The 65,965-nt window shown below is 58.8% G+C and overlaps 7 protein-coding genes across 10 annotated transcripts; 4 read left to right on the forward strand and 3 right to left on the reverse strand.

Annotated features, from left to right (window-relative positions):
* Positions 1–783: 783 nt before the first annotated feature.
* On the reverse strand, positions 784–6,053 carry TMEM234 (transmembrane protein 234). The gene is made up of 5 exons (XM_029080427.2): positions 5,977–6,053; positions 4,084–4,259; positions 3,584–3,650; positions 2,356–2,448; positions 784–1,759 (listed from the first exon to the last, which is right to left on the reverse strand). Exons 1-5 carry the CDS (start codon positions 5,990–5,992, stop codon positions 1,683–1,685), a joined length of 429 nt encoding a protein of 142 aa, XP_028936260.1. The 5' UTR covers positions 5,993–6,053; the 3' UTR covers positions 784–1,682.
* Positions 6,054–6,075: 22 nt separating this feature from the next.
* Positions 6,076–10,042, forward strand: EIF3I (eukaryotic translation initiation factor 3 subunit I). The gene is made up of 11 exons (XM_029080423.1): positions 6,076–6,184; positions 6,285–6,377; positions 7,556–7,643; positions 7,923–7,988; positions 8,372–8,521; positions 8,612–8,739; positions 8,853–8,963; positions 9,051–9,140; positions 9,456–9,529; positions 9,655–9,747; positions 9,851–10,042. The coding sequence occupies exons 1-11, from the start codon at positions 6,182–6,184 to the stop codon at positions 9,930–9,932; spliced, it is 978 nt and encodes a 325-aa protein (XP_028936256.1). The 5' UTR covers positions 6,076–6,181; the 3' UTR covers positions 9,933–10,042.
* Positions 10,043–10,176: 134 nt separating this feature from the next.
* On the reverse strand, positions 10,177–15,221 carry LOC100078268 (myotubularin-related protein 9-like). 2 transcript variants are annotated; one of them, XM_029080421.2, is made up of 10 exons: positions 14,915–15,221; positions 13,105–13,213; positions 12,821–12,946; positions 12,506–12,679; positions 12,149–12,366; positions 11,858–12,019; positions 11,417–11,558; positions 11,026–11,246; positions 10,792–10,943; positions 10,177–10,632 (listed from the first exon to the last, which is right to left on the reverse strand). In XM_029080421.2, exons 1-10 carry the CDS (start codon positions 15,118–15,120, stop codon positions 10,472–10,474), a joined length of 1,671 nt encoding a protein of 556 aa, XP_028936254.1. In that variant the 5' UTR covers positions 15,121–15,221; the 3' UTR covers positions 10,177–10,471. The 2 variants fall into 2 exon arrangements, with proteins under 2 accessions (XP_028936254.1, XP_028936255.1); XM_029080422.2 differs by lacking the exon at positions 14,915–15,221 and adding an exon at positions 14,629–14,770.
* A 1,060-nt stretch (positions 15,222–16,281) lies between these two features.
* Positions 16,282–21,014, forward strand: FAM167B (family with sequence similarity 167 member B). Its single transcript, XM_001509260.5, has 2 exons — positions 16,282–16,697; positions 20,668–21,014. The coding sequence occupies exons 1-2, from the start codon at positions 16,425–16,427 to the stop codon at positions 20,932–20,934; spliced, it is 540 nt and encodes a 179-aa protein (XP_001509310.3). The 5' UTR covers positions 16,282–16,424; the 3' UTR covers positions 20,935–21,014.
* A 2,422-nt stretch (positions 21,015–23,436) lies between these two features.
* Positions 23,437–38,620, forward strand: LCK (LCK proto-oncogene, Src family tyrosine kinase). 2 transcript variants are annotated; one of them, XM_029081451.1, is made up of 13 exons: positions 23,437–23,590; positions 29,790–29,896; positions 30,152–30,233; positions 30,424–30,514; positions 30,894–30,992; positions 31,100–31,203; positions 31,389–31,538; positions 31,852–32,004; positions 34,063–34,242; positions 35,236–35,312; positions 36,292–36,445; positions 36,744–36,875; positions 37,486–38,620. In XM_029081451.1, the coding sequence occupies exons 2-13, from the start codon at positions 29,795–29,797 to the stop codon at positions 37,686–37,688; spliced, it is 1,527 nt and encodes a 508-aa protein (XP_028937284.1). In that variant the 5' UTR covers positions 23,437–23,590; positions 29,790–29,794; the 3' UTR covers positions 37,689–38,620. The 2 variants fall into 2 exon arrangements, with proteins under 2 accessions (XP_028937284.1, XP_028937285.1); XM_029081452.1 differs by having other exon boundaries at positions 23,473–23,590; positions 29,706–29,896.
* Positions 38,621–41,513: 2,893 nt separating this feature from the next.
* HDAC1 (histone deacetylase 1) lies at positions 41,514–54,882 on the forward strand. Of its 2 annotated transcripts, XM_029080785.1 has the most exons (15): positions 41,525–41,602; positions 45,687–45,776; positions 46,406–46,518; positions 47,510–47,627; positions 48,786–48,860; positions 49,246–49,384; positions 49,489–49,630; positions 50,635–50,727; positions 50,840–50,948; positions 51,027–51,167; positions 51,364–51,472; positions 51,718–51,848; positions 52,369–52,521; positions 53,376–53,424; positions 53,706–54,882. In XM_029080785.1, the coding sequence occupies exons 3-15, from the start codon at positions 46,444–46,446 to the stop codon at positions 53,731–53,733; spliced, it is 1,362 nt and encodes a 453-aa protein (XP_028936618.1). In that variant the 5' UTR covers positions 41,525–41,602; positions 45,687–45,776; positions 46,406–46,443; the 3' UTR covers positions 53,734–54,882. The 2 variants fall into 2 exon arrangements, with proteins under 2 accessions (XP_028936617.1, XP_028936618.1); XM_029080784.1 differs by lacking the exon at positions 45,687–45,776 and having other exon boundaries at positions 41,514–41,602.
* Positions 54,883–55,619: 737 nt separating this feature from the next.
* On the reverse strand, positions 55,620–58,379 carry MARCKSL1 (MARCKS like 1). The gene is made up of 2 exons (XM_029080786.1): positions 58,138–58,379; positions 55,620–57,048 (listed from the first exon to the last, which is right to left on the reverse strand). The coding sequence occupies exons 1-2, from the start codon at positions 58,231–58,233 to the stop codon at positions 56,491–56,493; spliced, it is 654 nt and encodes a 217-aa protein (XP_028936619.1). The 5' UTR covers positions 58,234–58,379; the 3' UTR covers positions 55,620–56,490.
* Between the last annotated feature and the right edge of the window lie 7,586 nt (positions 58,380–65,965).

A 65,965-nucleotide genomic window follows, 5' to 3' on the forward strand; every position in this document is an offset into this window, starting at 1 on the left:
GGGCCACAGCCCTCGGCATCCCCACGGTCCCGCGGCCACCTTCCGCCTGGCTTCCTGTGTGCAGGGCCCCGGGAGGAAAGGCCTTGTCTCTGAAGCCCCGTTTCCTCTCCCACCCCCACCCACCGCCGGGTGCCCCACGCTGGAGACTGTGGGTTTCTATCTGACCTTCTGTCGGCCACCACTGTGACCTAGCCTGCAGAAAAGAATCAACAAAAACCTTTTGCCTGTGGTGGAGGAGGGGAATGGGGTCAGGCAGGCTTCCTCGGTGGATCTGAGGCTTTCATCCCCGGTAGGGGGGTGCACACCCGTCTCTGGGGCCCCTTACCCTTCGATGGGACTTTCCTTTCTCATGGGGCAGGTGCCCTGGGGTCAGAGCTACTGTGACGTGGCCCCACCTCCCCCAGCTGAGGGAAGACAGGGACTGGAAGACAACAGGGAGGTTCAAGGAAGCAGCTCCTCAAACCTTCATCCGGGACCCCTCCCCCCTCCATCACTAGGGTGGTCTTTGCCGTCTCCACCCCTCCAGGCCCCATCCCTGAGCTACCACACGAGTGGCCCACGCCCCCACTCCACCGCAACCCCCGGCCCCCACCATCGGCTCCAGCGCTCTCCGGTCACATAGGATCCCCGAGTCGAGGGGGGCTACTGCCCGGGGCTTGCGGGCCCTCCTCTGCAAGCAGCCCCCAGACAGCCCAGGCCACTCTGATGGGGCATCCTCCCTCCCCGCCGCCGCCGGCCCTCCCCGGCAAGCCGTTTGTCCCTGCCTGCTTACCGAGCCGATCGTGAATGTCGCCTTAATCGTTGCAGCATTTATTGTTAGGTGTAAGCGCTTAGTACAGGGCTCTGAACACGGTAAATGCTCAATAAATACGAACAGATGAATGAATGTGATGTTAGATTGGACACAGTCTCTTATCCCAGCGGGGGCTCACAGTCTAAGTAGGTGGGAGAATAGGTACTGACTCCCCATTTTGCAGATGAGGAAACTTAGGCCCAGAGAAAGGCGGTGGCTCGTCCGAGGTCCCCCAACAGGCAAGGGGCAGCATCGGGATTAGAACCCAGGACTTCGGACCCCCTCCACTAGTCTGGCTTCGCTGAAGGCTAAGCGTGCGCCAGGGCTGGGGCCTCTGAAGCTCCTCGAGGAGCTGCACCGGTGCGGCCATTTTGTCCGCGGGTTGACCCGCTCTCTCTCCTCAGCGGAAACAGCCCACGCCTCCCCTCCGTCCCGGGGCTGGCTTGGCCCGGGGCTGCGGCTGAGAAAACCCACTGATCTGCAGAGGCCTCCTGGGGCGGCTGGCACCTGCAGAGGGGGCCCCGGCCCCGGCCCCAGCCTCCCGAACCCCGCACCTGGCACCCCGACGCCCCCTCCTCTGACACGCGGGCAAGACCGGCTCCCGAGGGGCCGGCGCCCTTGGGCCACGGAGGGACGGCAGTAGAGGCGAGTGTCGGCCGTGTTTGGTGGCGGCGGTGGCAACAGCTCTGCCTGGGGCCTCAGTGAGTCACGGGGCTGGATGCGGGGACGGGGACGGGGGCGGGCGGGAGGCGGCGGCAGGCGGGGACCAGCTCGTGGCCAGGGGCCCTTTGGCTTTCCACCTTCACAAGGCCGTGGGGCCTTCGGCTTCCCGGCCCCGCTGGGGACCCCCGCCTGCTTCCCTGTAGCTCTGCGGGATTCCGGGCCACGGTCACTGACTGTCATTCACACAGCTCGCTATGCACAGGGCCAGGCCGGAGATGGTGAGCAGCAGGCCCACCGCCGCCCCTGGGGAGACACCGGCCGTCAGAGAACAGCGGGATCACCACCATCACCCCCACACCCCCACACCCTGGAGATGGTGAGCAGCAGGCCCACCGACCCCCCCCAGGGGAGACACATACCATCACAGAGCAGCGGTCCCTCCTTTGTTATGGTATCTAAGCACTTACTATACACTAGGCACTACACTACACTAAGCGCTGGGGTAGATACAAACTAATCAGGTTGGACACGGTCCACATCCTGCACGGGGCTCAACAGTCTTAATCCCCATTTTCCAGAAGAGAAGGGAAGTGAGTTGCTCAAGGTCACAGGGCAGACAAGTGGCAGAGCCGAAATCGGAACCGGGGTCCTTCTGAGTGCAAGGCCCGTGCTCTATCCGCTTGGCCAGGCTACTTCTCATGCCCCCAGGGCAACACAGGCGGGAGTGACAGGGGAAGGGCAGAGGTGTTAGCGTGGAGGCTTTGGGGCAGCCAGGACCTCACGGGCTGGAAAATCACTACCTCGCTGCTGTATCGGCCTCTACCCCCAGACAGCATCCCAGGTCTGCCTGCCCCGCCCCCCTCGTGGGCTCCCTCCCTCCTGGCTGGCTTCGGACTTACGTTTTCCACCGATGTCTTCCCCGAAGAACTGCCCGACTCCCAGCGTGATGATCAGGGCCAGCGAGTTGCAGAGGGGCACGGCGAGGGTCAGATCTGAGAGGGAGAAGGTGGGGTATCAGCCAGGGGCCCAAGAGGCCCAGCCCACGACTTCGCATTCTGGTTGCGGAGATGGGGAGAGAGAAAATGGACAAAAGCCAGTTCCTGGCCAGGAGGAGCGAATGAGCCCCAGGCCCGGCTAAGCTAAATGAAGGTGCTGGACCCAACGAAGCAGTGGGACAGGCTTCCTACAGGGAGATGCATGGCTGGAGAGTCTAAAGCTCAATCTTTCCAGAATGAAAACCCAATTGGCGGCTGTATTCTCCCTCCCTTCTGCTCTCCTGCCCCAAGCCTGGGTGCAGAGCTTACAGGTGTGTGTGTGAGATCTGTCACCCCAGCTCATGCTGGGCCTTTTTTTTTTTTTTTTAAGAAAAAAGGTATTTGTTAAGTGCTCACTGTGTGCCAGGCACTGTACTAAGGTAGGTATAAACTAGTCAGGTTGGACACAGCCCCTATCCCACCTGGGGCTCCAGGTTTAATGACAGATGAGGTAACTGAGGCACAGAGAAGTGAAGTGGCTTGCCCAAGGTCATACAGCAGACAAGGGGCGAAGCCAGGATTAGGACCCAGGTCCTTTTGACTCCCAGGGCTGTGCTCTATCCACTAGGCCACACTGCCTGTCTGCATGGAGGTCTTCGAGGACAAGGCACAGAAGGCTGTTCTTCTATCCCTTCCCAATGTTTTAGACGGGGGTTGTGCCTAGAGGGGACCCTCACTAAATGAGTGATTGGTAGGAGATATCGACCTATGTAAACCTTCAGTCCCTGCCTGGGCTTCAGCTCGTCCCCCAGGTCAAGGCCGTAGCTGGTGACCGACACCTCCCCTTCCCTCGCTCCGGTCTTTTTCAGGGCAGGGAGGGCCACAGCTGAGGCAGGTACCGCTAGGGAGGAGAATAGCTGTGGTATTGAAGTGTTTACTATGTGCCAAGCACTGTGATGGGTAAAAGGTAATCAGGTCAGGTTCCACCCGCACCTGGCACCCCGACGCCCCCTTCTCTGATGTGCAAGGAGAACAGGGAGAATGGTTATCGAACCTCCATTTTACAGATGAGGAAATTGAGGCAGAAAAGTTAAATAAGACCTGGGCTGGAAAGAGTCCCGACCTCCCGCCAGGCACACACGGAGAGACCCACCTGCAGAGGCCAGCGTGATGTAGAAGAGGAGGGAGCCACACTGGTTGAGGAGGAAGGGCACCATGTACTGGGTGGTGAAAAGGAAGCTGGTGTCAGCGCTGGGGTAACAGTCACCTCCTGACCCCTGCCCTTCCCACCCCACCCCACACCACCTGAGATCAATCGATCTTATTTACTAAGTGTTTATTGTGTGCAGTTGGTAGAGTACACTATAACAGAGTTGGTAGACGTGTTCCCTGCCCACAGTCAGCTTACAGTATAGAGGGAATGCAAAAAGCTTGGGTTCAGAGGGAGAAACTGAGGTAGAAAGCGTGCAACTTTCCCAGAGCTGGGGAACGGGCTTCCCTGCTTCCCCCAGGTAGGCCCTTTTCTGGGTAGGACAGCTCTGAGATCCCGGGGAAAGGACGGGAGCTGGAAGAGTCCACCCCCTCAGCCCACCAGCGCCTGCGAGACATCTCCGATGACCCCGGTCGGGTCTGCTCCGCTCCGCCCTTCAGTACCTTGTAGTTGAGAGCCAAGAACTTCATCTCCTCCAAGAGCTGTGGTAGCTGACCCCGGCCCGGCCCGGGCCCCCGGCCTTGGCTCCGCACCGCGTCCAGGCCCGCGGTGCCCGCCTTCAGCAGCGGGTTGGTGACACCCCACAGCACGGACACCAGCAGCAGGGCGCACACCTCCCCTGTGGTCATGGGGAGACCGGCTCATCTCCAAGAACCCCAACCAGCTCGGGCCTTCCACCCATTGCCCCCCGCCCAGCTCGGGCCCCTCAACCATCACCCCCTGCCCAGCTTAGGCCTCCACTCATCACCCTCCACCCAGCTGGTGCCCCCCACACAGCTCGGGTCCTTCACCCAGAGACGTCGGGGCAGAGTGGGGTGGGGGAGGGAAGGGGCGAGGCTGGGGGGGACGGGGAGGGAGACGAGGGCAGGACTGTGAGCCCGGTGTGGGCAAGGATTGTCTCTCTTTATGGCTGAAGGGTACTTTCATTTATTCAGTAGTATTTGAATGAGAAAAATGAGAAGCAGCGTGGCACGGTGGAAAGAGCCCGGGCTTGGGAGTCAGAGGTCGAGGGTTCTAATCCTGGCTCTGCCACTTGTCGGCTGTGTGACTTTGGGCAAGTCACTTTACGTCCCTGTGCCTCAGTTCTCTCATCTGTAAAATGGTGATGAAGCTTGGGAGCCCTGCGTGGGACAACCTGATGTCCTTGTATCTACCCAGCGCTTAGAACAGTGCCTGGCACATAGTAAGTGCTTAACAAATACCAAAATTATTATTACTACCCAGCGCTTAGAGCAGTGCCTGGCACATAGTAAGTGCTTAGCAAATACCAAAATTATTAATATTATTTATTGAGCACTTACTATGTGCAGAGCACTGTACTAAGCGCTTGGAGTGTACAATTCAAGCGTTTAGTAAGTGCTGTGCACACAGAAAGAGCTCAATAAATATGACTGAATGGATGAATGACTGACGCTTCGGGTGGGGGCGGGCAGGGTCCAGGGGAGGGACAGGGATGCTCAGGGGTGGGAGAAGATGAAACAGTGGAATTTACCAAGTGTTTACTATGTGCAGAGCACTCTTCTCAGTGGCTGGGAGGGTACATTAGGATGCAATTAGCAGCCGCCTTCCCTGCCCACAACGAGCTGGCACTGAAATGGCATGCCGAGAAGCAGCGTGGCTCAGTGGCAAGAGCCCGGGCTGGGGAGTCAGAGGTCATGGGTTCTAATCCCGGCTCCGCCATTTGCCAGCTGTGTGACTTTGGGCAAGTCACTTCACTTCTCTGTGCCTCAGTTCCCTCATCCGTAAAATGGGGATTAAAACTGTGAGCCCCACGTGGGACAACGTGATCACCTTGTATCCCCCAGCGCTTAGAACAGTGCTTTGCACATAGTAAGCGCTTAACAAATACCACCATTTATTTTTTTTTAATTTTTTCAAATCCCGGCTCAGCCACTTGTCAGCCGGGTGACTTTGGGCGAGTCACTTCGCTGCGCCTCAGCTGCCCCATTCGTGAAATGGGCATGAAGACTGTGAGCCCTTGGTGGGACAACCTTTGCTTTGCACATAGTAAGCGCTTAACAAACGCCATGGTTGTTATTATTATTATGAGCGAAGGAGAGCGGCAGGGAGGCAGCGGGCCGGCCGGGGGCAGTGAGACCAGGAAAGGGGGGGAAAAGAGGTCTACCCAAGGGAGGCAAGGGATGGGAGGGCGGGGATCCTTGGGGTCAGAGGTTGGATGGTGGGAAACGAAAGGGGAATTTCCCAGGGGTCCGCACTGGGCGACGGGGAGATGGAAGGATGGAAAGAAGATTGGAAAGCTGGAAGGAGGATGTTCCCCACCCCCGGGTCCAGGGGAGGGGCGCCGATGAGGGGGAAACGCCGAGGTAGGCCCTCACCCCAGTTGGCCGCCATGGCAACCGGCGCGGCTTCGACTTCCGAGTCAGGCCGGACTCTGGCCCTCCCTTGCCCGTGACCCGGAAGCAGTTTCCGTGGCCGCCCCTTTCTGCCAGGCCGCACGTTGCCCGGCCCTTCCCGGGACCGGTCCCTGCTCCTGCTCCTCCTGCGTCTGCCGCCGCCGTCGCCGTCGCCGCCGCCGCCGCCATGGTGCGGGCTTGGGGAGGGGGCGGCCCGGGGGGTTGGGAGCCCCGGGCCCCGGGGGAGCGCCGCTGCCGGCGTCTAACCCCTGCCGTCTCCCTCCCCGCAGAAGCCGATCCTGCTGCAGGGCCACGAGCGCTCCATCACCCAGATCAAGTACAACCGCGAGGGAGACCTGCTCTTCACCGTGGCCAAGGACCCCGTGAGCCCCACGCCGGGACGGGGGACGGGGACGGGGGGGACACGGGGACGAGGGGCCGGACTGCCACCCGCCCCGGACAGCGCCAACGGCGGGAGAGGCGCCCTGCACCCCCGCCCCATCCGCCACACGCTCAGCTAGTCCTCGTCTTGGCCGCCTGCGACCGGTCCCTCCCTCCCTACCCCCCCCCATTAAACTGTGCATTCCTCCGGGGCGGGGCCGGCGTCCGGCCGTGCCCAGAAATTCCTCCATGATAATAATAATGTTGGTATTTGTTAAGCGCTTACTATGTGCCAAGCACTGTTCTAAGCGCTGGGGTAGACACAGGGGAATCAGGTTGTCCCTCGTGGGGCTCACAGTCTTACTCCCCATTTTACAGATGAGGTAACTGAGGCACAGAGAAGTTAAGTGAATTGCCCAAAGTCACACAGCTGACGAGTGGCCGAGCCGGGATTCGAACCCATGAACTCTGACTCCAAAGCCCGTGCTCTTTCCACGGAGCCACGCTGCTTCTCTGCTTCTCCATCGTAGTCCACCATCCAACCTCAGACCCCAGAGGTCTCCTCCCCCCATTCCTTGCCTCCCTTCCTCCCTTGGGAGACCTCTTTCCCCCCCTTTCCTGGTCTCACTGCCCCCGGCCGGCCCGCTGCCTCCCTGCCGCTCTCCTTCGCTGATAATAATAATAACGATGGCATTTGTTAAGCGCTTACTATGTGCAGAGCACCGTTCTAAGCCCCGGGAAGGATGCAGGGTGATCAGGTCGTCCCACCTGGGGCTCACCGTCCTCATGCCCATTTTACGGGTGGGGCGACTGAGGCCCAGAGAAGTGACTCGCCCAAAGTCACACCGCTGACAAGTGGCGGACCCGGGATTTGAACCCATGACCTCCGACTCCCCAGCCCGGGCTCTTGCCACTGAGCCACGCTGCTTCTCGGCGTGCCATTTCAGTGCCAGCTTGTTATGGGCAGGGAAGGCGGCTGCTGATTGCATCCTAATGTACCCTCCCAGCCACTGAGAAGAGTGCTCTGCACATAGTAAGCACTCGGTAAATTCCATTGCTTCATCTTCACCCACCCCTGGGCACCTCTACTCATCTCTCTGTACCCGCCCCGTAGCAGGGGCCGCGAGGGTCTTGCCCCACCCCAGGTCAGCCCGCCTGATGGGCCACTTTTCTTTGCCAGATCGTCAATGTGTGGTACTCCGTGAACGGGGAGAGATTGGGTACCTACAACGGGCACACCGGAGCCGTGTGGTGCGTGGATGCCGACTGTATCCTTTGGCCGGTGGTTTTCTAGAGTTGAACGGGGGCACGGGGCGGCCCGCTACCCTCCCCCCAGCGCCGGGGGAAGGTCTGACGTCCAAGAGGAACCCACGACTGAGTGGTTAAACCGAGGGCCCTGGATCGCCGTCGCCTTGAGGAGCGGAGATGCTGGCGCGAATGTTGCGGGGGCCTCTCAGCAGAATGGCCCCCTTCTCCTCACCTCCCCCCGTGCCCCTTGGGAGGGCAAGGGAGTGAACCGGTTGATATTCCTTAACCGTCCCCCACAGGGGACACCAAGCATGTCCTCACCGGCTCAGCCGACAACAGCTGCCGCCTGTGGGACTGTGAGACAGGTAAGACTCAGAGCTCGGTCCTCAGTCCCTTGAGAGCGGAGGATTCGGTGACTCGGGTCATCGCCTGGAGCCTTCTGGGGCATCGACTGGGAAAGGCCCCAAGCCGCCACTTGAGGGATGGAGAGGGAGAATAGAGCCTCGGGCAGGCTTGCGAAGCCGTGAATCAGTTCTGCTGGTGTCTCCTCTCCACCCCGGCCCCAGGTTCCGCTTGGGAGTCCCCTCTGAGGGTTCCCTCTGAGAGCCCTAGGGTGACGGGAGCACTAGGCCTGAGGGCACAGAGCGCCCACCCTGCCCCGAAGCGGGGACCAGGTGGCCGGGACCGGGGAAAGGGCCTTTCCCTACGGCCCTGGACCGGATCTCACGCGTGTGAGTGTGGCCCCCAGGGAAGCAGCTTGCCCTCCTCAAGACCAACTCGGCTGTCCGTACCTGCGGCTTCGACTTTGGCGGCAACATCGTCATGTTCTCCACGGACAAGCAGATGGGCTACCAGTGTTTCGTGAGCTTCTTTGATCTGCGCGATCCCAGCCAGATTGGTGAGGAAGGAGGGCCGGGGTTTGGGGAGGGGGAAGGGGTGGGCGGGGCCCCAGACTTGAGGGCAAGCATGTCGTCTTTCCTCTGGGCAGAAAGTAATGAACCCTACATGAAGATCCCCTGCAATGACTCCAAGATCACCAGCGCCGTGTGGGGGCCCCTGGGGGAGTTCATCATCGCTGGCCACGAGAGCGGCGAGCTCAACCAGTTCAGTGCCAAGGTAGGGGAATGCGAGGTGGGCGGGGAGGTGAGGGGGGCAGGGCCCCTAGACGAGGTGGGCTCGGGCCATTGGGCAGGGCTCCCGGGCACCGACGACCCATCTGGCCTTTGCAGTCCGGCGAGCTGATGGTGAACGTCAAGGAGCACTCACGGCAGATCAACGACATCCAGACTTCCCGTGACATGACCATGTTCGTCACCGCTTCCAAGGACAACACGGCCAAGGTGGGGTCTGACTGGGGAGAAGGGACTCTCCTGCCTCCCTCCGTCCTCTCTGGAAAAAGCCTTAATCCTCTCTCCCTCTGCCCGCAGCTCTTTGACTCCACGACCCTCGATCACCAGAAGACGTTCCGGACGGAGCGGCCCGTCAACTCTGCTGCCCTCTCCCCCATCTACGACCATGTAAGGACCCGGGGTCGGGGGCCTCATCGGGGCCCGTTCATCCTTCCGTCCGTCCCCCTCCACCCTCTCTGGGAGAAAATGCGATGAAGACCCGTTTTTAGTTTTCTAAACTGTAGTCAGCAGTGGGGAACGTGAAAACCTGTTTCGTTAGGCGGCTACCTGAACCGGCCCCGGAGAGGCCAGAAACCAGCCCGGGGCCTGGAAGGGGCAGGAGTGGATGGGGTTGAGGGGATCAGAGTCTGGGAAAGGGATGGGCGCACAGCCCCGGGACGTGTGGGTGCCCGCTGACTGGTCTGGGCCTCTTCCCTCATCCAGGTGGTCCTCGGCGGTGGGCAGGAAGCCATGGATGTAACCACCACCTCCACCAGAATCGGCAAATTCGAGGCGCGGTAGGTTGGGGGCACTGGCAGGGATTGCAGGGGCCGGAGGGTGGGGGTGGGTCTGTGCCAGGGTAGACCCTAGAGCGGCCTCATCAGACTGTTACAACTTCAGCATTTCTCTCTCTCACCCCTAGGTTCTTTCATTTAGCGTTCGAGGAGGAGTTTGGCAGGATCAAGGGCCACTTTGGACCCATCAACAGTGTTGCTTTTCACCCGGACGGCAAGAGGTAGGCGCCTGGCCCGGGGTGGGGGCGGGAGGGTGAGGGGGCCAGGGGCGGGGTGGGGCGGTCCCCAGGCTGCATCTCCGACACGTGTCCCCGCCCCTTCCAGTTACAGCAGCGGCGGCGAGGACGGTTACGTCCGCATCCACTACTTCGATCCCCAGTACTTCGAGTTTGAGTTTGAGGCCTGAGGAGTCTGTGACCCCGGGGAGGAGGCGAGGCCAGAACCCCATGGGACCTCTTGGCCAGGAGTCTGTCGTAGAACTGTGAACGTTGAGAAATAAATTTCCCCAGGAAATTACTTCCCGTGCAAATGTAGAGATGTCGGGGAGAGGGCAAGGTTTCCTCTGGAAGTGGCCTCCCATGCATGCGTAGAGATGGGGTGTGGGGTGAGGGCGTCGGAGACAGATGGTCCCTCTGACGAGGGAGGTCGCATTTAGCCAGCAAGCACAGCTTTCTTTATTGCCAAAGTTCCGCGCCATCTCGTCTCGCCCAAACCATGGCGCCTCCCGGAGCCGGGGGCCGGGGCACGCGCATTCAGCCCTCCGCGACTCCCCTGACGGCACTGCCGCCTGCCACGTGGCTCCTTATCCCTTAGGCCTCCCAGATAGGCCCCGCCGGGGCCTCGCTGAGCTGGGTTAGCCACTCCGCCGATGGCCAGAGAGGGGGCCGCGGCCTGCCCGGCCGAGCCCCGGCCGGGGCCCTGGAAGTACCCGCTGGGTCACAGGCTTTAGCCTTCGTCCCCTCTGTCGGCGGCCAGGGTCGGCGGGGGTGGGGTCTGCCGGTGGTCTCGGCCCAGGGGCCCGGTGTCCCGCTGCGAGGTGACGCTCCACAGCTGGGCCCAGGCCTCCTCCGTGGGCTCGGGGGCGCGGAGCCAACGGAGGAACAGACCTGTGGAGGTGAGGCTGGGGGTGAGGGGCTGACCCAGGAGGCGGCGGGGACCACCTTGATACCCTCCAGCCGGGCGGCCCTAAGCCCACCCCGCTGACGGACTCCCAAGCTCCTGCTCCCGAGGGGGCCGAAGGAGGGTTTGGGCTTCGTGCGCCTCACCTTGCCACAAGCGCAGGCTCTGGGGTTCCACGGAGGGCCAGATGGCCAAGTCTGTGGGGGTGTAGAGCGGGTTGCGGAGTCGCCGCTGCAGGCCCGCCTGGCCCAGCCATGACCAGAGCGAGTGGGTCTTGGCCTGGACTTCGCACAAGCACCTGCCAGGGGAGGCGGGGGTCAGGGCCGGGCCAGGGCGGCAGCGGGCACCTGCCTGCCCCGCCCAGCCCCCTCGCGGCTCACCTCTCCTTCTCGCTGTTGCAGAGGAAGGAGCCGTAGGGCGAGGCGTAGGCGTGCTCAAACAGGGTCAGCAGCAGCCCCTCGCCAAACTCCAGCGCCAGGGGGAACTGGCGGCTCAGCTGCCACACGCAGTCGAGGAACAGGAGGAACGTGGGGGCCTCGTGTTTGGGCCGTGCGTGCGAGTAGGCCGAGCGGGCACAGCGCAGCTGGAAGGGGTGCCCGGCCTGGAGAGAGGGTAGCAGGCTGTGTCCGGGGCGGGGACTGGCCCGTCCCAACCGCCCCCCACGCGAGGGGCCCCCGTGGACGACAGGCTTGAGGAGGGTCCCCCTGCTGGGTGGAGGGGCGATGTCCCATCCCCACTAAGGACAGAGGCCGGGGGCGCCCGGGGCCCTACCTGGATCCACTCCCGTTCCAGGAGCGCCTGGAAGCCTCGGAGCGTGCGGCAGTCGGGGTCCAGGATGACCTGGGCGAGGGCCGTCACCAACAGCGTGGTGTCGGTACCCTCGGGCCCGTGTACCAGAATGCAGGCCCCTTCCCTGCGGGGGCAGGGACGCAGTCCGCTGGGTGGGGTGCCCGGACGGAGCCGGCCCCTGCACCACCCTCTGCCCTCCTCCCACAGTGGACAGCGGCGTGCTGTGTTGCCACTTGCTGAGGTTTGTGGGAGAAAAGTGGGCAAAGGCTACCTTCGTTCTCTGCAGCTTCCCACGAGAACCAGATGTGAATGTGTCTGGGGATGAGGGGCTCTGAGCCCCTTCCCCATGCCCGGAGAGCATCCCTCTACATCTCCCCCATGCCCAGGCCGTTCCCCTGGGGGCCTCCTCTGTAGGGGCCTCACCTATCCATGCCCTGCGCTGCCAAGCAGGCGGTGCCCAGCGCTTCCTTCACGTGTGCCAGCCACTTGGAAGCCTCCAGGCGGGACAGCCAGCGGTCCATGCTGAGGGACGGGTCATTGCAGGACTCCACCAGCTTCGTGAAGCTGTCCTGAAGGGGCCGGCCCCTGCGGGGGACGGGAGGGGGCTGAGGCCGGGGACGGAAGGGGGCTGAGGCCAGGGCCGGGAGGGGAGGGCCGGCCCGGTGTCCGCCCGCAATGGGGGGCGAGGGAGGGAGGCGGAGGAGCGCGGGTTACCTCTCCAAGGGCCGGTGCAACCGCTTCCAGCCGAGGTAGCAGGACTTGGCCTCCGTGCCACCCCCGGTCACCCGGGCCTGCTTGGCCGCCTGGGTGGAGCGCGTGTCCAGGACGTAGCCGCGCCGGTGGCCCCCCAGGACCGCCCCTAGCAGTTCCTCGTCCTCCCGGCACCGCCGCCGGTTGGCCCCCACCAGGGGTTGGCTGGAGCGGAGCATCGCCTGGGCGGGGGGCCGGGGAGATGCGGGGAGGCCAGGTGAGGGCCCGAAACCTGGCCCGAGGCCCCGTGGGGCGACCGGAGCCTCCTCCCCAGAAGCGGCCACGTCGGAGGGGGTGCCCAACCGGCCCACAGGGACTCACCGTTCCAGTGCGCCCGTGGTAGTAGCAGAGGACGGGGAAGCGGCCCCCTTGGCGGAAGCGGGCGCTGCGGACCAGGGCCTCGTCTTCAACGCCGCTGGGCACGATGACCGAGGGAGGGTAGCTGGCACAGACCCTAAAGTCTGCATTCACTGTGCTGAGCCTCCAGGCGTCTGTCTGGTGGACCGGGAAGGGGGCGAGGAAAAGCATGGGCATTGCCTGATCCCCCCCCCCCCAGTCCCCACCCCCAGGTGCCCTTCCCCACTTCCCTCCCTTCCAAACTGGCCTGGGCAGTGCCCGAGCCAGCCTTGTGCCCACCTCGCGGCTGACCCGCTGGTAATAGAGGTCATAGGGGTAGAGCCGCCACCCGTCCTCCAGCTTCATGGTCTGGGGGCGGTAGAAGAAGGGGTACGAGGTGATGACAGACTCCAGCGAAGACAGGGCCTGGGGGCGGGAAGGGCACGGGCTCACCCCTTGTCCTGCCCCACCCTGCCCCCGTGGCCCTCTGTCCCTCCACCACCCCAGGCCTCCGGCCAGGCCACCCCAAGCTCTGGGCGGGGGCGGTCGGTGGCCCCGGAAGAGAGGGGGCTGGCAGCGCCCACCTCGATGGAGCTGGCGATGTTGAGGCACTCCTCCATGCCCGCGATCTCCAGCTGCAACACCTGCAGGTCCTTGCACTTGAGGGTGATGGTGCCCGAGTTGCTGGCGACCCTGGCGGTAGAGGGGGTCGGGGCTCAGCGCCAGGGGCCATGGGGCACCAACCGGGACTAGGAGGGTATGGGGCACTGGGGGTGGGAGGGCAGGGAGGCCCAGAGGCGTGGGCGTGTTTTCGCTCGTGTGACCTTAGGCAAGTCCCTTCGCTTCTCTGCCTCAGTTCCCTCATCTGTAAAACGGGGATTGTGACCATGAGCGCCACGTGGGACGGGGACTGCGTCCACCCCGATTTGTTTGGATGATGATGATGGTATTTGTTAAGCGCTTACTATGTGCCAAGCAGTGTTCTAAGCGCTGGGGTAGATACAAGGTGATCAGGTTGTCCCACGTGAGGCTCACAGTCTTCATCCCCATTTTCCAGATGAGTGAACTGAGGCCCAGAGAGGTGAAGTGACTTGCCCAGAGTCACACAGCTGATAATGGCAGAGCTGGGATTAGAACCCACGACCTCTGACTCCCAAGCCCGGGCTCTTGCCACTGAGCCACGCTGCTTCTCCACCCCAGCACTTAGTATAGTCCCTCCCCACTTCACTCACTTGTAGAGAAGCAGCATGGCCTAGTGGAAAGAGCCCGGGCATGGGGATCAGAGATCATGGGTTCTAATCCCACCTCCACCACTTATCAGCTCAGTGACTTTGGGCAATTCATTGATTTTGGGCAAGGCACTTCTCTGTGCCTCAGTTCCCTCATCCGTAAAAATGGGGATGGAGACTCTGAGCCCCGCGTGGGACCACCCGATGACCTATAATAATGTTGGTATTTGTTAAGCGCTTACTATGTGCAGAGCACCGTTCTAAGCGCTGGGGTAGACACAGGGGAATCAGGTTGTCCCACGTGGGGCTCACAGTCTTAATCCCCATTTTCCAGATGAGGGAACTTAGGCCCAGAGAAGTGAAGTGACTTGCCCACAGTCACACGGCTGACAAGTGGCAGAGCCGGGATTGGAACCCATGAACTCTGACTCCAAAGCCCGGGTTCTTGCCACCGAGCCATGCTCTCTCCCAGCGCTTAGCACATTGCTTGACCCATAGTAAGTGCTTAACAAACACCATCATCATTATTATTCATTCCTTCAGTGGTATTTATTGAGCGCTTACTATGTGCAGAGCACTGTACTAAGCTCTCGGAATGGACAGTTCGGCAACCGAAAGAGACAATCCCTGCCCACCAAGGGGCTCAGTGGAAAGAGCCCGGGCTTGGGAGGCCGAGGTCATGGCTCCGAATCCCGGCTCTGCCACCTGTCAGCTGGGTGACTGTGGGCGAGTCACTTCACTTCTCTGGGCCTCAGTTCCCTCATCTGGAAAATGGGGATTAAGACTGTGAGCCTCACGTGGGACAACCCGATGACCCCGTATCTCCCCGGGGGCTTAGAACAGCGCTCTGCACATGGTAAGCGCTTAACAAATACCAACATCATTATTACAGTGCCCGGCCCCCAGAAAGAGCCCAACAAATGCCGTCATGACGATGATGCTGACTCCGGTCCTGGGTGCCCTCGGGCTTCTGCTCCCCGCCACCCCTCCCTGGCAAATGGGCCTTCGTCCTCCCCGCGTCCGGGCCCCGGACCCCGACCGGTCCCCGCCGGCCGTTAGCCGTTAGCCCGCGTTTTCCGCTCCCCGCCCTCTCCCGGGCCTCCGCCTCCGGGCGGCCCTCGGGCCTGCTCCCCCCCCCCCCCCGGCCGCCCCCCGGGGACCTCACCGCTTCTCGGCCGCATCCACGTTGCGCAGCAGCAGCCAGAGGTCGGTGGGGCCGCCGGGCCGGGCGACCAGCAGCAGGTGATGGCTAGTGACGCAGAGGGTGCCCCGGAGCGGGGCCGGGGCCGGGGTGGCCCCCCGCCGGCCCCCGGGCCCCGGCAGGAGCACGGCCTCGGCCCGAGCCGTGCGGATCAGCTCCGAGAACTCCATGGGCCGCGGGGCTCCCGGACGCCGGGGTTCCCCCCGCCCCCCGGCAGGGCCGGCCACAGGAACTGAGGCCGGGGAGCCGGCAGGATGGGGCTCTTAAGGAGGCCCCGGGGGCGGGGAGGCCGGAGGCCCGCCCGGAGGAGGCCGGCTCTTCCGAAGACGGGGAGACCCTACCCGCCCCGGGGCCCCGTCCCGGAGGGAAACTGAGGCCCGAGGCTGGCAGGTGGCCGGGGAACGCGAGCCCCGGGGCCTGAGCCTTCTCCCTCCTCTCCGGCCCCCTGCCCTCTGCTCCCCAGCCCTTTGGTGGGCAGGGGTCGGAGTGGGCTCTGTCCCCGACTCTCTTCCTCCGCCCGTTCCCCCTGTGTCCCGGCCCTCCTCTGGGGCCGGGCCCTTCGGTTCCACCTTAAAGGCCGAGCAGCTGGGTGGCAGCTGCCCGCCTTGGGGGCCCCCAGCACAGCTGGATGCCCCTGGCCAATGGGCTCCCTCGGGGGGCGGGCCTTGGCGAGGCATCCTTATTTTCACAGCCAACGCCCCTCCCTCCATCCCCCCCTGGCCCCAACAACCCCGCCCGCCTGCCCTTCTCCGACCCTCCCCGGGGGTCCCCACCCAGCTCCGGGCCAGGGTCTGTGCCCACACCCTGCCAGCAACCTGGCATGGCCGGCCCCCAGCGCTGGCGGGCTGCCCGGCCCCCTGGCTGGGGAGTTCTGGGCTGGCACCCTGCCAACCCACCTCCGCTGGGGCCCAGGCCCTTTCCCCTGCGCCTTTCACTTCTGCCCTTTATGCCCCCCCCGTGCCCTCCCTCTCTTCCTTGCCCACGGCCTCCTTGCCTCCGGGCCCCCGCCTCTCCTCTGGGACCCCGGTCCCCATCACGCTCTTGACCTCTGCCCCCAGCCTGGCTCCGGCTCCGGCTCTGGGCACCCGTGGTCCCCGGGGCTCGGCTCCGGCCTCATCGGGCACCGCCAGAGAGATAAGGGGTGAGAGGAAGAGGGAGGTGAAGGGGCAGAGAGGGTGTGCGGGGCGGGGTCGACGGCTCTTGCGTTGTTGGCGGCTTTCGTGTCCACGGAGAAACTTCCTTTCGGAGAACAGGGTGTCTCCTTCCCGCCGAGACAGACAATAAAATCAGCCGAAGGGACCGAAGGAGGAGAAAGGGCCTCCCTCCGGGTCATCACGTGAGGCCCGGCTTTATAGAGTTCCAGGGAAATCACTGCCCTCGCACACTCACCTTGGCACACTCGCCCTCGCACGCTCGGGCCCGGGAGCGGCTCCGCGGTCCCGCTCCCCTTCCCGTCCACCCGATCACCCCCACCATGGCCCTCGGACCCCTCAAGTTCAAGGATCTGGGCGAGGAGGAGGAGGAGGAGGAGAAGAACCTGGACAGCGTCAAGGCACTGACGGCCAAGCTGAAGCTGCAGACCCGGAGGCCGTCGTACCTGGAGTGGGCGGCCCGGGTGCAGAGCCGGGCTTGGCTGGAGGGAGGGTCCGGGCAGGGGTCCCCGGGGGAGAGGCAGGCCACGGCCTCGGGGGGCATCTGTGGCTTCGACACCATGGACGACGCCCTGCGATGGCTCCGGAACGAGCTGGTGAGTATGGGGCGGCGGGAAGGGCAGAGGGCATCAAGCTGGGCACCGAGCGGAACGTGATCCCCCCCAAGGTGATCCAGACCTGCTTCGTCCTCTTGACTGTAAGCTGATTATGGGGCAGGAAACGCGTCTGCTAAGCCTGTTGCATTGTGCGCTCCCAAACGCTTAGTACAGTGCCCTGCACATAGTAAACACTCAATACCATTGATTGATCGATTTCATCCGGACCCTCTCCCTCTAACCCTCAAATGCCCCAGAGACAAAGAGCTGAGATTGGGCCCAGGGCTGGACTCTTGCCACTGGGGCCATCCCGAGACCTCCCGAGACCTCCCGCCCTGTGTCACGGCTGGGACCCCTGCATCCTTCAGAGCTCCAGGAAGAAGGTAGGCTATAGTGGGTGGAGAGCAGAGCCCCAGGCCACGAGGTCTTGTATTACCGAAGCCCAGAGTTTTCTCCAACCCAAACGTGCAGCTGTCTCTGGCTAGCAGCCCAATAAACAGCCACCCAGTAAGAATCCAAGAAATGAGGGAGCCACATGGGCTTCAGCAATCTGCTTCCCTCCGCCCTCTGGCTCCAATCAATCATTCAATCAGTGGTATTTATTGAGCGCCATGTGCAGAGCACTTACTAAGTGCTTGGAAAAGTACAATACAAAAGAGTTGGTAAACATGATCCCCGTCCACAGGGAGCTTACAGTCTACAGGGGAAGCAGATATTAAAATGCATTACAGGTAGAGGAAATGGCAGAGTATAAGGATATGGACAAAAGAGCTGTAGGACAGGGCTGGGGTGGGTATCAAAGTGCTTAAGGGATCCACAGTCAAGTGCATAGGTGACACAGAGGAGCGGGTAGATGGGAATATGAAGGCTTAATCAGGAAAAGCCTCTTGGAGATGTGATTTTAGGAGGGTTGTGAAATAATGATGATGGTATTTGCTAAGCCTTTATTATATGCTAAGCACTGTTCTAAACCCTGGGGTAGATACAAGATAATCAGATTGTCCTACGTTGGGCTCACAGTCTTCATCCCCATTTTACAGATGAGGTAACTGAGGCCCGGTGAAGTTAAGTGACTTGCCCAAAGTCACAAAGCTGACAAGTGGCAGAGTCGGGATTCGAACTCATGACCTCTGACTCCCCAGCCCGGGCTTTATCCATTAAGCCATGGTGCTGGGTTGGGTGGTGGATCGCCAGATTGAAGAGGGAGGGAGTTTCAAGCCCGAAGTCAGGCAAGGAGCTGGGGGTGAGGTAGATGAGATTGAGGTACAGAGCACACAGATTAGATTGTAGTAGGAGATCAGTTTAGAACAGTGGTTTGCGAGCAGCAAGTGCTTAATACATACCAGCGATTGATCAATTGATCGAGAGAGCTGATTGAGTGCCTTAAAGTTTATGGTAAGGTACTTCTGTTTGCGGCTGAGGCGGATGGGCAACGATTGGAGGTTTTCAAGGAGCGGGAAAATGTAGACTGAAGAGTTGTTCAGAAAAATTCAGAGTTAAGTGTGGCCCAGAGAGGGGAGAGGCAGGATGCAGGGAGGTCAGGGAGGAGACTGATACAGTAGTCAAGTCAGGATATGATAAGTGTTTGGATCAGCGTGTTAGCGGTTTGGATAGAGAGGGAAAGACAGATTCTAGATATGTTGTGAAGAGAGAACAGAGAGGATTCTGTGACAGATCAAATGTGCTGGTTGAATGACAGTGATGAGTTATTAGAATAACGCCAAGGTTATGGGTTTGCGAGACAGGGAGGATGACGGTGTTATCTACAGGAAATTCAAGGGCAGGACTGGGTTTGGGTGGGAAGAGATCTTGGTTTGGGGCCAACCTGGTGGGCCACACCTTAGTGTATCTGCTTCTGTGGGCAGGGGTCTTCAGGGGTTCCAGTTGTCCCTGGGTCTGGGACATCTGGGTCGACCACTCTATTCCAGCCTCTCCACCTCCAGGGGCCTGAGTACCAGATCCTCCGGTTCACTGCTCCCACTTCTTCCCAGGACCCTGATGGCAAAGCAACTGGAACTCCCTGGGACCCCAACTGCCCCCATCCCCCCGAATCTCCCGAGAGAACTGGAGATTGATCTTCTCTGACTTCCATCAGCCTCCTAGAATTGACTCTTCCCAGCCTCAATTAATCAATCAACCGGTGGTATTTATTGAACACCTACTGATTGCAGAGCACTGTACTGAGTGCTGAGCACTGTACTAAGTGCTTGGGAAAGGACAGCAATCCATCAGTGGTATTTATTCAGCACTTAATGGATGCTGAGCACTCTCCCAAGCGTTTGGGAAAATGCAATACTCTAGAGTCGGTAGACGTGATCCCTGCCCGTGAGGAGCTTACAGTCTACGGGGGGAGAAAGACATTAAAATAAATTACAGAGAGGGGAATTAGTAGAGTATCAGGATTTTAACATGAGTGCCGTGAGGAGAATAATTATCATAATAAGGATTCAGGCAGCAGCCGGTAGTCTGGACTGAGCAGGGGGAAGCTGGAGACAGGGAGAAGTTGAAGACAGAGAGGAGGCTGCTGAAGCTAGTACGGTACAGTAGATTGATACAGTAGCTTGATCAGTCAGTCAGTTGTATTTATTGAGTGCTTACTGTGTGCAGAGCAGTCTACTAAATGCTTGGGAGAATATGCTATAACAGAGTGGGGAGTCACAGTCCCCGTCCACGATGAGGAGAAAGGCAGACATTACTATAAATAAATAAATTGCAAATGTGTACATAAGAGCTGTGGGGTCAAGGGAGGGGTGAATAAAGGATGTGAATCCAAGTGGAAGAGCGAAATAATAATATTTCTAAAACACTTACTTGGTGCCAAGCATAGTATTAAGTGCTGGGGTAGTTACAAGATAATCAGGTGGGTCACAGTCCCTGTTCCACATGGGACTCACAGTCCTAAGTAGGAGGAAGAACAGGTTTTCAATCCCCATTTTACCAATGAGGAAACTGAGGCACAGATAACTTTAGCTTTCAAAAGGTCACCCAGTAGGTAAGTGGTGGAGCTAGGATTAGAATCCAGATCCTCTGATTCTCGGACCTGTGCTCTTTCCACTAGGCCACACTGTTTCTCTAGTGCTGAGTGATACGGTAAGAGCTGGAGCCGGGTTGGTGGCTGTTTGGGTGGAGAGGAAAGGTGGATCCAGGAAATGTTGTGGAGGAACCAACCACTAGCAGCCTTTAGCCCACAGGAGGGAAATACCAGTGGGTGGCTGAAGGGAGAAACTGAGTCACAGAAAGGGCCTGTATCCCGCTGGCAGGGATTTAACCCTTTTTTCTTCCTCGGTCCTCATGATGGCTCTTCCTCTTCCTTACTGACTCCCACCAGTGACAACTGTGTCACCCTGCCCATGGGGGTGGGGGTGGCCTGCAGTCGGTGGGGTCTGTCCCATCTTCCCCCTCAGATTCCCTGAGGGCAGGGACCGAATCTATTCTCTAAGGGCGGGGAACCCCTGAGCACTCTCCAGGCTCATTCATTCATTCAATCGTATTTACTGAGCACTTGCTATGTGTGGAGCACTGTACTAAGCACTTGGGAGAGTGCACTACAACAATAAACAGACATTCCCTGCCCACAGGAGCTTACAGTCTACAGAGGAGAAAGAGGGGAATATAAATAATTAAATTACAGATTTGTACCTAAGTGCTCTAGGGCTTGGAGCGGGGATGAATAAAGGGAGCAAGTCAGGGTGAGGCAAAAGGGATTGGGAGAAGGGGAAAGGAGGGCTTAGTCAGGGAAGGCTTCTTGGAGGAGATGGGCCTTCGGGAAGGCTTTGAATGGGGGAAGAGTAATTGTCTGTGGGTTATGAGGAGGGAGGGCGTTCCAGGCCAGAGGCAGGACGTGGGCGAGAGGTCAGAGGTGAGATAGACGAGATGGAGGCACAGTGAGAAGGTTAGCAGTAGAGGCCCAGTGCGGGTTTTCCGGGGGCACTGATTCTCAGCCTCCGTCCCTCCCTCCGTCCCCGGCCAGCGGGAGATGCAGACCCAGGACCAGCAGCTGGCCCAGCGGCTGATGCGTCTTCGTGGCCAGATCCACGGGCTGAAGGTAGAGCAGGTGTGCCGGCGTCACAAGGAGCTGCTGGACGAGGCCACGTTCGGGCTGGAGGGCTGCCAGGAGGAGGACTCGGACCTGCTCTGCACCATCCCACCCCGGGCCGCCTTCCTCCTCTCCACCCCGCTCAAGCACATCGGCCTCACCCGCATGAACATCAACTCCCGCCGCTTCTCCCTGTGTTGAGGGGGTGCCCCCGCGGGGGCACCAGGGGGTGGGAGGGAAGGGGAGCCCACCACCCTCCCCCAACTCCCAGGACCCTCCGCTTCCCCTGCTTCCACCCCCTCCCCGCTGGCTGCGTTTCCTCTGGGGGGTGGGTGGGGTTAGTTGGGGGAGGGGGCTCAGATCAGCCCCCGCCTCCCTACTGTCACCCAGCTCTCTGACTCCACTTCCCGCACCCCCCTCACCCTGCCTCCCTCTTCCCCCTCCCCACACCTGGGCAAACTGTAGGCAGCTGCACCTGTTGGTGGCAGAGGTGGGCTGGGGTGGGGTGGGGGGTGGGGAGAAAAATCAGAGGACAAAAAAGGGGGTTCAGTAACTCTGACTTCCCAGCTGGGGTCTCGGGGGGCCGGGGATCTGGGACAGGGGAGTGTGGTGAGAAGGGAATGGGGAGCTATTATAGAAGAAGAGGGATCCGCGGTGGACGATGGTGGGGAGGGGGGAAAGGTTCTAGATCTCCTCAAAAACATGCACATACACAGCTCGCACACACCTCACACATCACCCTCGCGCACACACACACACAATACGCACACTCAAACGCTACACCCTTTCACACCCGCGTACACACACTCCCCCCCTCTCTCTTTCTCTCTCTCTCCCGGGATTGTCAGGGGCTAAGCCAAGCCCGTGTTGGAAGAGATGGAGCTAGAAGGGGTGTGTCTATTGGGATCCCATTTCTGGCCTTGGAGGAGAGGGTGGGATTAAGGTTTTGTTGCCGATAGCCGGGCAGACCGGGGGTGCCGGGGAAGGGCGGAAGGAGAGAACGAATAAAGGAAATGGATACCAACGCAACTCACCCAGGATCAAGTGACATTCCTCCCAGCTGAGTGGTCCCGGGCCTATTTCCGGGAAGAAAAACAGCAGGGAGGACAGAGGGGTGGCCTCTGACCCAGAGAAGACCGCATGGCCCCGTACGTTCAGACATGCGTGTTCACACATATGACCCTGGAGCCTGGGGGTTCTGCCTCAGTGGGCCCCTTGAAATCCTCACATACACGACCCCCCGGCCCACTGGTTCCCCCAACAGCTGCTGTTCCTGTCAGCCCCCACCCCATGGTGGTCTCCGGCCTGTGGCTGGGCCCAGATCAACAGACGGCAGGCAGGTGGTGGAGGCCCCGCTTCATATCACAGCTGCCTGGTTTGACACACAAACTCTGGAGCTCTCAAAGCGTGTGTGTATGTGTGTGTGTGTGTGTGTGTGTGTGTGTGTGTGTGTGCATGTATGCATGTATCCCCACATGTTCACATCTCTGAGTCTCTGTGTTTTGCTTTTTGCCCCCATCTCCACTTCTGCCTCTCTGTTTGGGTATTTTTCTCCATCTGTGCGTCTCTCCTTACATGTTTCTCAATCTCTGTTTCTCTTGGTTTCGTTCTCTGGTTCCCCCCGCCTCCTTCTCTTTCTCGTGCTCTCTCTCTCCTCATCTCTTGCCCCCCCCTTCTCTTCTTTTGTTGCTGCTCCCCTTTCTTTGTCTGACTTTTTCATCTTTGGCTTCCTCCCCTCCCTCTCTCCCCCCTCCCCCACCATTTCCTGCCTCACCCCACCCCCTCCCCAAGCCTCAGGCCTCTGGTCCCAAGGTGATCGCAGCGACAGTTTCCACCTCACAAACCCCTACAATAGCTCTGTGGTCTCCACTTACCCCGGCAGCGGCAACAGCAGCTCAAACACTCAGTGATCAGTTCTCTCAGACCTTTCCACCCAGCTCCCCCCAATGGGCCTTGGGGTAAAGACAGAGGTCGAGATGGTGTGGGCACCTTTTGTACTTTCCCCTCTACCCCAGGCCCCTGTAGGGAGCCCTATGCCCTGGTGGGGGTGAGCTCAGGAGGTGGTCTTGACCTCAGGTGGGCTGCCCGGTTGACTGTGGTTTTATCTGGCAGGGGGCGGGCACCACCTACCTGCTGGACTGCATCATTTTCTCCTCTGCCTGGGCCCAGGGCAGGGTCTGGCCTTCGCTAATGCCCGGTTGGCGGCCAACCCTCTGCCTGAATGAGAAGAGTTTCTCTGGGAGACTGATGGATGCTGCCCACCTTCCCATGCCAGTTGTGCCCCCAGTGGTTTAGTGCCCTCTCTCCATCTCGGGGCCAGAAGGGGGACCCTGGGGCCAAGACGTCGCCCTCGTCCAGCCTCCACCCCACAGTGCCTGCCGGCCCTCCCGGCACATGGTCCATCTCAGCCATCACCCCCGGGTAGCGGGCAGCCCGCCATGAAGTTGTCCTTTGGGATGCCTCCCTTGCCGCCCACCTATTCCCAGCAGCCTCCCTGCACCCCTCCTTGAGGCTCACCCCGGGCGAGACACCTGGTGAATGTCAGAGCAGCCCCCCACCCTCCCGGGTGCCTGGGGCAGGTGGAGGCGGGGGAGAGGTGGGGTGGGGAGGAAACTTCTGGGTGCTGACGGGGTTGGCGCGGGAGGGTCCGGGGTTGGCTGCTGAAAGTTGACGGGGGCAGGAAGTGGGGACGGACGTGGGTGCGCAGGCAGAAGCAGGGCAACGAGGTGAGTGGAGGCTGAGTGCCCCTCCAGGAGACACCGTGACCAGAGGGGACGGGCCGGAGACGAGAATGTGAGCCAGATCCGGCCAGGGACACCGGACGGGGGTGGGCCAACGCGGTCCCCGCCACGGACAGGTGAGAAGGACCGCGGGAGATGCTGGGGCCAGCGGGGGGGCCACGGCGTTGACCTCTCATTATGTGCTGCGGGATCTCCAGGGAGATGCCGTTCTGGAAAGGGATGGTGCGGAGAAGGGGGCACAGACAGGCACTGGGAGCAAAGTCCCCAATTCTGGACTCTCCCCACACATGCAGGCGGAGGGCACCTACCGCTCTAGATTCCCCAAGTCTGGACCAAGACTGTCACCTCCTCCAGTTGGCAGAAGCACGTTCCCCACTGCTGGGACCCCGGGGGTCTTCCTGACTGTCCTTTGATTCCCTCCTGCACCCCCACCTCCACCCCGGGGCCTCTCACCCGAGGTCACCCACGGCTGGGACGGGGGCGGAGATCTCTGAGAAGCAGCGGAATAACTTTAATTCCATGATGAGCCTCTTGGAAGATCTCAGAGCACCCTCCTGGCCCCCGCATCGCTGCGGCTTCAACTCCCACGGGGGGGAAACCGAGCCATGGGGAAGGGGTCCCGGGAAACAGAGCCAGGCCCCAGGATTCAAGCATCCTGAGCTTCCAAGCCCTGCCCTCTCCACAGCCCTTCCCCCCTCCACCTCACTGCCCAGAGATTCCCGAAAGCTGGAGAGAGGGTTTCCGACTTAGTTTTCTGACATCCTCAAGACAGTTTCCGGAGAGAGTTTCCGATCCAGGGCAGACGAGGGCCCTGGGTAGGGATGGGGCTGGGGGTGCTGGAGGAACCAGGGCCAGGCCTGGACGAGCTTCCTGTGGGGGAGGAGTGGAGGGAGCCAGAGGCCTTTTGGCTATTTTTGCCCGCGGGGCACTTGGCCTCTCTGGCTGCCTGACCCCTAGAGCTTCCTGTTTGGAAGGTCCTTTTGAGTTCCCGATCTGCCCAGCTCCACCCTGGGTTCCTCTCCAAGTCCAAGCTCTGCACAAAGTCCAGTGGCGAGAGTCTGTCAGTCTATCATATTTGTCAGTCAATTGTATTTATTGAGCACTCACTGTGTGCAGAGCACTTGGGAGAATATAACAATATAATAGACACATTCCCTGCCCGCATCAAGCTTACAGTCTAGATGGAGAGACAGACATTCATAGAAATAAAGAAATTACAGATATGGGCATAAGTGCTGTGCAGCTGGGAGGGGGGATAAATAAATGGGTAGTATTAAGCGCTTACTGAGTGAAGGGAGCTGTGCGGGTGCACAAATTAGATATGGTCTCTATCCCTTGGGGGGCTTACAGTTTCCCAGTGTTGACTTGAGCCATTTCCAGTTCTGCCTGACTTTTCTGACCCAGCAAGTCAGAAAAAGGGCTCGGGGCATTGAGGAGGAAGGTACATGTGAGCAGTGGAGAAGGGCAGAGACGGAGAACACTAAGGAAGAGAAGAAAAGAGCCAGAGATGAAGTTGGGAGAGGTTTCAAAGCTGGGAGTATTGGGCAATTTTTCTGGGCAGGGTGACATTAAATGAAGCACAAGAAAACTTATGAGGCAAAATGGTAAACATCACTTGTTCCTCCGAATCAACAGGTTGGGTGCTTTTTCCTGTCGCCCGCAGCTCTATTTGATTTCCCTTCTCAGTGGGGTTGTGGCGGCTCCCCCTCTTCCCCAGAAAAGACCCCCTCCCTGGTTCACCCAAGAGCCGGGAGGTTGGGTCAGGGACTCAATCATCTGGCCCTCCCTCTCCCCCTTTGCCTAGGCCCAGCGGGGGTTAGGTCGGGACGGGGTGGGCCACCAGGCATCTCTCAATCTTTTTCCCTGCGTCCTCTTTCTGGTCTCTCTGCATACCCATCCCCGAATGTCTAACTGCTGCTGAAGCAGCGCCCTTCTTCCCCCGTCCCAGCAGCCGCTCTCCCTCCACAGGCATTGTTGACCAGACTGGGCACAGGCCCCATCATGGTTGTTGGAGCGTGTGCCTTTCAGGAGACCCTGATGACTAGTTTAAAGGGACAGGATCTGGGCCAAGGGAGGTGGCGGGCCCTGGAGGCCTTGGGGATCCAGACCAAGTGCAGGGTAGGATGGGATGTGGGGCAGGATAGGGGAGACCAGGGTAGCCTGGGGTAGGATGGGGTGGGGGAGGACATGGGAGACCAAAGCAGCTCAGCCTGGGGCAAGTTGGGACATTCAGGAACAAGAGGGCTGCTCAAAGCATCACGGGGAGGGCCAAGACAAGCTCGTAGGATGCTCTTTACTGTATAGAGGTCACAGGGGAACTGAAGAAGTGACCCAAGGCAGTGAGTCAACATTGGAACTCAGACTCCTTGGGTTCCCGGACAATGGGCGAGCTGAATCCTTGGTAAGTCACCTGCACGCGCACACACTCGCAGAAGCCCACCTTTATATACACATCCACGTAGAATTAAATGCACCCAAATACACACGCTTACTGACTCATACACCACCCACCCCACACTGAGGCATTCTCCCTCCCCCCTACAAAACCTAGAATTACTTCCACAAAGTTCAGTACACACATGAACAGTTTGGACCCGCATATAGAATTGCACACCCTTTAACATACACATAGGCAATTGTACACATTCACACCCTCCCCCCACCCCAAACTGGATCCACCCTCCACCCAACCTATACAATTATATACACCACACAGGGAATCAAACACATATACACACACAAACTTCGAATCACATTTATAACTAGATGCAGGCACCATTCATTCATTCATTCAATAGTATTTATTGAGCGCTTACTATGTGCAGAGCACTGTACTAAGCGCTTGGGATGAACAAGTCGGCAACAGATAGAGACAGTCCCTGCCGTTTGACGGGCTTACAGGCACCACTCATCTGTACCTTTCCAAAACACGCTCACACTAAATTTTGTAGTCATGTATATACACACACTCAATTTTGTATACCCACAAAAACACCTGCTGTACCCACTCTCCCCTGCTGCAGAACATTATACCCACATGAACATGGGCACACACAGATAGAATTACACATCCAAAACACACATCCACATGTTTCATATGCAAGCCCTGCCACCAGAAAGGTGGACACCCTGGCAGGAAGAATTCAGGGTCCACGGAGCCACCCTTTGGGCCCGAACTCTGGTTGCTGCTCTGGTGAGATGTGTTAACCAAGTGTGCATGTGTGACTGGAAAGGCTGACAGGCAAACCCGCCACAACCCTTCCACCTGGGGCTTGGGCATAGATTGCCCACCATTTTGCATGGGCTCCACACATACATGTATGGGCAGATGTTCAGGTGCACACACACAATCATGCATGTAGTCACGGGCTCCTACCCGCACACAGAGACAAATGCATCCAGTCCTACCCAGCAGGAATGGAGTACCCACACTCGGATTCACTGGCTCAGGGTCATATACAAATGAAGCCACACGCACACACACACAAACACATACTTCATATGTGGACATGTGGACACTTACCTGCACACACAGACACATGCATCCAGTCATACCCAGCAGGGATGGAGTACACAAACACGATTCACTGGCTCAGGGTCATATACAAAGGAGACCACGCACACACACACACACTTACAATCAATCAATCGTATTTATTGAATGCTTACTGTGTAGAGAGCACTGTACTTAATGCTTGGAAGAGTACAATATAACAGAACGGGTAGGCAAGTTTCCTGTCACAACAAGCATACACACACACACACACACACACACACACACACACACACACACACACACACACACCCCCCCCCCCAATCCCTCTAGGTAAACCTGCTTCCTGCTTCTTTCATTGATTCTTTCTTTCAGTCGTATTTACTGAGCACTTACTGTGTGCAGAGCATTATCCTGAGTGCTTGGGAGAGTATAGCCCTTTTCTCCACCTTCCCTCAGAGGCAGGGATCCCCAAAGTTCAGCTCCTCTCCCCAACCCCTTTCCTCTGACCCCCAGGCCCAAAGCAAGAGATGATTCGGGGTGAAGAGGGGAGAAGCCTGGGAATGAAGAGGAATTGAGGAGCTTCCCCCAAAGGAAACACATGTCCACTCCCACAGGAGGAAACTGAGTCTAGGGGGAGGCGTCCTGGAAGCGGAGTCAGATCCCTGGGCTCCAGGCTTGCTTGTCACAGGTGGGAGGCTTGGGGAACGGGCACGGGGTTATGGAAAGGAGCCAGGAGCCTGGTTCCTCCAGGGAAAGGGGGCCCCAGTCAGCCCAGCCCTGAGTACACTGGGTACACTAAGAGGTAGGAGGGGACCACCCCAGAGGGTATCTATGAGGGAGAGCCAGGGGGACAAGTAGCTTATCCTGACCACACTGTGAAATCCTCTGAGGATGACAGTATTCGTTAAGCACATACCATATGCCAAACTCTGTATTAAGTACTGGGGTTGTTACAGATAATAAGGTCGGATGTTATCCCTATTCCACATCGGGTTCACAGTCTAAGTAGGAGGGAGAACAGGTATTTTATCATCATTTTACAATTGAGGAAACCGAGACACATTAAATGACTTGCCCAAGGTCACACAGCAGGCAAGTGGCTGCCCTGAGATTAGAACCCAGTTCCTCTGACACCCAGACCTGTGTTCTTTTCGATAGGCCATGCTGCTCTTCTGTCTGAGAGAAGAGATGGCGGCTTCCGCTCCCTTGGTCGGGGTTGGGCTTAGCCTTCTCCATATTTGGGGTTGGGTAGGGAAGAGGAAGGGGAGAAAACTGACTAGTAACCCAAACTCACTTCATCGTTCCCTCTGACTCCCTTCTCTCTTCCCCTCCCTGCTCTCTCTCCTTTGTCTTTGCTCATCTCCATCTCTGCCGTCCATGAGTCAATCAACCGGTGATACTTATTGAGTGCCTACTGTGTGCCGAGCACTGTACTGAGCATTGGGGAGAGTACAGTCCAATAAAGCTGGTAGACAGGTCCCGTGCCCTCAAGGAACTTACAGACTTTTCCCCAAACGTCATCTTGTCGAGGAGGTACGCGGTGCTTGGTGGGTGGGCTGTAAGCTCGTTGTGGGCAGGGAAAATGCCAGCCATCTCTGTCGTACGGCACTCTCGTAAGAGTTTATCACGGTTGAGAGGCTGGCTGCACGTAGGAGCCGGTTACTCACACCCGGTGATCGGGCAGTACACACAGGATGGAGCTGTACTCCCACAGGCTTAGGTGGTACATAGGGAAGCAACGTGGCCTAGTGGATAGAGCACGGGCCTGGGAGTCAGAAGGACCTGGGTTCTAAGCCCGGCTCTGCCACCTGTCTGATGTGTGACCTTGGGCAAGTCGCTTCACTTCTCTGTGCCTCAGTTCCCTCATCTGTAAAATGGGCATTAAGAGCGTGAGCCCCATGTGGGACAGGGACTGTGTCCAACCTGCTTAGCTTGTATCTACCCCAGCACTTAGGACAGTGCTTGACACATAGTAAGCCCTTAACAAATGCTATCATCATCAAGTCTGTGAGCCCTATGTGGGACGGGGACTGTGTCCAACCCGGTTTGTTTGTATCCATCCTAGCGCTTAGTAAGGTGCGCGGCACATAGTAAGTGCTTAACAAATACCACAGTTATTATTATTATTATTATTACATACATGAGGAGTCATGTAGTACAGACCTGATGATCAGAGGGTAAGCTCTTTTAGGGGCCGACGGTTCCAGCCTGTTCCCCCATTCCCCAGCCCAGAGGCCTCCGCCTGGGTATCTGAGGGCCCTGGGGACACCCGATGCTCAGACCGTGTGCCCGGAGAGGTTAAGGGTCACCGGTCACCAAAGTCACCTGGCAGGCAGCGGCCGGATGTTCTCGGCCATTTGCCCAGTCTACTCATCGCTCAGGGAGCCGCATTGGCCGTGCTCAGAAAGGCCTGGGTGAAGTGGGAGCAGAAGAAGCAGGGTGGGGCTGATGGGGGTCTGGGGGGAAGAAGACCCCCAGCTCTGGGGATGGTGGATCTGTTGAGGGTAAGATGTCCTGTGGGCCCGGGAAAGCTGGCAGTGCCCGGGGCATTCAGCTGCCCCCCCAAATGCCCCCGTGCCAACTGGGGAAGGGTCTGGAGAAGAATGTGCATCTTGGGGGGGTGTTGGTATCTGTTAAGCGCTTACTATGTGCAGAGCACTGTTCTAAGTGCTGGGGTAGATACAGGGTAATCAGGTTGTCCCACGTGAGGCTCACGGTTAATCCCCATTTTACAGATGAGGTAACTGAGGCACAGAGAAGTAAAGTGACTTGCCCACAGTGCCCGGGTCGGCTGGTCTCCTCACCCCCTCCCCTCGCAGGGACCATGGGCTGTAACTGCAGCTCCGACTACGACGATGACTGGATGGAAAACATTGACCTGTGCGACCGTTGCCACTACCCCATCGCCCCGGAAAGCAAAGCGCAGGTTGGCGGGGGCGGAGTGTGCGTGCGTGTGTGTTTGTGGGGTGGGGGTGGGGAGGGGACGGAGGGGGCCTGAGTAGACCCCCCTCACGGCGAGGGAGCGTGCGGCAGGATGGGGGTCTCCGGGGCAGAGGCGGGCAAGGCGAGGCGGAGAGGGGGCCGGGGCAGGGGGTTGGAGGCTTTGGGGGGTGGCGGGCAGGAAGAGAGGTGAATGCACCCAATACCCGACCCCTCCCCACACCCCATCCCCCTCCTCCAGCTCCCGTTGCGCAACGGCTCCGAAGTGCGGGACCCTCTGGTCTCCTACGAGGGCTCCCACCCGCCCGTCTCCCCGCTGCAAGGTACACCCACCCCTGCCCGGCATCCCCCCGCCCCCCCTGCCCAGGACCCCGGACCCTGGGACCCACCCCCTGTCCCCCCACTCGGCTCCCGGCGCCTTGGGAACGTCCGGCCCTAGGCCTTTGGCCCTGCCTCCCCGCCCCCGGGACCCCCTGGGCCTCCTCCACCGGCCTGTCCCGCCTTTCTCTCCAGACAACCTGGTGGTGGCCCTGCACAACTACGAGCCGGTCCACGATGGGGATCTGGGCTTCCAGAAGGGCGAGCAGCTCCGCATCCTGGAACAGTGAGTTCCAGCCCCCCCCCTCGCCCCCGCCGTGCCATCTGGGGGCTCAGCCCGGGGATGGCGGTGCCAGGGAAACTGTAGGCACCGGCCTTCCCGGGGGCCCGCGATGGGGGACAGGGCCCGGAGCAGCTCCCGGGGCAGCTTGGGGTGGCGGTGCCCGAGGGGCAGCCTTGGGGGGTGGGGGGCAGTGCCAGGGTGGGCAGCATTGGAAGTCGGTGCCCGGAGCAGTTCCCGAGGCAACTTTGAGGGCAGTGCCCGGAGCAGTTCCCGAGCCAGCTTTGGGAGACAGTGTCGGCCAGGTGGGGTGGGCATCACTGGGGGAGGAGGGGAGCAGTGCCCGGCGTGGGCAGCGATGAGTGACAGGGGCCTTTTGTGGCAGGAGCGGAGAGTGGTGGAAGGCCCAGTCTCTCACCACGGGCCAGGAAGGCTTCATCCCCTTCAACTTCGTGGCCCGAGCCAACAGCCTGGAGCCGGAGCCGTGAGTTGGTCCGGGGGTGGGGAGGGGGGCTCCCACTGGAGACTCCGGGGACGGGGGTGATGATGGGCTGACTCTCCTCCCCCTCTCTCCCTCGGCGCCCTCCCCAGCTGGTTCTTTAAAGATCTGAGCAGAAAGGACGCGGAGAGGCAACTGCTGGCTCCGGGCAACATGCACGGCTCCTTCCTGGTGAGGGAGAGCGAGACCACCAAAGGTGAGGGGCCGGAGAGCCCAGAGGTTGGGGGGGGGGGCGGTCCTCGGAGGGCAGGGCAGGGGGGAGGGGTCCGGGCTGGAAGTCCTGAGGGTCGGAGTCGGCCTGAAAGGGGAGCTGAACCGGGTCCTGCCCCCACCCCCTCTCCTCGGTGGTCCCGGGGGGCACGGGCACGGGGATTTCTCCAGGCTCCTACTCGCTGTCGGTGAGGGACTTCGACCAAACCCAAGGAGAAGTCGTGAAACATTACAAGATCCGCAACATGGACAACGGCGGGTACTACATCTCCCCCCGAATCACCTTTCGCAGCCTGCAGGACCTGGTCAAGCATTATTCCAGTGAGACACTCGCCCCCCCGCCCCCACCCGGTGCCTCCTGCGGGGCCCACCCCCATTTCCCTCCATGCCTCCCTCCAGCGAGCACATTTCCTGTCTCTCCAGCTCCCCTTTGCCCCCTTGGTGCCCTGTACCCTGGAGCTTGCCCGCTCTTTCCCCTGCCCCCAGGCGCTGCCCCTCCGCCGGCCTGTCTTTTTTCGCCCACCGTGAGAGACTGGGTGACCGGGAAGGGTCCGACCCCCTCAGCTGGCTCTGGAGGGAGGGGTTCGGGGCCAGACTGTCCCCTGCCCCCCTCCGTGACCTCTGCCCTCTGCAGACAACACGGATGGGCTGTGCACCCGCCTCAGCAAGCCATGCCAGACCCACAAGCCACAGAAGCCCTGGTGGCAGGATGAGTGGGAGGTCCCACGGGAGACGCTGAAGCTCGTGGAGCGGCTGGGGGCCGGCCAGTTTGGGGAGGTCTGGATGGGTGAGTCGTGCCAGGGACCCTCCCCCAGCCCCATGCCAGTCTGCGCCCTCTTTGGAATTCCTGGGGGGTTGGGAGCCTGCCCCGGGAAGGGTGGTGTCACTAAGATCTTAGGGTGGGAAATTTCCTTAGAGAACCCCTCCGGAGAGGCCCTTTCCTCACTCGGTCATTCAGTCGGTTCGCCCAATGGTATCGAGCATTTACTGTAAGCAGAGTACTGTACTAAGCATCGGGGAGAGTTCAGTACAATAGAGTTGGTAGGCGTGATCCATTCAGTAGTATTTACTGAGTGTTTACAGTGTGCAGAGCACTGTACTAAGTGCTTGGGAGAGTACAGTATGACAATAAATGGACATATTCCCTGCCCACAACGAGCTTACAGTCTAGAGGGGGAGACAGGCATTAATACAAATAAATAGAATTACAGATCTGAAGATAAGGGCTGTGGGGCTGGGAGGGGGGATGAATAAAGGGAGCAAGTCAGAGCAACGCAGAAGGGAGTGGGAGAAGAGAAAATGAGGGCTTAGTCAGGGAGGGCCTCTTGAAGGAGACGTACCTTAAATGAGGCTTTGAAGGCGGAGAGAGTAATTGTCTGTCGGATATGAAGAGGGCGGGCGTTCCAGGCCAGAGGCAGGATGTGGGCCAGAGGTCAGGGGCGAGTTAGACAAGAATCGAGGTATCGTGAGAAGGTTGGCATTAGAGAAGCGAAATGTGCAGTCTGGGTTCTAGTAGGAGAATAGCTAGGTGAGGAGGGAAGGGGGCAAGGTGATTGAGTGCTTTAAAGTCAATGGTGAGGAGTTTTTGTTTGATGCGCAGGTGGCTGGGCACCCACTGGAGATTCTTGAGAAGTGGGGAAATATGGCCTGAATGTTCTTGTAGAAGAATGATCTGGGCAGCAGAGTGAAGTATGGACCGGAATGGGGAGAGACAGGTGTCAGGGAGGTCAGCAAGGAGGCTGATACATTAATCAAGGTGCGATAGGATAAGTGTTTGGACTAATATGTTAGCAGTTTGGATGGAGAGGAAATGGAGGATTTTAGTAATGTTGTGAAGGTTGAACCGACAGGATTTAGTAATGGATTGACTATGTGGGTTGAATGAGAGAGAGGAGTTAAGGATAATGTCAAGGTTACAGGCTTGTGAGACAGGAAGGATGGTGGTGCCATGTACAGTGATGGGAAAGTCAGGGGAAGGACAGAGGAAGATAAGGAGTTCTCTTTTAGTTATGTTAAGTTTGAGGTGATGGTAGGACAGCTGTAAGCACTTAATAAATGCCATTTTTTTAAAAAGAGAGAGGCCAAAGGTGACACAGCAAGGAAAGCGAGTAGGGGAATTGAGAGCTTAGTCAGGGAGGACCTCTGCACCTTGGTTTCTGCTGCTTGGGGTGGGCACCAACCCCCCATTTCTGACATTTCTAATTACATCCTGGATGTGCCTCATGCTTTCAAGTGGCAAAGCACTTTTCACATGTGCCTCCTCGGCCTTCACGGGGAGATAGAGGGAATGAGGGAGAGGTAGTCTTCACATCAAGTTATAGATGGGGAAACTGGGGCCTAGAGAGGTCAAGTGACTTTCCCAAGGTCATGCAGCAAGTCAACAGCAGAGCCGGGACTAAAAGCAGTGTGGACTAGTGGAAAGACCCCAGGTCTGGAAATCAGGGGACCTGGGTTCTAATCTTGGATTGGCCCCTTGCCTGCTGTATGACACCAGAAAATTCACTTCACTTCTCTGTGCCTCAGTTTCCACATCTATTAAATGGAGATGAGAGACCTGTTCTCCCTCCCCTATAGACTGAGCCCCATGTGGGACAGGGACTGTATCCGACCTGATTTTGTTGAATCTACCCCAGGGCTTAGTACGGAACTTGACAGAGAATAAATGCTTAGCGAATATCACAATTATTATTAGAGCCATGTTTCCTGATTCCCAGCAGTCCTAAAGAAACGAGGGGGGCGTGCAGGAGTTAGGGGGACAGGGAGAGTGTCGGGGGAAGGGTCTGGCTTCTAACGCTGTAACGTGGCTACTTTGCCCCACTCCCCTCCGACCCTACCCCATCCTCAGGATACTACAACGGACACACCAAAGTGGCAGTGAAGAACCTGAAGCCCGGCAGTATGTCTCCCAGCGCTTTTCTGGCAGAAGCCAACCTCATGAAGAACCTGCAGCACTCTAGGCTGGTCCGTCTGTATGCCGTGGTCACCCAGGAGCCCATCTACATCATCACTGAGTACATGGAGAATGGTATGCCACCCAGAACTGCCAACCTCCCCCCCCCGACCGGACCTGTCCCCTCCTCCTCCCCTGAACCCTTGCCCTCTCGGCCCTCGCCCTCCTTCTGATCCAGTCTGCCCCACCAGGCCTCGTTCACCCACTGGGCTTGCCCACATTCCCGGGCCCTGCCCCTTGTCGGTACAGAGTAAAAAGAAAGGATTCCACCCAGGCTTTTCAGGGCAGGAAATGGAGGAGCCGGGATCCCGATCCTCTGGGCCTGCTTTTTCTCTCAGAAACCCCCAGAGCCTCTCCACCAGTCCCCACATCTCACCACTCTTCCCCGAAATGCAGTGGACTACCGGGTCCGGGGGACACCTGTTCCGGGAGGTGCAGGGCCTCTATGTTGGGGGACTGGAAGCTCCTTGAGTTGTCATGATCTCTGAGCTGAGCCCCAGTTTCCTCCCCTCCTGCCACAGGACAGGGGACCTCCCTGGGGGTTTCTCTGGGTGGTCTCATGGTTGAGGTATTTTATGGCTTGAGGTCAGAGTGGGAGGTCAGCCCATGGAGGACGAGGGATGTGCTGGAAGCGTGGCGATGTATGTGTGTACGCGTGGGGTGAATGTAGCTGTTCACAGTCCACTGGGTAAACTACCCCTCCTCCTCCACTCCCAGGACCCTCCCCCTCTTGAGCTGTAGGCGTCCTGGTGGGACTCTCCCCCTGCCTCTTCCCGTGTGCATGGTTGTGCATGACTGAATGCCCAGTCCTCACATGATTGAGAGTGTTTGTAAGTTTGTTAAAGAATGGGGTTGTGATTGTGTGTGTGAGGGGGATGTATGTGGGTGAGTGTGTGTAAGTGGGTGTGTGTGTGTGTATGTGAATGGTGGAAACAGATGTGTTAACCTTGACCCCTCTACCATTTCTGGACTGGATCAGTTCCCCACCTGATTCTTCCCAGTCCAGAGAGGTCAGTTTGGGGAGGAGAAGTGGGGGAACTTCAATGAACCTTTCTGGGGGGCTCGCAGGGAGCCTGGTGGATTTCCTCAAGACCTCTGAGGGTGTCAAACTGACCATCAACAAGCTGCTGGACATGGCGGCACAGGTAAGAGGCAGCTGAATCAGGAGGAGGCCGCAAAGGGAGAAAGCAGGTGGTTAAAACTCAGCCCAGGGACAAGTCTGCGTCGGGGAGTGGGCGTGGGGCAGAGAAGCAGTGTGTCCTAGTAGAAAGAATACCAACTTGAGAGTCAGAGGAACTAGGTTCTAATGCTGGGTCTGTCTCTTGCCTGCTGTGTGATCTTGGCCAAATTATTTAATTTCTCTGTGCCTCAGTTTCCTCATCTGTAAAATAAGGATTAAATCCTACTCCCCCCTATTTTGACTGTGAGCCCCATGTGGGACAGGGAGTATGTCCAATTAGACTATCTTGTATCCACCCCAGTGCTTAATAAGATGCTAGGCTTAACAAGTACCATTATTATCATCATTATTAATTATTATTATGATTACCTGCTGAATCACTTTGGAGAAGTCCCTTAACTTCACTGTGCCTAAGTTTCTTCATCTGTAAAATGGGGATACAGTCCCTATTCATTCTCCTACTTAGACTGTGAACCCAATGTGGGATAGGGACTGTGTCTGACCTGGTTGTGTGTACTCCAGTGCTTAGAACAGTGTTTGGCACATAGTAAGCCCCTAACAAATATCATAGTTATTATTATCACAGAAGCAGCATGGCATAATGGACAGAACATTGGCCTGGGAGTCAGAAGGTCATGGGTTCTAATCCTGGCTCTGCCACTAGTCTGTTGTGAGACCTTGGGCAGGTCACTTCACTTCTCTGTGCCTGTTACCTCATCGGTAAAATGGGGATTAAGACTGTGAGACCCTTGTGGGTCTGTAGGACTGTATCTTGTATCTACCCCAGCACTTAGAACAGTGCCTGGCACATAGTAAGTGCATAACAAATACCATAATAATTATTATTAGTAGTAGTATTAATAATGAGTTCCGAGGCCCCCCAGAGGGAGTTGGAGGATGGTGTGGGGGGCCTCCCTTCCCACCTATCTGCCCCCCTCCCCCAGATCGCAGAGGGCATGGCCTTCATCGAGGAGAAAAATTACATCCACCGGGACCTGCGTGCGGCCAACATCCTCGTGTCGGAGAGTCTGTGCTGTAAGATCGCGGACTTCGGACTGGCCCGGCTCATTGAGGATAACGAGTACACAGCCCGGGAGGGTGAGGATCGGATTTGGGGAGCATCACGGGGGCGGGGGGAGGAGACCAAGGGGGTTCCCGACGCCCCCCAAGATCTGCAGACATACCCTTCCATGGACCTTCCATCCCTCCCGGCTGCGGGTCACTGGTCCTCGTCGGTAAGGCAGCGTCACCTCCTGCTGGCAGAGATGGGGACACCACTCAACCCTTTTGGGCCTGGGGGGGTGAAGACTACAGTCATTGGGAAGACCCAAGGGACCCTCACCGCCCTCTCTTCAACTTCCATTGCCATCCCCTCTCCCTCTCCCACCCCTTATAGGAGCCAAGTTTCCCATCAAGTGGACGGCCCCCGAGGCCATTAACTACGGCACCTTCACCATCAAGTCGGACGTCTGGTCCTTTGGGATCCTGCTGACGGAGATTGTCACCTATGGGCGGATACCGTACCCAGGTCAGGACCTCCTTCCCCCGCCCCGGGAGGCGGGGAGGAGAGACCCTCCCAGGGGTCCTACAAGGCCCTGCCAGGAAGCAGAACTAGCAGTGGGTTTGACGGGGAGGTGGATTCATTCAGGAGTGAGCAATCCGTACCAGGTCACCAGAGGGAAAGTTAGCTGTGTTGGGTGGCGAGTCCCTAACCATTAGGAAAACCATCCCAGGGCTCCTCCAAGCATCCCATTGGAGACAGAAGTCGGGATTTAATCAGGACCCAGGCATGGCTCCTGGCTCAAGGAAGGAGAGAGAGCGAGACAGAGAAAGAGGAAGGAAGGAAGAACAGGCAGACAAGCCCACTACTCCTTCCAACAGGGTTGACACAGAGGGAGAACTGGGGAGGGGTGGTGGACTTAAGGGAAATACCATGAAAAAATGGTATCTTGAACATATTGATTATTTTCAAGCTCAAATCTACCAGGCAGAGGGGAGAACACAGGGCCTCGGGGGAGCGGAGAGCAGCTCGGCCTCGATGGGGATAGAACTAAGCCTGTGGCAGTGATTCCTGGTGGGCTAGAGGGTGGCCGAAGAGGCTGATCTCCTGCCGTTCTTCATCGGGCCTGGGGGTGCAGGTATGACCAACCCCGAGGTGATCCAGAACCTGGAGCGGGGCTACCGCATGCCCCAGCCAGAAAACTGCCCGGAGGAGCTGTATGACCTGATGCAGCTGTGCTGGAAGGAGAAACCGGAGAACAGACCCACTTTCGAGTATATGAAGAGTGTTCTAGAGGACTTCTTCACAGCCACCGAGGGCCAATACCAACAGCAGCCCTGAGGGCCCTTGCCCGGATCTGCCCCCACCCCCACCTCGCCGGGCAAACCCAGGAGCGGCCCGAGTCCCCGCCGAGCCCGGGAACCCAGCCGCCCAGCCTGGTGGCCCACCACCCTCGGACGCATACACAGCATGCCGAGCGCATGGACGGGTTCTGTCAAGAATCCTCCTATTCTTGACCAATGAGTGATGCCTAGATCAAGGAGTCATTCACTAAGCATCCTTGGAGGGCTGAGATCTGGACCAGCCATCAGGAGAATTTTACCATGAAGTTCTAGAAGTTACGGACCTTGTTCTCAAGGAGCTTATGGCCTACGGGGGAAGGCTCAAGCCAAGACCCTCAGGATCTCACTTTTCCCTAACATATGAGTCCCCTCTTCACCATTCGCCCCCAACCTCCAACATATCCCCCATGCTCATGTAGTCACCAATCCAGCACTTTTAAAGTTCCTTCCTTCTGGCCACCATCCAGCCCCCTCAGAGCCTTCCCCCCATCTTTATCTCTGTAGGGGTCAGCCCCTCACCTGCCCTCCCAGAACCTAAGTGTGCCCAAGAGGGTGAAGCTGGACGCCCAGGTCAGGCGTCTGGTGGCCATTCCACTTCCTCTCTATCTGTTGCAGGAACCAGGAAAGACCAACTTCCCCTCTTATTTGGAAGGAGTCTAGGTTACTTTTTCCTGCCATCTTTCAGAGCCAGGGACGAGTGGGCGGGGGCCCTACCCAGGCCTGCAAATCCTTCTCATTCTCATAAGCCTCAGACCTCCTGCTTCCAGGAAGTACTTAGGACTCCATCTAAATTTCAGCCAGGGCCTCCCCTGGGCTGTCTTCCTACCACCCCAGCTTTGCCCCTTGAAGTTTGTATAACTGTGGGGTGCACTGTAATTCCAGGATGTGGGATATTTGGGGTCACAAATAAACTTCTGGAAATATATCAGAGAGTCTTGATTCTCCATTCATCAGTGGTATTTAATTGAATGCTTACTATATGTTCAGAGCACTGCACTAAGCACTTGGGAGAGTACCATAGAGTAGACACAATCTGTTCCCTCAAGAAGCTTCAGAGCAGCTTCAGAGGAAATCTCCTGGGGAGACTGGATTTTGAAAAACCTCTCAGGCTCTTGGTGAATACTTCAAGGAAATTTCATTTACCTGTGAGCCCGTCATTGGGCAGAAATTGTCTCTGTTGCTGAATTGTATATTCCAAGCGCTTAGTACAGTGCTCTGCACATAATAAGCACTCAATAAATTCTATTGAATGAATGAATGAATTGGCAGAGGGTAGGGGGCTGAGAGGGATGATTTTGGGGGTGTTGAATGGGGGGTTTATCTTTGGGGGTGGGGTAGGCGAAGGTACCTTTAGGGATTGGCCTGTTGGGAGTTACTGTTGCAAGCTGATATGGCAGGATGTTACAGGAATAGGGTGGATTTGGAGGCCTCAGCTCTGGCCCTAACCCTGAGCCTTACTGTATACTTTTGTCAAGATCAACTGGCTTGGGAGTCCACCAAGTCGGAGACAGAAAGAGAAGTCATCTGTCAGGAGAGCCTACCCAGTGCCAGGAGGATCACACATCACCTCCCCGGCCCCAACCCAATCTCTAAATCAGGAACAAAATGGGAGGCTCAGGGAAGTGGGCTAAATATCCCGAGTCCACCTCCAGGTCTAGCTTGTACCCACCCCAGCACTTAGAACAGTGCTTGGCACGTAGTAAACGCTTAACAAATACTACAGTCATTGTTATTATTATATTAGGTCTCTAATGTTGCTGGGCTAGGGGCACCAGAGCTGCGAGGCACCACGTCTCTGAGCTCAACCCCAACGACCTTAGGCACTCCCTCTCCCCGTCAGTGGGTTGCTTCTCAAAATGTCATTTCCACTCCCCTCCCATGCCAACACCCTGGAAGCAACATGGCCTAGTGGATAGTCAGAAAGTCATAGGTTCTAATCCCAGCTCCGCCACTTGTCTGCTCTGCGTCCTTGGGCAAGTCACTTCACTTCTCTGTGCCTTATCTGTAAACTGGGACTCGAGACTGTGAGCCCCAGGTAGGACAGGGCCTGCGTCCAACCCAAATTGCTTGTATCCACCCCACCGCTTAATACAGTGCCTGTTACACAGTAAAAACTTAACTAATCCCATAATTATTATCATTATTATTATTATCCTATCAGTCCCATGTAAAATAATTTAGTCTCAGTCCGTGGGCCCCGACTTTCCATCCTCACTTCTCTGGGTAAAAAAACACACGGTACGGATGTATTCCACTAGTTCTGGTGCTACTGCAGTGGCTCAGTGCCAATTTATTTAGAGAAGCAGCGAGGCTCAGTGGAAAGAGTCTGGACTTGGGAGTCAGAGGTCATGGGTTCTAATCCTGACTCTGCCACCTGTCAGCTGTGTGGTTTGGGGCAGGTCAGTTAACTTCTCTGGGCCTCAGTGACCTCATCTGTAAAATGGGAATTCAGACTGTAGGACAACTGGATTACCCTGCATCCACCCCAGCGCTTAGAACAGTCCTTGGCACATAGTAAGTGCTTAAGAAATACCAACATTATAATTATTATTATTCTCGAGGCCTCAGTGACCTCCTCTGTAAAATGGGGATTCAGACTATGGGACAACCGGATTACCCTGTAACCACCCCAGCGCTTAAAACAGTGCTCGGTGTATAGTGAGCGCTTAAGAAATACCAACATTATTATTATTCTCGGGGCCTCAGTGACCTCATCTGTAAAATGGGGATTCAGGCTGTGAGCCCCACGTGGGACAACTCGGTTGCCCTGTATCCACCCCAACGCTTAGAACAGTGCTTGGCAGACAGTGCCGGGGAAGCAGCATGGCTCAGTGGCAAGAGCCCGGGCTTGGGAGTCAGAGGTCATGGGTTCGCATCCCGGCTCTGCCACTTGTCAGCTGGGTGACCGTGGGCAAGTGACTTCACTTCTCTGGGCCTCAGTTCCCTCATCTGGAAAATGGGGATGAAGACCGTGAGCCTCACGTGGGCCTGTATCTCCCCCAGCGCTTAGACCAGTGCTCTGCACACCATGGCTCAGTGAAAAGAGCCCGGGCTTGGGAGTCAGGGGGCATGGGTTCGAATTCCAACTCTGCCACTTGTCAGCTGTGTGACCGTGGGCAAGTCACTTCACTTCTCTGGGCCTCAGTTCCCTCATCTGGAAAATGGGGATGAGGACCGTGGGGCAACCTGATGACCCCGTATCTCCCCCAGCGCTTAGAACAGTGCTCTGCACATAGTAAGCGCTTAACAAATACCAACAGTATTATTACAGCGTGGCTCAGTGGAAAGAGCACGGGCTTTGGAGTCAGAGGTCATGGGTTCAAATCCCGGCTCGGCCATTTGTCAGCTGTGTGACTTTGGGCAAGTCACTTAACTTCTCGGTGCCTCAGTGACCTCATCTGTAAAATGGGGATTAAGACTGTGAGCCCCACGTGGGACAACCTGATTCCCTTGTGTCTACCCCAGCGCTTAGAACAGTGCTCGGCACATAGTAAGCGCTTAACAAATACCAACATTATTATTATTATGGTCTCCATTTTTTTCCCCCACCCCCGTTCCGCACGACGTAGTAGGCGCCCCCTCGGCGTCCTCGACGCCCCCTGGCGCCGGCAATGGTTCCGCCCCAGGGCGCCCCCTGCCGCCTGTCGCCTTAACGCGCGCCGCCCTCGCCCCTTCTCCCTCCCCGGGCCCCAGCTCTCCTTCCGCCGTCTGATTGGTCGATCCGAGGCCCCGCTCTGGATCTGAGCGATGCTATTGGTGGAAGGCCGGCGGGGGGCGGGCCGAAGGCGGAGGGGGCAGGGGGAGGGGGAGGGGGAGGCGGAGGGGCGGGCGTTAGGCTGCGCCGCGGGCGGACGGGAGGCAAGATGGCGCTGACTCAGGCCACCAAGAGGAAAGTCTGTTACTACTATGATGGTGAGAGGCCGCCGGGCGGAGGGGACGCCGGCGTCCCCCACACACGGGGGGAGGCTGACGCACCGGGAGGGGGGCGAGGGAAAAAGTGGAGGGAAGGACCGGCCGAGGCCCGGCTCGGCAGGGAAAGGGGCCCTCGGGGAAGGAGCGGAGCCGGCTCGGCCTGGAGGGAAAGGCGGCCTGCAGGACCCCCTCCCCACCTGCTGCGGAGAGAGAGAGCCCGGGCTCGGGAGGCGGACGTCACCGCCTCGAATCCCGCCGCCGCCACTTAGCTGGGTGACCGGGGGCAAGTCACTTCTCTGGCCTCGGTCACCTCCTCTGCAAAATGGGGATTAACTGGGAGTCTCACGGGGGACAACCTGATTACCCTGTATCTCCCCCAGCCCTTGGAACAGTGCTCTGCACATAGTAAGCGCTTAACAAATGCCAACATTATTACTATTATTACCTGCAGGGGAAAGAGCCCGGGCTGGAGAGGCAGAGGTCACGGCCTCGAATCCTGCCTCTGCCACTTGGCAGCCGGGTGACCGTGGGCAAGTCACTTCTCTGGCCTCAGTCACCTCCTCTGCAAAATGGGGATTAACTGGGAGCCTCAAGGGGGGCAACCTGATGAGCTTGTATCTCCCCCAGCGCTTAGAAGAGTGCTCTGCACATAGTAAGCGCTTAACAAATACCAACATTATTACCTGCAGGGGAAAGAGCCCGGGCTCGAGAGGCAGAGGCACGGCTTCAAATCCTGCCTCCGCCACTTGTCAGCAGGGTGACCGTGGGCAAGTCACTTCTCTGGGCCTCAGTGACCTCCTCTGGAAAATGGGGATTAACTGTGAGCCTCACGGGGGACAACCTGATTGCCCTGTATTCATTCATTCGATAGTATTTATTGAGCGCTTACTATGTGCAGAGCACTGTACTAACCGCTTGGAATGGACAATTCGGCAACAGATAGAGACAATCCCTGCCCAGTGACGGGCTCACAGTCTAATTGGGAGAGGTTGGTATTTGTTAAGTGCTTACTATGTGCAGAGCACTGTTCTAAGTGCTGGGGTAGATACAGGGTAATCAGGTTATCTGTATCTACTCCAGCGCTTAGAACAGTGCTCTGCACATAGTAAGCGCTTAACAAATACCAGCATTATTATTATTATTACTTCCCCCAACTTTCCCCATCTTGCCTCTCCCTGCTTTGGGGGCAGGGAGATGGTCTCAGTGCAGTGTGGGTTGAGAGAAGTTAGTTTAGGGGAGCAGAAGGCCCCCCTACCCGAAAGAACAGAACCGTCGACCACTTGGGGTCTATTTTCCAGCTATCCGCCTTTTGTATTTCCCAAAGGATCAATCCCAAATGCTAATCCATACCCTTCAAGCACTTAGGTACTCATTCCCCACCCCGGCACGTTACCTTATATTCGGTTGCCTCTCCTACCTGTAATTTTATTTTAATCCCCCCTCCCTCCCTGCTAGATTGTAAACTCCTTGAGGGCAGGGAGCAGGTCTCCTGACTCCATGATACTCACCCAAGCCCTTCGCGTAGTGCTCAGTACACAGTACTCGATAGGCGCACTTGAGAGATCAGTGGGGAAGATGTCTTTGAAGAGCAATGGAAAATCACAGGTGTGTAGAGGAGGAAATTTGAGAAGGGGTTACTACCAGATAAAGTATATTTTTGGAATTCTGGATCGTGGTTCAGGGACCTGGCCCCACATAAGCCTTAGGTACAGTTGTTGGAGCTGGATTTTCTAGAGACTGAATGCATGTCTCCCAGGTGCTTCCCAAACTCTGAGTGAGAACAGGGGAACCTGATGGAATGAATCCGTTCTTCTCCCTCTAGGAGGGCTTGCCCTTGCACTAATAATAATAATAATAATAATAATGGCAGTATGAATTAAGTGGTTACTCTGTGCCAAACACTGTGCTAAGGACAGAGGTAGATGCAAGGTAATCTGATCGGCCACAGTCTCTGACATGGGGCCCTCAGCCTAAGAGGGAAGAACAACAGATATTTTGTCCTAAATTTACGGATTTAAGGCACAGAGAGGTTAAGTGTCTTGGGCCGAGGTCACACAGCAGGCAAGAGGCGGAGCTGGGGCTAGAACCCTGGTTTCCTGACTCCCGGGCTTGTGCTCTTTCCATTAGGCAATGCTGCCTTTCTCTTCTCTCTGGCGTAGACGTCACTGTCAGAGAGAAAAAACAGGCAGTGAAAACCAGAGTGACTTCCTTTTGGGGTTTCCCGCTATTTGCGAGACTTGCTCACGGCTTGTCCTATTTGGAAGTCTTTCTGGTACTGAGTGCAATTTAGGGACCTCTTCCTCTTTCCCTCTCAGCTCCCACCGCGCGTCACAGAAAACGTCAGAATTTCCCCTGTGGGCGAGGACCCCAGCCCAGCAGTGGGAATTTTGGGAGGATTTATCTGCTTGCTCTTGAGGTGAAGTGGTTTCAAGGGTGGGGTACGGTCAGGAGCGGGAATGAAAGCTTCAGAGAGAGAGGGAACCCCAGATCCAGGATGTGGCTTGGGGCCTGTTTGAATACCGACACGACAAAGCTTGTGGAGGTGTCTTGGACACAATAATAATGATTATGATGGTATTCATTAAGGGTTCCCCTATGCCCAGTGTTGTTATAGATAGAAGATAAGTAGTGTGGAAGCAGTCCCTGCCCCCTTGGGGCTCGCAGACTGAGGAAGAAAGAGGTATTTTATCCCCATTTTACAGATGAGGTCCAGAGATGTTAAGCGACTCGCCGAAAGTTACACAGAGGGCAAGTGGATGTGGAACTAGAAGCCAGGTCTCCTGACTTTCAGCCCTCTGCTCTTTCCATGAGGCTACATTGTCTCCGAGGTCCGGTAGAGGAGGTGGGAGACAGCTGATTTAGCTGCTGCTTTGCCCTTTTCCTCCTCCCCTCCACATCCAGTCCTCCCCTCCCTTCTTCACTGGGCCATCATCAGTGAAATTAAAGGAAATTTATTTCCTTGCAAGTAAAACCGTAGAAAACATCCCCGAGCCTCTCCTTTGACTTGGTCTTTTGGGAGCCAGAGTTGAGTCCCGAGGCCTGAAGCAGCCTCTACCCTGAGCATCTTTTTAGAACTTCCCCTTTCTTCTCTGCCCCCGCCCCCCACCCTCTGACAAGTCTCCTTTCAATTAGCGGGGCCAATTGAAGGCCCGAGGCGCATGACGCAGTCATACTGAGACCCAGAGTTTACCTCATGTTCCCCAGGCTTTGGGTGGGTAGAACCCTCACTGAGTTTGGAGGGGCAGAGTGTCTTAGTGGAGAGACCGTGAGACTGAGAGTCAGGAGTCCTGAGTTCTAGGTCCAGCTCTTGCCACTTGCCAGCAATGGGTCCTTGGGCAAGACGCTCATCCTCTAAACTGAGCCCTGGGGTGGAGGGTGGGGTCGGGACTGTATCTGAGCTGATTATCTTGAATCTTCCCCAGTGTTTAGCACAGTATTTGACTCAAGGTAAGCGCTCGGTAAATGCAATTCTTATGAATATTCTTCCCAGCCCCATGGGGGCAGTCACAGATGAATGTTCATGAAGACACTAGGCCTTTCCCTCACAGGGCGCTTATTGGCTCCCCCGCCACCCCCATGACATCAGTGGTGTCATAAGGTCGCACGCAGAAAGGTTCATTGCGGAAGCTTGTGGAGCTCGTGTAGATGCCGAATGCGTCACGTAGGGGAGAGTCCCTTGCTTCGCCCTCGGTGCCTTTGCATCCCCTCCCAGATCGCTGTGGGAGACTCGACGGAGAGGGGCGGGCGCCGTGGGAGACTCTGCACAGAAAGGCCCCGGTGCCATCTCACTACCGGGCAGGACAGACCGAGCGAAAACCGGACCGTCATCGCGGTCCCGAGCCGGGCGGGTGGCCACCCTCCTTGTCGGTCGCCTGCTATACGGAGGACGTCAGTGGCGGGGTCGAGGGGAATTAACGAGGAGAGGAGACAAGTTCTGTGTCCTCAGGGGACTTCTCACCACCACTCCTAAAGCAGAATACAAACTCTTAGATGCTCATCTGCCACCAGGGCCGGCCCCAGCGTTAGAGGGAACTGGAGCGGCGGCAGGGTCGTGCTCATTTCATGCCCCCTGTTTGTGTTGCAGTTTGGAAAGAGAGCGGTTCTGGGCGCCGTTGGGACTGTTCCCCACGATGCATCGATGCATCGCTCCTTCCTGACCCCTAAAAGGAGCCAGGTCATGTGACCCCCCGAGGCCAGGGTGCTTGATTTCCAACCTCTTGGTGGTGCCCTGTAGTGGCCGTGGGGAATGGGACACTACACCTGCCCCCCACCCCTCCCACCCCCTCCCTTCCCCTGACATCAGCTAAGACCCTAACCCCCACCCCACCCCACCCCGGTTGGGCACGGGCTCATGGTTTTTCAGGTGCGGGTGGGGTGCGAATAGCATGGCGGTGGTGGGGTATAGAGTCCAGTCCAGCCCGAGGAGGCCTGAGAGAGAGATGGGTCTTCCCCAGCAGCGTGTTTGTGTGTGTGATTGCGTGAGAATCCATCCGCTGCCAGGGTCGAGCCCGCCCCGGTCACTCTGCAGGTCAGACCTGGCCTGGGCGGGCACTAAGACCGGTTGCCCTCCAACAAAGCCCACCTATCCTCTCCCAACCTTCTCCCTCTGTCACCCTGAAGCACCTTGCATATTTACCCTCCTGGCCACGGGGCAAGACTAGGGCTGGCCTCACCCCCGGCATGGGGAGACTGTGTGTGTGTGTGCTTGTCTGTCCACGTCCATCCGCCCCCACCCCCCCCACCGTCCCTCCTCCACACCCCATTCCCCTGGCTTCTTGCCGACGGCACACCTGTCTCCCACAGGGGACGTGGGCAACTACTACTATGGGCAGGGCCACCCGATGAAGCCCCACCGCATCCGCATGACCCACAACCTGCTGCTCAACTACGGCCTCTACCGCAAGATGGAGATCTACGTGAGTCCCTGGCGGGAGCCAATGGACCGAGGACCGGAGGGTGGGGCCGGGCGCTGGTTTTCCCCCAGGGCCGCAACTTTCTACCGGAGGCTGCTCCAAGGGCGGGGTCTCCCCAGCCACCGGCGATGACCCCGGGTGATCCTGAGGTTGAAGGGCAGGGGTGGCTCTGGGCTAGGGAGGATCCCCAACGGCTTCCCCCGCAGCAACCAGAGCAGAGATGTCAGTGTCGTGGTTGAGCCCAGTCAGGGGTCCAGAGGCCCCCTTCCTATAGCTGGGGGGGGAGGGGAGGGCGGTTGGATGACACAGCAGACCCCAACGGTTCTCCAGAATAAATGGGGCCCTCGCATCCTCCCTTACTTGCCAGCAGCTCAGGGGTGTTTGCCTAAGAGGCAGACCCCTTCCCTTCTGAGAGAGGGTGCTGTGGGAGGTCGGGTCAGGGGGGCATTTGTGGAATGCCGTGGAAGCCCCCCACCGAAGGAGGGGAATCCAAACTCCCTTCTGTGCTGCCGTCCCCGGAAGGGACCTAGAGATGCAGAATTCCTCATCCCACAAAGCCCCCACCCCACTGCTCATTGTCCTGGTGAGGGCAGGAGGCTGCCCGTGGCTGGGAACAACAGAGCCATGAAGTCTTTTGGTTCGTCTGGGGGCGGCAGGAAGTATCGGGGCGCGTGGCGGTGGCAGGAGGGTGTGGAATTCATTCAGTAGTATTAATTAGTGCTTACTATGTGCAGAGCACTGTAATAAGCACTTGCAGTGTACAATTTGGCAACAGATAGACACAATCCCTGCCCATTGATGGGCTTACAGTCTGATCGGGGGAGACAGACAGACAAAAACAATAGCAATAAATAGAATCAAGGGGCTGTACATCTTGTGGAATGCCAGGAAAGGATGGGAAGGGGGTGGTTAGTGCCGAGGGCAGACTGGCAGAGTCGCGAGGGAGGATGGAGAGCCGGCTCCCTGAACAAACCCCTCTTCTCTGACCTCCTAGCGTCCCCACAAGGCCAATGCCGAGGAGATGACCAAATACCACAGCGACGACTACATTAAGTTTCTGCGATCCATCCGCCCCGATAACATGTCCGAGTACAGCAAGCAGATGCAGAGATGTAAGTGAGGGCCCGGCCCGGCCGGCCCATGGGCTCCCTCCGCCCCGGCTTCTCCCTCCGCCCACTCGCCGTGATACCGAGCTCTCCCGCTACTACTGGCGCTCGGGGGCTGGAGGAGTCGAGGCGGAAGCTGTCTCTGGGCCCTTGGGGTCTCCCGTGGTTCGGTGGGGGTGAGGAAAGTGTGTCCCACAGGATTTGCTCCCCTCCCACCCCAGTCCCGCTGGCACAAGCAGCTTAAATTTCACCGTCAGCCAAGCCCCCAGGTGGAGGTGCATCTCTAGAGTTGGTGTTTGGGGACTCCCTCATCCCTTGCCCAGGGGGGTCTCCTTCCACACCCCCTTAGTGGATTCAGCCCCCCTCCCCCTGAGCGGAGACTCAGAAACCCAGGCAAGTAGCTGGTGTTTGCCAGGGAGCGCTCTCTGCTCCTCCTGCCCCCTCCCCTGACCCAGAGTCCTGGGCATTCCCGCCCCCCCAAAGCTGATGGTACTTCCCTTTGGAGCTTTCCCCAGGTCCGACGTCTGTCATTCATCCACTCATTCATTCAGTCGTATTTATTAAGCGCTTACTGTGTGCAGAGCACTGGCCTCACCACATAGTGGACGAGGGACGCACCCTCTCTCAGCCATCCTCATGAGGCGGAAGTGTCATGTAGAAAAGGAAGTCGGAAGTGGGTAAACACCAGGGCCCTCGAAAGCAAGGTTCATGTTGACACAAACTTGGCCATGTTTGCCCAGAGGAGATGGGGAGAGCCCAGGGAGCCGCCCTGGCCCCGAAAACTTGTCATTTCAAGAAAGCGAGAGCGAAACTCTCAAGTTCTTTGCCAAGCCCTCATTTGCCGAGACGCCTTCGATTTCAATCTCTCATTATTAGCCTCATTTTTCAAATGGGGCAGGCCCAGGAATGGTATTCTTTGAGCATCACTGCTCTAGGCAACCGCTCTCCTGATGTCCCTCTCAAGGTGTTTCCGTCGTAGGGCTGAGAGGATGGGGTCCCCTGCACCTGCTCCCCCCACTCCACTTTACTCCACTTGGTGCCAGGAGAGCACTGGTTGAGGGAGCCAGCCCTGGAATTTGACCCCTCGGTTGGTGGTGGGAAAAGATCGGCTGAGAACCGGAGGAGGAGGAGGTGACGGGATGGAGTCGGCAATTTCTCTTTCAGTCAACGTCGGGGAAGACTGCCCGGTGTTTGACGGGCTGTTTGAGTTCTGCCAGTTGTCCACCGGAGGTTCCGTTGGTGAGTGAGGTACCCCCCGTTCCCCCGGGCTGCACTGGGGAAGACGCCGTCGTGACCTCGAGGCTCGGTTGGTCCCCTGGCCCTTGCAAGTCTCACTCTCCGCTGAGTCCTGGACTCCCCGCCGAGGAGAGCCTACACACGGGGCTCATAAAACAGGGGGTCGACAGGTACAGACGGCAACCCTTCAGTTCGTCTTCGAGGTTAGCCGGGTGGGCTCTGGGGCTGCCCGCAATCTCCCTCCTAGAAGCCACAGCTTCTCCCCAGCGTTCCCCTCCCGCCCCTCGCGACCAGAGGTAGGAGAAGCTGGATTCGGGGGAGATGGTGATCCCGCGCACGGGCAGCTCCCTCTTACATGCTGTCCCCCATTTCCCGACCATCCCCGCAGCCAGTGCCGTGAAGCTCAACAAACAGCAGACGGACATCGCCATCAACTGGGCCGGGGGGCTGCACCACGCCAAGAAATCGGAGGCCTCCGGGTTCTGCTATGTGAATGACATTGTCCTGGCCATCCTGGAGCTTCTCAAGTATGCCCCTCGGATCTGCCCGCCCCATCTATCCCCACCCCGTGCTCCCCCCTCCCCACTCCGTCTGCCCGGCCCGCCCCCTCCTGACCCCCTTCTGATCCTAGGTACCACCAGAGGGTACTGTACATTGACATTGACATTCATCATGGCGACGGGGTGGAGGAGGCCTTCTACACCACCGACCGGGTCATGACCGTGTCCTTCCATAAGTATGGAGAGTACTTTCCCGGGACCGGGGACCTGCGGGTGAGAACGGCAGCCCCGCGGCCACCGCCTGCCAAAGCCCCCCTTAGCGCTCCCCATCTCACGGGGCGAAAGCCTCCCCTGCCTGCTGCCGTCGGAACGGCCCCCCGCGGGGAGCCCCAAAGGCCCGGTGCTGCCGGCCAGTGCGACGGAACAGATGTTGAAGGGGAGGCTGGGGTCTCGTGGCTCCCTCCTTTCGCTGCGGGCCGGTGGCCGGATCGAGCAGGGTCTTGGTGAGGCGGGGGGCTCTGCTGCCTTTCTCTCTCAGCCCGGAGGCCCCTGATCCTGGGAGGCTCTAAAACCGGCCCCCTAGGCCGACCCTTGAGGGACAGTGAGATGGGCGTGCCCATCCACCCTCCATCTCCCCGCTCCCTGGCGAGGGGCTGCCCAGAGGCTGCCGTCGGCCCAGTTCCCTGGCACGCCGTCCTCCACGGAGGGGCCTCGGCTCTTGGTTTCATCTTGGGAAACCAGCGCTTGGCACCGTTCTGCCTGCGACGCAACTTGGGAAGCTAGGTGATGGAGCGTAAAGGCATGGCGGGGCAGAGTGCCCGGAGGTTGGCTGGCAGAGCCCCAGGGGCAAGGTGGAAGAGCAGTGGGTGCAGGCTCCCGCCGAGGGCCCTGGCCACTGACCCCCGAGCACGGGGTCCCGAGTTACCCAGAGTTGCTTCCTCCTTCCTCTCACTCTCTTCCCCAACCCGGCGCTGTGGGCAGGAGGCTGATTGGTCACATCGCCCGTGGCCGGTGAGCCCACAAAGAGGCTGTAGACCCTGGTCTTTGGTGTTTCCTCGTCTCTGGAGTTGGCATAGGCCCCACTGCCAGATGAAGACCCGTTCCCGACACCTGTGCTGGCTTTGCTCTGTGGGCTGCGGGCTTCCCCCTACCCTCTCTCTCCCGGCCCTGGGAATCCCTCGGCTCTGAGAGAAAAGCGCTCCCGGCCGGGCCCGGAGTTAGAGGCCGGGCCCCTGGCACCTCACGGCTCCTATTCTGCTCCGATTTCCCTCATCCAGGACATCGGGGCGGGGAAAGGCAAGTACTACGCGGTCAACTACCCGCTCCGGGACGGCATCGATGACGAGTCCTATGAAGCCATCTTCAAGCCGGTCGGTGTATTGTCTTCGCTGGGGGTGGGGGGTGGACCCAGACCGGGTCCCCATCGTGGAGGCGACCCAGGAGCTGACCAGGGCGGGGGATGGGATGTGCTTTCTCATCCAGGTGATGTCTAAGGTGATGGAGACCTTCCAGCCCAGCGCCGTGGTGCTGCAGTGCGGCTCCGACTCGCTATCCGGGGACCGGCTGGGTTGTTTCAATCTGACCATCAAAGGTGAGGGTCCGGGCTTGCTCCCGGGGGCCGCGGGGGGAGCGATTCCCCAGGCCGACCTGCCTGCCCCCGGCCCCGCAGGTCACGCCAAGTGTGTGGAGTTTGTGAAGAGCTTCAACCTGCCCATGCTGATGCTGGGGGGCGGCGGCTACACCATCCGCAACGTGGCCCGCTGCTGGACGTACGAGACGGCCGTGGCCCTGGACACGGAGATCCCCAACGGTACGGTTGGTTGGGTGGGCCTCTCTCCGGGAGAGGCGAGGCTGGCCCACCTGTGAGGGATCCACCGCCCACCCCAGTCCGGCAACGGCGGAGCGTGGACTCGGCGCAGATCCGCCTGCGGCAGCCAAGGGTCCAGAGCGGAGCCGATGTCCTCAGGAGCCGGCTCGATAACCGGCTGCTGCCGTCTCCCCTGCAGAGCTGCCCTACAATGACTACTTTGAGTATTTCGGGCCTGACTTCAAACTGCACATCAGCCCCTCCAACATGACCAACCAGAACACCAACGAGTACCTGGAGAAGATCAAGTGAGCGGCTCCATCCTTCCCCCTTCCCTCCTCCTCCCTCCTTGTCCTTCCTTTTCACACCCTGTCTCCTCTTCCCCTTCCCCCGTCCATCTCTTTTTTTATCGCCCTCCTCCTCCTCCCTCCCCCTGCCCCCAGTTGTTTCAGTGTGCTTTAGCCCCCTGGGCTCTGGTGGCCGTTGACTTGGACCCAGCCGGCTCACTGTCCTGGCCCCAGCCCTTTCCCCACCGCCGTCCCCATCCCCATAGGCAGCGCCTTTTCGAGAATCTGCGCATGCTACCGCACGCCCCCGGCGTCCAGATGCAGGCCATCCCCGAGGACGCCGTCCAGGAGGAGAGCGGGGACGAAGACGAGGACGACCCCGACAAACGCATCTCCAGTGAGTGCCCGGCTGGCTCGGTGGCGGCCGTCCTCCCGGGGACCACCCAGTCTGCCTGCTGGCCACCTGGGAGCGTCGAAACCTAACCCCCACCTGGCAGCCGGTCAGAGGCATCGTGTGCTCCCAGGGGTTGGCAGCCCCCGGGTGCTTCCCCCTCACCAAGGGACTCTGTGCCGACCTGTCACCGCTGTGTGTGCATGTGCGCGCGCACGTGCGGGTGTGCACGGGCAGACGGGCGTGCCGAGGGTGAGTTCCCCGCCCTCCCTCCAGCGGCGCACGTGCCCGTGGCTCTGAGGAATGGGAATTCCTGGCATCTGGGACCTGTGGCGGGAGCAGCAGGTTCGGGGGAGGCGTGGGGGGCTCGAGGGGAGTCCCAGACTGGACGCCGGGGAAGCCTCGGGAGCGGGTGGGAACAGGCTTTCAGGGGCCTGCGTGGGCCTCACCGGGGATGCAGTGGGTCACGTCGACCCCCTGGATGCCTCCCTTGTCTCTCTTCCAACTCCACCCACCCCGTCCCCAGTCTGCTCCTCAGACAAGAGGATCGCCTGCGAGGAGGAGTTCTCCGACTCGGACGAGGAGGGGGAGGGCGGCCGCAAGAACTCGGCCAACTTCAAGAAAGCCAAGCGGGTGAAAACAGAGGAGGAGGCAGAGAAGGATCCAGAGGAGAAAAAAGGTGGGTGGCCCGTGGATGGAGCAGGAGCAGCCCAGAGGGACGCAGAGCCTCTCTCCTGGTCGGGCCCCGGAGCCGTGGATCAATCGATCGGTGATATTTACTGAGCGCTTACTGTGTGCAGAGCGCTGAACTGGGCCCTTGGAAGAGTACAGTTCGATAGAGTCGGTAGACGCGTTCCCTGCCTACGGGGAGCTTCCGGTCTACCGGGCAAGGCCCGGAGCAGCAGATGTGGGTCACGGGCGGCAGAGGTAGACGGGAATGTGGGACACTGAGCGCCTCTCCGGTTTCCCTCTAATGGGGAGAAGGAGGGCTGGCTCAGTGCTCCGGGCCCCAAGGGACCCGCCGTGGTTTCTTCCGGTCCGGGGCCTCTCCACGGCTCTGAGAAGGGCCAGAGGCCATGAAAGAATGAAACTCCCCGAGTTGGTTCACTGAGGCCCCACCCGGGAGGCCAATCCGGCCTCCTGGGGCCAAGCCCCTGGAAGAAGAGTGAGAGTGGGAGAGAGTGAGAGAGAGAAACTGACCCACCGAGACCCACCCCCGCCTGGCCCCCTCCAAGCTGCTATCGCCACCGCAATCCCCCCTCCCTCTCCCATCTGCTGTGGGAACCGGTTTAACCCGTCTGGCCACCGCCCATCTCCCTCAGCTGGGGCACGGCCAGGATGACTCCCAGCCGCCCCCCTGCCCGCCGCCTGGACCCAGGCCCCCGGTGGTGATGGCAGGAGCGGGTGAGGAGGTGTTGGACCCTGCTCCTGCTGACCCGTCCGGGGCAGGGGGTGGGTCCGTCCAGGGGCCCGGCCCCTTGGTGGACTCACCTCCTCCCGGGCTCACCCCAATCTGGCAATTCTGTCTCGTAGAAGTGAAAGAGGAAGAAAAGCAGAAAGAGGAGAAGCCTGAAGCCAAAGGGTGAGGGGCCCCTTTGGAAAGCAGTGGGGTTGGGCCGGGAAGAGCTCCCGCCCCTGGCTCCACAGACTAGCCGGGACCCGTGCGTGCCGCGCTGCGGGGTTAGCGTTGGGTCCCAGGAGTCCTGCCGGGGAGGGCGGAGGAGAGGTCATCTCGCCCAGCCCGGGCCCCGTCCCCTGCAACCCAGAGTGACTCCCCGAGCCCCTGCCCGGTCCCGCAGACTCAGGGGGGGAAGGGTCTTCCCGCCCTGGGCCCCCGGCTGAGCCCACGTTCTGCTTCCATAGGGTGAAGGAGGAGACCAAGTCCATCTGAGCAGTTTGCGCCGGATGGCCCGGCTGACTGTGTCTCCGACCCTCTCCCTTCCTTTTCCCCTCCCCAGAGTTTATATTTTCTATATGTTCCTGTATATACTTTTATATAAAATATAAATGTCCCCCAGGAGCAGAAGAGGGGGCACGTGTGGGCCTGAGGCTGGAATGAGACACAGTAACTTGAGCTTCCAACTGCCTCCCCCGTGTGCCGTGGTGGAGGGGTGGGGGGGTAGGGGAGGAAATGTAATTCACTTATTTCCCCTCCTTCCTCCCTCCCCCTCCCCCCACTTCCCTTCCCTCGCTTTGTTTTAAACCAGCCCCCCACCGTTGTGTTTAAGCTTGCATAGGATGTGAGACCGGCTGGGCGGAAGCCATCCGGCCCCAGCCCGCGCGGTCGACTCCGGGGCAGATTCCGGCCAACCTCCCTGGGTGTGGGAAATGGGGAAGAGCGGGTCCGCCACCTGGAGGAAGGCAGATTCCCTCCTCCCCGTCCCCCCCAGAGGAGCTTCCTCGGCTCCCAGAATGCAAAGCCATTGCCACCGTTCCCAGCGTTTTTTTGAAAGGGAAGCGGGCACGTATCCGCGTCTGGGGGTGCGGAGAAAGGGCCCGGCCTTCTGAGGTCAAAAAGCAGCCTCCCGCCCACGGCAGCTGTGGTTTCTATCCCGAGACTCCTCACTTGGCCAGCAGATAGGAATGTGGGTCCCCACGGCTGAGTGTCTCTCCCCCCCCCCCCCCCGCCCCTGCGCAGAATAAAATGCAGCTGGCCCCTGCACTGGCAGGCAGATTCCCTTATCGTCGGCAGGGCAGAAAAGTTCCCCCTGGCGATACCTTTTCCCCAGGCTCCTCCTCTGGCAGGCTCCTGGGAAGGGCTCCCTGCCTCCCTTCAGCCCACTGTTTCCGTCTCCCCCTGCGGAGCGTGGCCGCCAATCATGCTGCTATGTCCCACAGCTGATGCCTTAGGTCCTTGTGCCCCCATCCGAGTTTCTGGGGGGCCGGGATTCCTGTTGTCTGATTTCTTCTTTGAATACGAGAGACTGGGTTGGTTTGTGTGTGGTGTGGGTGGGTGGGGCGGGGGGGGGGAGATGCTGGGTTTTGAGATACTATTTTCATTTTGGGGGCAAATATTTGTAATAAAACTGGTATGTTTCTAGCCCTCTCTGTGGTTTCCGTTGGCAAGAAGCTGAGGAATACGAAGGTTGTGGCCAAGTGAGGGTCCTGCGGAGGGTCAAAACCGAGTGCCTCCTGCTCCAGCCTCGAGGATCCTTGCCCTGGTGAAGGAGGGAGTAGGATTAGCTCCTCCCAACCCACCAGGAAAACCTGGCAAAACTTTCTCTCCCCCCTTTCCCCCTGGATGCTCCATATTGGAAGCAGTAGCCGGGGAGGGGGGAGGGAGAGCGAGAGCCTCGGAGCGGCAGATGGGGCGGGCCCTGACCCTATACCCACAGCAGCAGCTGGCAACCCTGGCTAAGGAGCCTCCTGTCTCCACTGCCCAGGCCTCATCCCATCCCTGAAAGGTCGGCCACCTCCCGTCCCCGCCCAACCTCCAGCCTGGCATTAACTGCTGGAGGGGCAGCCTGCTCTTAAAGGGCCACTACTAAAGAACAAGAATAGTTCATTCTGCTGGCTCCTTGCTGTTAGAATGCCGATAGAGTGGGCTAGTGAAGGGGGTGGAGTCAAGTCCTGCCACCCCCAAAGCTTGAGGGGGGAAAACACAACCAAAGCCCTGCTTAAAAAAAAATCACCGCAGGCAAACCAGTGTCAGACCAAGGCCAGGGCTAGGGCAAGAGCCATCACCGAGGCTGGCCACCTCCCTCCTCTGGGCTGGTCCACAAGCTGCCAGGACACTCACCTGCTCTCCTAAGGCAAATGACAGCTCATGATCACCACTACAGAGGGATCGCCATTTATTCCTCTCCAAATGTTACAATAAAACCCAGACACGTGGTGTTAGAAAATCGCAAATCAAACATTTGGCCATTAAAAAATTATTTACAATGAGAAAATGAGACAAAACGGAGTCGTTTCACATTATGCTGCTCCCCCCTCCCCACCCGCTGGGGGGAAAGCCCAAAGAGATGTGTTAGAGTCAAATGGACACACGGTTGACTTACAAGCTGGAGTTTTAAAACCATTCGCCAAGACATTTATAAAAACCTAACCCGATTAGCTTGGAGGAGAAGGAAAAAAGTCAGTTTTCTTAAAAGCACAAATACTTAAAATGAAACAGTGGGTCAGGATGGGGAGAAAGAGAGGGATGGGGAAAAAAAAAAAAAAAAGACCCTATCACATCCAACTGCTCTCAAAGTCTCGAGAGAAACACAAAGAAAAACCTGATTGGGAGAATTAGTAGCGAACCAGCGGTGGGTGAGCCAACAGAGACACCGGAATGTCCACGCGCAACTGAGCGCAAAGAAATGCTTTGAGAACTACAGTCCGGGTCCAGAATCACATCTTCCTCCACTATTGTAAGAATTCGGGAAACTACTGGGGGGGGGAGGGAAAGAGAGAGAGAGCAAGGGGCTGGGGGCTGAGGGTTGGTGGGGGGGGAGAGACACAGTTCAGTCTTGAGGTGGACGGTTTAAGAGGGAAGAGTGAGGGACAGTGGTGGGGACGGGAGGGGCGGAGAAACAGGACGAGCCCACGTTTTCCTGCCTGGACTACTCTGAACACGGGAGAGCGGCTGGGACAGCGAGTCCACGTCGGGGCCGGCCGGGAGCGGCCCACGGAGTCTTTCGGTATGGCCGAGCGGAGGGCGCTTTCACTCCTTCTGCTCGGCGGCTGCGGGCGTCGTGCTGGGCTCGGACTCTGCGCTCTTGGAGGGCTCCTCGGGCTCGGCGGCCTCCTCCTGCTGCTGCTGCTTTTTCTCTTCCCCCTCGGCCTCCCCGACCTCCTCTCGCTCGGCCTCGGCCTCCGGCCCCTCGGCGGCCCCCGCTTTCTCCTCCGCCTCGACGGCCCGGTTGGGCTCCCCCTCGCCGGGCGCGGCCTCGCCGCCTTTGGCCTCCGCCTCGCCCTGCTCCTCGGTGGGAGAGGAGCCGGTCGAGTCCCCGGCGGCCTCCTTCCGGTTCCTTTTGAAAGACAGGCCGCTCAGCTTGAATGGCTTCTTGAAGCTGAATTTCTTCTTCTTCTTGGGGGTCTCCTTGGCGGGCCCCTCGGGCTTGGCCTCGCCGCCTTCGGCCGGCGGGGCCGGCTCAATGGCGTCCCCGCCGCCTTCGCCCTTGGCCCCTTCGGCGGCACCGTTTCCGTTCAGGGGGGCGGCGGCGGCCTCCGCTTCCCCCTTGGGGGGCAGGTCCCCGTTGATCTTCACGTGACCGTTCTCCTGGGGAAGAAGAAGGGGAGACCACCGAGTCAGGAGGGCCCGTCCCTCTGCGCGATCCAGTCGTTCTTCTATCGTCCTGATGGGGGGGAGGGCACCGGCCCGAGCGCTCGGACAACTGGGCAACAGAGAGGGACCAGCCCAACGAGGGGCTCTTCCGTCGGGGAGGGAGGAGGCCGTTCCCGCCCGCTTCGCACAGCGCTTAGCGGAGGGAGGGTGGGCGGGCGGGGCGGGGCGGGGCGGGGCGGGGCGGGCCCGTCGAGCACGCAGGCCGGCGGGGGGCGGCGCGGCCGGCAGGGGGCGCCGGCGCCCCGTCCCCCGCGCGCGGCCCCGCGGCGCGGAGCGCGCCAACAATGCCCCGACGGGCGCGCGCCGCGGAGAGGCGCGCCCCCGCCCCGCCCCGCCCCCCGCATCCTCGGGGGGCTCCGCTCGACGCCCCCGGCTCTGCCCACGCCGCCTCCGGCCGCCGGGGCCTCCGTCGCGCCCCCTGCGCGGGTTTCCCCCGCCTTTTTTCGACCAGCAGAGCCAACGCCCCCTTTCCGCGCTGTCCCCCTCCGCCCCCCCCCAGGACCGGCAGGAGCGGGAGGGCAGCGGCGGCCCCCTGCCCCCGCCCCGCCCCGGCTCCTCCACGGCCCCGGAGACGCCGCCCCCTCCCCACCCCCGCCCCCTCCTCCTCCCCTTTGTATCCGAGCGAGCGGCGCGGCCCCGGCTCCTCCTTTGTTCCCCGCGCTGCGCTCTGGGCGGCCGGGGGGGGCTTCGCCGAGACCGCGGCGCCGAACAAAGGAGGGAGGAGGGAGGGAGGGAGGGAGGGAGGCGTGGGGGGGAGGGGGGCTGTGGGGCTGGGGCCCGGACGCTCAGACCCCTCCCTCCCCGGCCTCCCGCCGGGGGCTGCGGGGCGAGAACAAAAGGCACCGGGAGCGCTCCCCGGGGGGAGGGGAGGACAAAGCGCGCCCACCGCCAGCCTCGGGAGAGGTGGGCCCCGGACGGAGGGAGAGCGGCCCCATCGCCAGCCGGGGCGAGGCCACCCCAGAAAACGGACCCCCCCCACCCCCCACCCCCAATAAAAGAAATCCATAGAAAAGGCAGACCCACCTGGCCGTTGGCTTTGGAAGGAGTCCCCGCCGCCGCCTCTCCCGCTTCCTCGGCGCTCACGTCGCCCCGGGGCGCCTTGGAGCCCTGGCTGCCCATCGTGCGGTGGGGTGGTCGGTGCGCCCAGCGGGGTGCCCACCGGCCGACGACGGCCCCCCGACAACCCGAAAGGAGACGCGGAGGGGCCGACCCGCCCAAGGCCGAGGAAGTTGGGGGCAGCAAAGGTGGGGGGCGGGGAGGGGAAGGGGGGAGGGGGGAGAGGAGGGAGGGAGGGGGAGGCCGGAGGGGGAGGGGGCTGCGGCCTTCGGGTGGGACGGCGGGGGGAAGGAGGGGTGGGGAGGGCCGTGTCCGCCGCCGCTCCGCGCCCCCGGACCCGACCGCACCGTCGCGCCCCGCACCGCTCCGCGCCGGAATGCCCAGCGCCGCCCCGCCACCAACCTTAAATACCCACCCAGCCGGGGGCGGGGCCGGACATTTAAACGATCGACCAATCAGAGCGCGGGGGCGGGGCCTCCCTTGAGGGGGGCGGGGCCTCTTGGGGGGCGCGTGCACCCCCCGGGGGGGCGGGGTCTCTTGGGGGGCGCGGGGCCTCACAATGGGAGACCCCCCCCCCCCGCCCTTGGCGCTCTCCCAGTAATAATCATCACCCCGGCATTTGCTAAGCCCTCACTATGTGCCAAGCGCTGTCCTCAACGCTGGGGGGTTACGAGGTCATCAGGTTGTCCCGCGTGAGGCTCGAGGTCTTCATCCCCATTCGACAGAGGAGGGAACGGAGAAGTGAGGTGACTCGCCCAAAGTCACGACAGGTGGCAGAGGCGGGATTAGAACCCATTACTTCTGACTCCCGAGTCCGGGCTCTTTCCATTATTTGCATAATAACTGTGGTGTTTCTTCAGTGCTTACTATGTGCCAAGCACTGTTCTCAGCACTGGGGGGGTCGGGGGTCACGAGGTCATCAGGTTGTCCCGCGTGAGGCTCACGGTCTTCGTCCCCATTCGACAGAGGAGGGAACGGAGGTGCCGAGAAGCGAGGTGACTCGCTCAAACTCACACAGCTGACGGGTGGCGGAGGCGGGAGTAGAACCCGTTACTTCTGACTCCCGAGTCCGGGCTCTTTCCATTATTTGCATAATAACTGGTATTTCTTCAGTGCTTACTATGTGCCAAGCACTGTTCTCAGCGCTGGGGGGAGGGGGGTCACGAGATCATCAGGTTGTCCCGCGTGAGGCTCACGGTCTTCGTCCCCATTCGACAGGGGAGGGAACTGAGGCGCCGAGAAGTGAGGTGACTCGCTCAAACTCACACAGCTGACAGGTGGCGGAGGCGGGAGTAGAACCCATGACCTCTGACTCCCAAGCCCAGGCTCTTTCCACTGAGCCATGCTGCATAATAATTGTGGTATTTGTTAAGCGCTTACTATGTGCCAAGCACTGTTCTCAGCGCTGGGGTAGATACAAGGTAATCGCCGCCGGAGACCGACAGACGCGCACAGACACCAGGGCCTGCGGGACTAGGGTCCCCTGCACACGGGGAGCCAGGGATGGCAGACCCCCTGAGAATTGAAAATTCATCCCCCCTCCCCCCGGCCTTGTCCCCTGGCCGCGCCCCATCTTGCCTGCCACCCCGACCCCCATTCTCACCAGCTGCGGGCCCAGTCTCTCCTGAGTGTGGGGAGCATCGCACCTGGCTGGACTGAGTCTCAGCCGGGATGAGAGGCCTCTATCCCACGTCCCTCACCTCCGACCCCCAAGACTTGCCAGGCCTCTACCCCACATCCCCCAAACTGCTCCGCATCCTGCCGTCCTGACTTCTGACCCGGAGAAGCCCTTCGCCCGGCCTGTCCCGGCCCAGACCCGAACGGCTTTGGGGTGCAAAGAATTCTGTTCTAACTCCCCACCCCCATCCCTCCCCTAAGAAGCAGCGTGGCTTAGTGGAAAGAGCATGGGTTTGGAAGTCAGAAGGACCTGGCTTCTAATTCCAGCTCCTCCACTTGTCAACTGTATGACTTGGGGCAAATCACTTAACTTCTCTGTACCTCAGTTACCTCAACTGAAAAATGGGGATTAGGACTGTGAGCCCTACGTGGGACAACCTGATAACCTTATATCTAGCCCAGTGATTAGAGCAGTGCCTGGTACGTAGTAAGCGCTTAACAAATACCATCATTCTTATCACTATTATCCCTCGCTACCTCTCCGGGGCCCAAACCCATGGCAGGACCCTGACGTCTCCTAATTCAATTTATATTGATGCCTGTTTACTTGTATTGATGTCTTTCTCTCCCCACTCTAGACTGTGGGCCCGTTGTGGGCAGGGATTGTCTCTCTTTAGTGCTGAATTGTACTTTCCAAACGCTTAGTACAGTCCTCTGCACACGGTAAGCGCTCAGCCTCCAGCTTCCTCTGCTGGCAGGACCCCCTCCTCTACCCGTCCTCATCCCCTTCCCTTTCCTCATCCGCAGATCGGCCCCTGCGGCGGGAAGGTGATGGATTTAAGTGTAGGCTCGGGTTGGAGTTGAGATTGGGGAGTCACCTGGGGAGGGGGATGTACTGCCCCGAGCCCCCTGTCTCCTCCAAACTGTCCCGAGGTCCTCCCTGGGATCTCCCCCGCCCCATCTCACCCCTCATCTCTCCCAAGGCCTTCTCCCCACCTCGAGCGACTCATTTCGTAAAGGACAGAGGGTGATGGCCGGAAGGGGAGGCTCCCACTCTCTTGGGGGTCTCCCCGGGAGGATCGGGCGACCCTTCCCAGGCCCCCCCTCGAGACGTTGCCCCTTCATATTGCCACTCCCCGGAGGGCGGAGAGCAGGAAAAGAGACAAAAGGGCGTTAAGAGCCAGCCAGACAGCTGTTCCCATCCCCGGCTGCAAGCATCCACACGGCTGCTCTCCCCTTCGAGCCGACCCCCGACCCTCGACCCCCACCCCCGGGCCCCTCAACTCTCTCAGCCCCCTTAGCCTTCTGCAGAAAAAAAACACACGTGGCGTGGCATGCGTGGCATGACAGCAAGGTGGAAGCCCGGATCCCACAGGGAGGCAGCTCTGCTCCTCAACTCTTCTCCCCCTTCTCCTTCAGTCCCTCAGCCAGTCAGTCGTATTTATTGAGCACTTATTGTGTGCAGAACACTGTACTAAGTGCTTGGGATAGTACATTACAGCACTCTAACAGACCCATTCCTCGTCCACAACGAGCTTGCAGTCTAGAGGGGGAGGCAGACATTTATAGAAATAAATAAATGAAAGATATAGACATAAGTGCTGTGGGGCTGGGGGAGGGGCTGGATAAAGGGAGCAAGTCAGGGCGAAGCAGAAGGGAGTGGGCTGGGCCGGGGGTGTCAGGGTGGGGTCGGGCTGGAGGGGGAAGGGTCTGCTGGTTTTTTGTTGCTAGATGAGGAGAGGGGAGATAGGAGAAGGGCAAGGGTGGAGAAATAGGGAAACTCAGACCCTGAGCCCCCATCCCTGCCTCCTCTTACAGAGACCTACCAAGCTCTACCAGGCCCCCACCTTCCCTCTGACCCCACTTGACCAGGCATAAGGGGGTCAGAGGAAGCTCAGAGAGTCAATCAATCAATCAATCGTATTTAATGAACACTGTGTGCAGAACACATACTAAACACTTGAAAGAGTAAATCCCCCCCCCTGCCGAGCCCCGCTACTGTTAACTCATTGTCTCATTGTGGGCAGGGAATGTATCTGTTTATTTTGTACTCCCCCAAGCGCTTAGTACAGTGCTTTGAACTCAGTAAGCATTCAATAAATACAATTGAATTAATTATAAGAGGGTTGGGAGATACGTTCCTTGCCCACGGTGAGCTTTCAGTCTAGAGGTGGATAGAGACATTAATATAAATAAATAAATTACAGCTATGTACATAAGAGTTCTATGTACATAGGTGCTGTGACCCTCCCTAGTCCAGCCGGTGCTCTGCACACAGTAAGCGCTCATTAAATACCATTGAATGAATGAATGAATGAAAGGCAGGGCCCAGAGAGGGGGCTGTCCGTTCAGGGAGGAAGAACTCCGTGAGGACGCTTGCTGGTTCTCATGAGCTGGACCCCAGAGAACTGGGTGTGACTTGGCCTCTGAAGCTGGACTGGGGTGAGCCCAGGGGACTGCTTCCCTGACTTCGGCTGGAGCTGAGCAATCAGTCAATCAATCAGTGGTATTTATGAGCGCTTACTATGTGCAGAGCATGATGCTCTTAGTGAATACAACAGAATTAGCAGATATTTTCCCTTCCCGTAATGAGCTCAGTCTAGAGGGCAGCAGCAGGGGGGTGGGGGGAGCAGCCCTGCAGGCCAGGGAAACAGAGGGAACACCCCCACGCAGCCTCAGCTCTGCCAGGGGCCAGAAGGAAGTCTTCAACTCCTATCTCCTTTTTTCAATTAGGTACCTACCTTGCCCCGACGCCGACTTTAAGATGCCAAGGAAGCAGGTCTCCTGGGCAAGGCTGGAGATGCCGGGAAGAAGGCCACTGATGGAGGGAAGGAGTCTGTGAGTGTGTGTATGCATCGATTAAGGAACCTGAGATCAGTCCACCCACCACCCAGGGAGGACATACCTCTCTTTTCTCAGTGAAGGGTCAATGAAGGAGCCACTGGAGCAGATTCTATTCCAGGGGAGTTTGGTACGGCACTCCTTCACCCCGTGTCCTTAGACACACTCTCTCTCTCTCTCGTTCTCTCTCTCACCCTCCCTTCTCTATCACAGACTTGCTAAGACCCCAGCTAGGCAAGGCCTCCACTCCCAGCTCCTTCCCCTGCCCAGGGTTCACACCACCAGCACATCACTGCCCAGCCCCCAGCCCTTATCTCCCCTCCCTCGGTCCGGGACAACTCCCTGACCCTGACCGGCAGAAAGCTACCAGTTGCCGGGCCTCGGGCTGGGGGAGGTGAGGGGGTGGAGGCAGGAGCAGGTGCTGCCCTCACTGGGATGTCTGGGTGGACCCACCGCCCCCCAGCCCAGGGAACCTGGTTCCAGAGATTCACGCTTGCCCACCCTAGCCCTGGCAGGCGACCGGGCCAAGGAGCCAGACCGTCGCCCCCGCGCTGCCTCCTCCTATCCTGAGGCAACTGGAACACCAAAGTCACATGTGGGCCGGAGGGCAAGACCCTGACTCGGTGGTCCCCAGATTGTGGATGCCCGGCTGTCGCCCAGGGTGCAGTCCTGCCTCTGCCCTATGGTGTGCGGGTCCTCCCACCCCTTGCCTCCTGGACTCCAGTTTCTGATCATAGATCATTTCTTCAGCGTCATGCCACTTGGCTCTAATTTCCAGCTCTAGGGACCCAGGTAGCCCCTTTTCCAGCGCCGCCCTTGGGCTTCAGCTCAGTGAGTGTCTCTTCTGTCCAGGAAGCCCCCCACGGGCTTAGGGAGACCGAACCCAACTGTCTCAGGCTCCCCCTTCCCCTGAGCCCAGAATTCACCGGCCCCTCCCAGGCCTCATGCTTTTCAGACCTCCTTGATGCCCTCTAGACTATAAGCTCATCATGGGCAGGGAACTTGTCTGTTAATTTCACTGCTTTGTACTCTCCCAAGTGCTTAATACAGTGCTCAGCACATAGTAAGCGTTCAATAAATACGATTGATTGATTGATGCTGTGCCCCCACTTTCCAGAAGGAGAAACTGAGACACACGGTAGAAAGGCAACCAGTCATGTTCAAACTCCAGATCCCATTACCCCAGACAGTTGCAGACCTGACTAGGGAGAGAGTCAACAGAGGTGGAACTGGGGCGGGGGGGTCTGGCCACAAAGAACCGGGATATAAGGGATCTTCCTCCTGAGTTACCCCTCTAACATCACCACCCCCAGGTTTCCAGAGCTCAGCTCCCCAGGGCCCACGATCCGAGCCTCAAAAGCTCCTCGGAGAGAGAGCATCCTTCCTGCCTCCCCGATGGGGCTGGAGGGAGCTGGAGTGTGTGTGTGTGTGTCTGTATGTGTGTGTGTGTGTGTGTGTGTGTGTAGCACAGGCTCTTGGGCCTCCATTCAAATCGGCTCCACCATCTATGGGTCCCTTTCTCCGCTCTAGTCAATGTGGCTTTTTGTTGTGCTCTGGGCTCGGGGAGGCCTGGAGCCAGAGACAATTCTGGCCATTGTTCCCCCTCAGCAACATCTGACGGAGGGAGGGAGGCTCTGTGTGACTCTGTGTGTGTGTGTGTGTGCGCGCGTCTGTGTCTGTGTGTGTCTGTGTGTATGTGCGTGCGCGCACCCCAGAGGGGCAGGGGAGGGGAGGTGGGGGAAAGAGGGTCCATGGGTTTGGGGGGAGGGTGCGCGCCATTCATGGGCAGGACCTCCAGCCCTCAGCCAGTGGACAGCGCCCATGCAGGGCGACCGGAGCGGGATGCCCACCCCAGGGTGCCAGCTGTTCTCCCGGCCGCCGCGAGGCCTTGTCTCCGAGGCCTCGAGCAAAGTCTCTAATCCCCCTCCCGATGCCCATCCGGGAAAGACAAGGGTTTCGAAGAATCAGGTCCTTCTCCCCAGCCTTGGGCACCCGGCCCTTCCACGTGCCCCCATCCTGCCCACAAGTCAGGTGTCCGGAGCCCAGCGAGATGAGGCGCGGGGAGGGCAGAGAGGCGGGGGTGCAATCGGACCTCCCTCCCCTGGATTCACCCCGGCTTGGATTCCCTTCTGCTGTGGCCCTCTCGCTTTCTGTTTGCCTGGGGCCGGAGATGCCGGACTTTCACCTGGCTAGGTGGGACCCGGGTGGTCCCGGCCCCTCCACACCCTCCCAACCTGGGCAGGGCTGGCAGGGAAGGGCGGAGAGTCAATATAGGATACGGAGGGAGCACTTGTCCACCACCGACCCCTCTATTCAATAGTATTTATTGAGCGCTTACTATGTGCAGAGCACCGTACTAAGCGCTTGGGATGAACAAGTCGGCAACAGATGAACAGATGAACAAGTCGGCAACACTCTACTGCAGTGGCTCTCATACCCCTGTGCTTGTTTCATCAACTCAGCAGAAGAACTAATAATAATGTTGGTATTTGTTAAGCGCTTACTATGTGCCGAGCACTGTTCTAAGCGCTGGGGTAGACACAGGGGAATCAGGTTGTCCCACGTGGGGCTCACAGTCTTAATCCCCATTTTACAGATGAGGTAACTGAGGCACCGAGAAGTTAAGTGACTTGCCCAAAGTCACACAGCTGACAAGTGGTAGAGCCGGTGTTCGAACCCATGACCTCTGACTCCAAAGCCCGTGCTCTTTCCAGTGAGCCACGCTGCTTCTCTAGTTCTCCGTACCCATCTCCCCGAGCACGGGGGAAGAGGAGGTTGGAAGTTTTGTTCGATGTTATACTGTACTCTCCCAAGCCCTTAGTACAGGGCTTGTAGCAGTGTTCATAGTACAGTACAGAAGAGGTTGAAAGTTGCGTTTGATGTTATGTTGTGCTTTCCCAAGTGTTTAGTAAAGTGCTTTGCACCCAATAAGTGCTCAATAAATGTGATTATTAATAACAATAATAATAATAATTTGGAATTAGGTGATCGGGCCCAGGAGCTCCTGGAAGGATTTGGGGATCCAGGGCTACCTCTCTGGGCTCCCTCTGGCTCTAGGCTCGAGGACCAGCCTGGGAAGAACAAGCAGTTCACGTTGTGGGTGAACCAACTGAAGCTCAAGTAGCACAAGTGGCCCTCAGTGTCTAATAATAATAATAATTGTGGTAAAATCGTTATGGGCTATGTGCCAGGCACTGTACTAAGCACGGGGGTGGACACAAGTAAATTGGGTTGGACACAGTCCCTGTCCTGCGTGGGGCTCAGAGTCTCAATCCCCATTTTACAGATGAGGTCACTGAGGCCCAGAGAAGTGAAGTGATGTGTCCAAGGCCACACA

Source organism: Ornithorhynchus anatinus, chromosome 16 (assembly GCF_004115215.2).
Source record: "Ornithorhynchus anatinus isolate Pmale09 chromosome 16, mOrnAna1.pri.v4, whole genome shotgun sequence".
NCBI lineage: Eukaryota > Metazoa > Chordata > Mammalia > Monotremata > Ornithorhynchidae > Ornithorhynchus > Ornithorhynchus anatinus.

Bases quoted from the DNA above. Each gene is read 5' to 3' on its own strand.
- LOC100078268 (XM_029080421.2), bottom strand. From the start codon at position 15,120: ATGGAGTTCTCGGAGCTGATCCGCACGGCTCGGGCCGAGGCCGTGCTC. The intron at 12,680-12,820 runs GTGGGCACAAGG...CCGGTCCACCAG, and splicing joins ACCAGCGGGTCAGCCGCGAG to ACAGACGCCTGGAGGCTCAG. The intron at 10,944-11,025 runs GTGAGCCGCGAG...CTCCCCTGGCAG, and splicing joins TGCAACAGCGAGAAGGAGAG to GTGCTTGTGCGAAGTCCAGG.
- FAM167B (XM_001509260.5), top strand. From the start codon at position 16,425: ATGGCCCTCGGACCCCTCAAGTTCAAGGATCTGGGCGAGGAGGAGGAG. The intron at 16,698-20,667 runs GTGAGTATGGGG...GTCCCCGGCCAG, and splicing joins GATGGCTCCGGAACGAGCTG to CGGGAGATGCAGACCCAGGA.
- MARCKSL1 (XM_029080786.1), bottom strand. From the start codon at position 58,233: ATGGGCAGCCAGGGCTCCAAGGCGCCCCGGGGCGACGTGAGCGCCGAG. The intron at 57,049-58,137 runs GTGGGTCTGCCT...CTTCTTCCCCAG, and splicing joins CTTCCAAAGCCAACGGCCAG to GAGAACGGTCACGTGAAGAT.
- TMEM234 (XM_029080427.2), bottom strand. The intron at 3,651-4,083 runs GTACTGAAGGGC...TTCACCACCCAG, and splicing joins TCTTGGCTCTCAACTACAAG to TACATGGTGCCCTTCCTCCT. The intron at 2,449-3,583 runs GTGGGTCTCTCC...TCTCCCTCTCAG, and splicing joins CATCACGCTGGCCTCTGCAG to ATCTGACCCTCGCCGTGCCC.
- HDAC1 (XM_029080784.1), top strand. From the start codon at position 41,554: ATGGCGCTGACTCAGGCCACCAAGAGGAAAGTCTGTTACTACTATGAT. The intron at 51,849-52,368 runs GTGAGTGCCCGG...CCCCGTCCCCAG, and splicing joins CCCCGACAAACGCATCTCCA to TCTGCTCCTCAGACAAGAGG. The intron at 53,425-53,705 runs GTGAGGGGCCCC...CTGCTTCCATAG, and splicing joins GAGAAGCCTGAAGCCAAAGG to GGTGAAGGAGGAGACCAAGT.
- LCK (XM_029081451.1), top strand. From the start codon at position 29,795: ATGGGCTGTAACTGCAGCTCCGACTACGACGATGACTGGATGGAAAAC. The intron at 30,515-30,893 runs GTGAGTTCCAGC...CTTTTGTGGCAG, and splicing joins CAGCTCCGCATCCTGGAACA to GAGCGGAGAGTGGTGGAAGG. The intron at 30,993-31,099 runs GTGAGTTGGTCC...CGCCCTCCCCAG, and splicing joins AACAGCCTGGAGCCGGAGCC to CTGGTTCTTTAAAGATCTGA.
- EIF3I (XM_029080423.1), top strand. The intron at 7,989-8,371 runs GTAAGACTCAGA...TGTGGCCCCCAG, and splicing joins CCTGTGGGACTGTGAGACAG to GGAAGCAGCTTGCCCTCCTC. The intron at 9,141-9,455 runs GTAAGGACCCGG...TCCCTCATCCAG, and splicing joins TCTCCCCCATCTACGACCAT to GTGGTCCTCGGCGGTGGGCA.